The sequence below is a fragment of the Schistocerca americana genome, chromosome X (assembly GCF_021461395.2).
Source record: "Schistocerca americana isolate TAMUIC-IGC-003095 chromosome X, iqSchAmer2.1, whole genome shotgun sequence".
Taxonomy (NCBI): domain Eukaryota; kingdom Metazoa; phylum Arthropoda; class Insecta; order Orthoptera; family Acrididae; genus Schistocerca; species Schistocerca americana.
Genome location: NC_060130.1, coordinates 485,889,280 through 485,955,008, shown reverse-complemented (window position 1 = coordinate 485,955,008; position 65,729 = coordinate 485,889,280). Strand labels below are relative to the sequence as shown.

The 65,729-nt window shown below is 39.9% G+C and overlaps 2 protein-coding genes across 2 annotated transcripts; both read right to left on the bottom strand.

The window, feature by feature from the left end:
• Window positions 1–8,151: 8,151 nt before the first annotated feature.
• LOC124556086 (cyclin-dependent kinase 9-like) lies at window positions 8,152–45,474 on the bottom strand. Its single transcript, XM_047130112.1, has 3 exons — window positions 44,382–45,474; window positions 8,519–8,552; window positions 8,152–8,371 (listed from the first exon to the last, which is right to left on the bottom strand). The coding sequence occupies exons 1-3, from the start codon at window positions 45,472–45,474 to the stop codon at window positions 8,152–8,154; spliced, it is 1,347 nt and encodes a 448-aa protein (XP_046986068.1).
• A 311-nt stretch (window positions 45,475–45,785) lies between these two features.
• Window positions 45,786–54,624, bottom strand: LOC124556085. Its single transcript, XM_047130111.1, has 3 exons — window positions 53,971–54,624; window positions 53,725–53,896; window positions 45,786–45,820 (listed from the first exon to the last, which is right to left on the bottom strand). Exons 1-3 carry the CDS (start codon window positions 54,622–54,624, stop codon window positions 45,786–45,788), a joined length of 861 nt encoding a protein of 286 aa, XP_046986067.1.
• Between the last annotated feature and the right edge of the window lie 11,105 nt (window positions 54,625–65,729).

Genomic DNA, 65,729 nt, shown 5'->3' with positions numbered 1-65,729 from the left:
TGGAGAGAACTGGGGCCTTCTTTCTCTCGCGCAGTGTTCTTACATATAAAGCTGCGGTGCGGATGGCTAAGGGAATGCCTGATCAAATCTGCTCTCCTGACTAGCCGCTGGGCTAGTAATGCACCACTTTAAGTTATTGAATAAATCATTGCTTCCTTTGCTGATGGCCGATGAAGCTTTCAATTTAATTGTGCAATCAGCACACAAGTAAGTAATCATAATAAAAGTCTGACGTGGCTAAGTCAAATATTTTGGGCGAGAGAATTAATTTAATTACACTACACGCAGTAGACGAGCTCTGAACTTGCTCTTTGGAGATATGCTATAGCTATAGTTTTACAGTTATTCTGTTGAAACTTCTCATATTTTTATGATTATAGCGGATATCCCTTCTACTTACATTTAAACATCCTAGCTTTATTTATTCGCCTGCTTAATCTATCTTGCTTCCTTAATTTCTAAGACAAAAACCAGAAAATCATGAATTTCAACTAAAATTTTAATTTGTGAGATCCAGAATACTGTTTCTACTAAATTATTATGCAAAAGGAATCTAAATATAAATTTTTAAGTTTCTAGCTCTTTTCTGTTGCGCCAGTGATTTTTACAGAAAAACATCCACATTTCGAAAATGGTTAAAGTTATTGAACTGATATCCAACAAATATTGATTTTGTATTACTCCTGACACACTAGAAACGTTTCAGGTTATTTACTTCATTTTAAAGTATTGCGTAATATTTATGACATCAGAGCTAGTTACAGCGGACTAGGCAGGCACACAATGGAAAGACTGATGTGAATTTTATAAGGCGTGAGTGTGCTGCTTCCCTACAACGTGTCCATCCGCACATATACGGACATGGGCGGACATTCGTAAAGGCCCAACTCTTTGCCTTTACAAATGTCTGCTTGTGTCTGTATATGTGCGGATGGATATGTGTGTGTGTGCGAGTGTATACCTGTCCCTTTTTCCCCCTAAGGTAAGTCTTTCCGCTCCCGGGATTGGAATGACTCCTTACCCTCTCCCTTAAAACCTACATCCTTTCATCTTTCCCTCTCCTTCCCTCTTTCCTGATGAAGCAACCGTTTGTTGCGAAAGCTTGAATTTTGTGTGTATGTTTGTGTTTGTTTGTGTGTCTATCAACATGCCCGCACTTTTTTATATATATATATATATATATATATATATATATATATATACCAAACGAAAGCGTTGGTATGTGGATAGAGACACTAACAAACATAAACACACACACACAAAATTCAAGCTTTTGCAACCAACGGTTGCTTCATCAAGAAAGAGGGAAGGAGAGGGAAAGACGAAAGGATGTGGGTTTTAAGGGAGAGGGTAAGGAGTCATTCCAATCCCGGGAGCGGAAAGACTTACCTTAGGGGGGAAAAAGGGACAGGTATACACTCACACACACATACATATCCATCCACACATATACAGACACAAGCAGACATATGTAAAGGCTATTTTTTGGATTTAGCGTACGAGTTATAAATTCTCTCTCTCTCTCTCTCTCTCTCTCTCTCTCTGCTCAGTCGTGTGAATACAGGCATGCTTATAAATCTGATGTAATGTGTGCAAGTTTTCCCTAATTTCATGAAGTTCTTCGGTAAACCTGTTAAGCATTTTATTTTTAGGTTTCCTTGTAGTTCTAGCTTTTTTTAATGGAGACCAAGAATACCACAGTTCTATAAATTTCTGTTCCCAGTCTTATCACATCATTTTGTAAGTCATCAGGGTGACACAGCCAATTGTTATGATGTACACAGTCACAACACAAGAAGTAAGCACAGTTATTACAGACAAGGAACAGAATTAAAAGTAACAGAGCACAGTGCATACATCAGTGGCTCAATGTGGTGCAGCAAATTGCCAGAATCACTAAGAGCACATACTGGAAATCCATTTAAAACACAATTAAAAACTTTTCTTGCTGCATATATCATGTATTAGACTCTTCATTTAAATACATTATTTATTTTACTTTGTACATAAATATGATATGTACTATACCTCTGTAACAATATGATGTTTGCAAAAGCCATCATTTGATGGGACTACATGCAAAAATAGATAAAATTGAAATAAATAAGTAACTCTGCCAGACACAACAAAGCATTGGAACATCAGTTGAATGAAATGAGGAGTGTCTTCAAACTGGATTACATGACACCCCATTCTCATATATGCTTCTTTAGCTTTGTATTTCTCCTCTAGCCATGTATGCTTTGTTATTTTATACTTTCTGTCCATTTGCTTTTTAGAGTGTAAGTAAAACAAAAGTAATGGAGTTAATCAGACCAGTCTTTGTATCAGCAGCTCAATGAGGTACATCAAATTGCTAGGATACATAAGAGGACATACTGCCAATGTGTTTAAAGCAAAATTGCAGTCTATATCTCAGCAGCACAACAAATTGCCAGAATCCATAAGAGCACATACCAGCAATGACTTTAAAACACATTTTTAATTTTTTTCTCATAAATAAATGCCTATATTCTCTGAAAGAATTCTAAGCCATGTAAATATATTATGTATTAACCTGGACAGATAAATATGTTGTGTATTAAAACTTTGTACACAAATATGATATGTACTAAACCTTTACGCACAATATGACATTTGCAAAAGTCATTATTTGATAACTATATGCAAAAAGAAATGTATGCAAAACAGGGAAAACATGTTAAGTACATGTGTGTGTGTGTGTGTGTGTGTGTGTGTGTGTGTACTCCAGCTTGAAAAAGGATTTGTCAGAACGCTAGCAAAGTTGTGTCTTGTTTATGAGCGTTTTGATTATTTAACATCAACACTGCTAGTACATGAATATACATTTAAGTGTTAGGAATAATTTCTAAAGTATTTGCCTAGAATCTAGCTTTGTCTGGACATGAAACATGGACAATAAAGACTACAGACCAGAAGAGAACAGAATCTTTTCAGATGTCATGCCACAGAAGAATAATGAAGATCAGATGAGTAAATCAAGTAGTTAATGAAGAGATATTAAATGAAATTGAGAAGAAAAAAACTTTGTGGCAAAACTTGACTAAAAGAATGGGTATATTATATGACACATTGTGAGGCATCAAGGAATTATTTGGTACTGCTGGAAAGTTGGGGTAGGGATGGAGTAAAAACTGAAGAGTGAGACCAAGGCTTAAATAGAATTTAATACAAAAAAAAAAAAAAAAAAAAAAAATATGCACCACTAAGGAATTAGCCAAATGGGATGGAAATCAGTAGAGGTGATGTACATGTACAGACAAACAAATGATTACAATTTCAGAAATATTTGATGATTTGTTCAAGAGGAGAGGCTTCACAAATTGACCAAGTCAGTAACATGTTGGTCCACCCCTGGCCCTTATGCAAGCAGTTATTCAGCTTGGAATTCATTGATGTCCTCCTGAGGGATACTGTACCATATTCTGACCAATTGGTGTGTTACACTGCCAAAGTCCTGAGATGGATGGAGGGGCCTGTCCATAATGCTCCAGATGTTCTCAATTGTGGAGATATCCAGCAACCTTGCTGGCCAAGGTAGGGTTTGGCAAGTATGAAGATAAGCAGTGGAAACTCTTCCTGTGTATAGGTGAGAATTTCTTACTGAAATGTAAGCCCAGGATGGCTTGCCAGGAAGAGCAACAAAACGAGGCTTAGAATATCACTGATGTAAGACTGCACTGTAAAGGTGTCACAGATGACAACCAAAGGGATCCTGCCATGAAAAGAAATGGCACCCAAGACCACCACTCCTGGCTGTCAGACCTTATGGCAGGCAACAGACAGGTTGGTATCCTATCACTGTCTTGGGCATCTCCAGACACATCTTTGGCATGGATTCTCATTGACTGGAGTAGAATTAGCTTCAGTGATGAGTCCCGATTCGAATTCAGACCTGATGACTGCCCAAGAGATGACCTGACAGCAGGGGATGTTGGTCTGGGGTGCCACTTCCTTTCATAACAAGACCCCTTTGGTTGTCATCCATGGCACCCTTATAAAATAGTAGTATATCGATGATATTCTATGCCCTGTATGTTGCTCTTCATAGCAAGATGTCCTGGGCTTACATTTCAGCAAAATATTGTCCACCTGCACATAGTGAGAGTTTCTACTTCTTGTCTTCATGCCTGCCCAACCTTACTTTGGCCAGCAAAGTCGCCAGATGTCTTAACAACTGATAACATTTGGGGCATTAGGGGTGGAGCCTTCCAACCAGCTCAGTATGTTGATGTTCTAGTACACCAATTGGACAGAACTGGGGATGATATCCCTCAGGAAGACATCCAACAACTCTATTAAACAATGCCAAGCTGAATAACTGATTACATAAGGGCCAGAGGTGGACCAATGCAGTCTCTTTGCCTAAACAAATATGGATATTTGCCTGAACCTGGACTGAGGTTGATCAGTGGAACTGAACCACAACAAACCTCACTTGAATCAAAACATCACCTACATCCATGATCAGTCTTGACACATTACTGTGTAGTCTCCTCAATGGAGCAACAATTCTCTTCTTGGGAGGGAAGCAATCACATATTGCCATTAAACTATTTATTTGTCTAAACAGCAGTTTTTCCATGCTGTGTGAATGGAGCTAATAAAAGTCGACTGTTGTAGGTAACTGTGTCTTGACTCATGTTCGTTATGTTGGTTAGATAATGAATTAAAGTGCATAGCATCTGTTAGTGTTTAAATTAATGAAATATTTGCTTCAAATGTTGCATTCATATATTATATTGATGAAAAGTAAAAACATTTCAAAAAAGAGTGTGAGTACATATTGCACAAATAAGGTCCTTGCATGGTCTGGACCCTATGTAACCTTAAAACAGCCCTATTTATGAGAACAATCTAAACTACCAGTGATGCAGGCTATTTTGTCCCACTATGACTTCACTCACATTCACTCAAGCTAGAGCACCTGATGTAAGGCATCAGTCTTGTGGCACGCAAGAATACAAACTACAGCCTTTATATAAATATGTATGTGCCTTTATGAGGAAAAATCAAAGTAATTATTTTCATTTTTCAAGGGCGATTCAGTCTGTATAATAAAACATATGATTACACACACCTCATTTCTCTCAAAATTTGTTATTAGACTTTCATCTCTTACTCCTTTCCTCCCTGGACTTTCATGTGCTCTTTCACCTGGTACACATTTTTCCTCCTAGGAAAAGTCTACATTCAGATGACATCATATAAAAATGCACTGAAGAGCCAAAGAAACTGGTACACCAGCCTAACATCATGTAGGGCCCTGATGAGCGAGCGTGCAGAAGTGCCACAACACAACATGGCATGGGCTCAACAAATGTCTGAAGTAGTGCTGGAGGGAACTGACACCATGAATCCTGCAGGGCTTTCCATAAATCAGTCAGGGCATGAGAGGGTGGAGATCTCTTCTGCGCAGCATGTTACAAGGCATCCCAGATGCACTCAATAATGTTCATGTCTGGAGTCTTTGGTGGCCAGTGGAAGTGTTTAAACTGAGAACAGTTTTCTGGAGCCATTCTGTTGCAATTCTGTAGATGTGGGATCCTGCTGGAATTGGTCAAGTTTGTTGGAACACACAATGGACATGAATGGATGCATGTGTCACCTGTCAGAGCCATATCTAGATGTATCAGGGGTCGCACATCACTCCAACTGCACACACCCCACACCATTACAGTGCCTCCACCAGCACAGTTCCCTGCTGACATGCGGGCTCCATGGACTCATAAGGCTGTCTACATACCTGTACACATCCATCTGCTCAACACAATTTGAAATGAGACTCATCTTACCAGGCAACATGTTTTCAGTCATCAACAGTCCAGTGTCGATGTTGTAAAGCTTTGTGTCATGCAATAATATTGAGGGGACATAAGTGGGCCTTTGACTCCCAAAGCCCATATTGATGATGTTTCCTTGAATGGTTCGTTCACTGACCCTTATTGATAGCCCAGCATTGAAAACTGCAGCAATTTGCGGAAGGGTTGCACTTCTGCCACATTGAATGATTCCCTTCAGCCACCATTGGTTCCCTTCTGGCCAGTGGACTGGAGATTCGATGTTTTGTCAGATCCCTGACATTCACGGTACACTTGTGAAATGCTCATACTGGAAAGTCCCCACTTCATCACTGCCTTGGAGATGCTGTGTCCCATCGCTCGTGCACCAACTATAACACCACATTCAAACTCACTTAAATCTTGACAACCTGCCATTGTAACAGCAGTAAGCAATCTAACAACTTTGCCAGACACTTGTTGTCCTATATAGGCATTGCCAACCACAGTGTTATATTGTGCCTGTTTACATGTCTCTGTATTTGAATACGCATGCCTATACCAGTTTCTTTGACGCTTCAGTGTATTTGAGGGTTTCAAGTATGATCACTAGAAAAACTCCTTACTATAGGCAACTTTCAGTCACTCCACTGTTAGCTAAGGTGACTGAATCCATAATGAAAAATCAGCTTCTTGATTAGTATGAGTAACAGACTCTTCCATCATGTGCAACATGGTTTTGAAAGGGAAAGTCTACAGCTACTGTTGTAGTGGACTTATTAAAATAAATAAATAAAGCTGGCATTCGAAGAGAGAAAGTTGGTGGCACACACACTGTGTGATTTGAGCAAAGCATTTGATTGCATTCCTCATAAGACCTTACTAAAAGTATTAAAATGCTATGGTATGGGAGGTGCTGTTCTAGCTACCCTTCAGTGCTGGTAAGAAAACAGATAACAGATTGTTTCATTCCAAGGAGCAGTGACTGCTGGGACAGAAGTTCGAACATGGCACACCACAAGGTTCCATCACAACCCCTCTCTCCTTTCTCATTTTTGTAAATGATCTAAGTCGAGATAGTAACACACTACAATTTGCCAGTGACACCACTCTTACCGCAAAGGGGGAAAATCCAACTCAAGCAGTCCTGGAATCAAATGTGTCTTCAGAAAGGCCGGGGAAAGGTTCACCTCAAATAAAATGAAACTAAATGCAGACAAAACTCACAAGAGGAGGCCACAATGCTGGGATCACATATTTATTTTAAACTGTGTACACATTTAGTAGGCCATTAAAACAACAGAATGTGCAAGTAGCAAGGTGTACTACTCTGGCAATTCTGAGAAAATCACAAGAGAAATTTTACGTGTCTATTATGCAACTGATGTATCTGTACATAGGTGCCAGAGGTTAGAGTTCAGGGTGGTCAAGTGGTTAGTGTTCGATCTACATAAGACCAACTTGTATGAGATGATGGTTTGACTCCCGTGTCATGGGACTGTTTGCATAAGATGCACAACAACATGGCTGCTAACTCCTAGTTCCACAACACCAGGTACTATAACATTATTCTAAGCTCCAGCAAAAATTTTGTAATTGTAGCTGAATTCTGACACCCCACTAAGAACAAAAGCTTTGAACCCCCATTTACATGGTTTACTAGGATTGTATTGTTTTAGTGAATATCTGCACTTTGTTGGAATACTCTCTTCATCCACAGCTAAAAATTCCTCTCTTGGTACTCGCAACAGTTTTTCACGCAACTGGTCTAGCAGTGGACAAATTTTGAAAAGTTTGTCACGGTTGGGGTCACTAGCGGGGACTAGATTACTGTTATCACAGAAGTGTATGATGCATTTTATTTTTTACTATTGGTTACAGCGCATTATGTCAGTTACAGCAGGGTGACCTAGATGTTGAGACCAATAATGTCTTGTTGCTGGGAGTTGAAAAATGGACATAAGCATGGCCACACCAATAAATTGTTCCATTTCTTATACATTAACATTTACACTTTTATTGGGCTGGCATTGTACACAATACAAATTAGTTTGTTTGGTTATGTACTGCACTATGTCTTCAGTAAAGAAATACTGACAATATTCCACAGGAGTGCCAAGATCCAATATTCCCTCAGGAAGATTAGTATTACCAGTGAATTTTACCTCTGCATCTTTTCTAATCAAGTGTCCTACTTTCCAGTGTATTTTAGGTTTCTCCACCTTAGTAGAAGGTTTTGAAATTCGTTGCTTTGCTCTAACCCTATCTGCAACACGATTATCATCAAGGTTACAATCAGCAGTAAGCCTCAGCTCACTGTTATCTTCTGACTCTGATTCCGTTTATGGTATCACAGTTCTTTCTTTGTTATGTTATAGCTCTTAGGTCTGATATCATCATCACTATCTGACTCTGAACAAAGCACAACATCTTCATTTTGAAAATAATGTTTTGCAGAAAATGTTTTGTCATCTGACATATCTGGGTCTTCACTAACATTTCCATCCTCAATAGCTCTTATTGTGGCAGAAGAGCTGTAAAACTTTGTTACAGTCATTGCACTAACGCAGCTGACAAGAAAAGATATATTTTACTATAAAAGTTAGGTTATGATGAATGTTTTCTTTATGCTACCAATAATGCATGTTGTGCCATACGTCTCACAAACAGATTTTTCAATATTACATGTATTCTAATTGACAAATATATAAACTTACATCTTTAAAATTATCCACAGATGTTCTTCCACCCCTAGAAATTATATAAACTTTGAACTCAAATGTTTACAACTTTTCGTATGACCGAACTTGATGTAAACAGCTTGCAGCACAAAGCAAACATTCTTACTACATAGCTCCTTATTCTCTCTACAGATGGCAGTCACTGTTTGCAGATATATTCTTAACAGTGTACCATATCTATCCCAACATGCATTTATGAAATATATTTTCAAATCTGAGCTCCACAATGTGGGAAATGGTATGTGCCATATCTCATCCAGTATGCCATAAGGGGTTAATTAAAAGTAGTTATTTGTCAAATATTATGAAATTCACTAAAACTTCATGCAAATACAAATACGCATGGCTTTTTTAAAAATTATATTACCTCTCAAATGTCATATAAATTAAATAATATGACCAATGATGAAAAAAATAGATTAAAAATTAATTTTGAGCAGGAATTGAACCATCGTTTCATACGGGTTCATCTTTTGATACTTGAACCTCTAACTACTTGACCACCACGAACTTTAATGTCCAGCACCTATGCGCAGATACACCTGTTTCATAATAGATGCATACAATTTCTCTTGTGATTTTCTTGGAATTGCCATAGTAGTGCACCTTACTATTTGCACACTGTTATTTTAATGGCCTACTAAAGGTGTACTAAGTTTGAAGTAAATCTGTGATCCCAACCTTGTGGCCTCTCCTTGTTGTGTATGGTATGCAGCCTCAGCAAAACTACACATCTGGAGGTAGAGACTGTGAAACTACTGCATTTTGTAATAGATCACAAAGTCACATGGAAAGGATATGCTGAAGAGGTGTGCAAGAAACTGTCTCCTGAGGAGATTAAACAGCATAATTACAGACCAATATTTGCTAACCATATATCATGCCCTCTTTCATAGCTATATTACCTGTGGACTACAACCCTGTGGTCACCCATCAGGCTGCAGTCTATCCAGTCATGGGTGCTGAATGACACAGGCCTGGTAATAAATGGTAATAAATAATATCAGCCATAACCTCCAAGAGTGTAAATTGTCATATGCACTACAGTACTTAAGAAGGAAGACTTGTAGCCAGTGGCAGATTAATGAAATGTGGTGGGTGGAGGTGGTTGACTAGAAGAGAAAGAAGATCCAGCCCCCCCCCCCTGAAGTTAACGAAAAAACCTTCAAAAACTACTGTTTTAAACTGTTTTGATATTTAAAAATATCATTATTTGCAAAAATGTGCTTCATTTTAGACAAAAAAGTTTTAAATTTCTTTAAATGTGTAGCATTCACAACCTTTTTCTTGGTAACTTCTTATATATAATTGTTAATACACAGCAACGAGCTTACAAGCCTTTTGTTAACACAGAGCTGATAAACAAATTAAAAGCAAATAAACTGAAATTAAAATAAATACTTTTAAAACTGTAGTTCATAATTTCTAAATAACTGTTTGGATATGGTCCTGAATTCTAGGCAAGCAGTCTAACAATAGTAGCAAGAATGACAATGATGGGGACAAAGCAGATAGTGCCCCAAGCAAAATGCGAAGCACATGCTGCTGTCAGAGATTGAGAAGCCCTGCTAATATTTGGCATCCACAATTTGAACAGGAGGAGGGTCACTGGTAAAAATAGCACATTCTCTCAGGCACCCAGAGTAAGATGGCCTGGGGGAACACTGAATTAAATGACTATATCCACTGTCGAAGACTCTAAATTTGTGTGCTAAACTTTGGCACAGATTTAAAAAAAAAAAAAAAAAAAAAAAAAAAAACTGAAACTTCCTGGCAGATTAAAACTGTGTGCCCGGCCGAGACTCGAACTCGGGACCGGGCGTGAGTCGTGCTTCGGTAGCTCAGTTGGTAGAGCACTTGCCCGCGAAAGGCAAAGGTCCCGAGTTCGAGTCTCGGTCGGGCACACAGTTTTAATCTGCCAGGAAGTTTCATATCAGCGCACACTCCGCTGCAGAGTGAAAATCTCATTCTAAAAAAAAAACTGTTTGCTTTTAATTTAGTTTCAACTCTCAGGTGGTGGGAGAGCAATTGCCTCTTCCGACCATCTCTCCTTTAACCTGCCCATGCTTGTATCTGAGACATTCAAGAAATTTTCTTCATTATAGCATGCCCCAAGATATGGGAATTGCTATATTTGTTTACATTTACAGCTTTGCATAACTTGAATTTGAGTTTACACACCATAAACATATTTTTGCTATATTCGTAGCTGAATAATGAGTTGATTTAGTAGTCAGTGTGCAATTACTTTGTGTGGAGCCCTCAAGTGTAAGGTGGCAACCCCTGCTGCAGTGAAAACCTGAGTGTCTGCGACACAGGAACTGGCAGCAGTGGCGGCGGGCCATGGGCCCACCGGAACATATCCCGCCGTGCATGATCACAGCTGCTCAAAGTGATGGGATTCTGCCCATCAGGAGTGTGGATGATGCGCAGGTACCAGCTTCAGCGATGCTTGATGACAGCAGGAACCCAGTTTGGCTTACAGCCGAAACAATGAGCCCACACAGGTGCACCCAGCTGGAACTGTCATGGAACTGGCGACACCAGAGGATGCGGCATCGAATGCAGCATTTGAAGAAGGTTCCATGGGTTGTCCCCTGCTGGAGTGAAACTGTAAGAACTCAAAAAATAGTCTATAACAGCTTCAGGCGACCTGCCAGATACACTCTTTTGCATCTCAGTTTTAAACGTCTGAAGAATGTGTTTGGCCTCATGATTAGAGTGAGGATGAAACAGGGGAGCTGTGGGATGGCAAATACCACTAGCCATACCAAAAGATGCAAATTATCGAGAAACAAACTGGGGGCTGTTATCAGTAACCATGGTATAAGGAAGTCCCTCAATTTCAAAAACCTTGGACAGGACCGAAATAGTGGCTGCCACAGACACGGATGGACTACTCGCCACAAAGGGAAACTTTGAATAGGTGTCCACTAAAATGAGCCAGAATTGATTTGGGAAGGGCCCAGAAAAATTGACATGTAGATGCTCCCACAGGCACTGCGGCATCAGCCAGGGGGAAAGGACACCCACAGGGCTGCATGTTGCTAAACACAGTGAGTGCAAGCAGCAATAAGCTGCATAATTTCCACATCTTTCCCAACCAATAAGCATACCAGTGAGCCAAAGCTTTGGTGCAAGAGGTCCCCCAGTGACCATCACACAGAGGCTGCAGTACATTATACCATATGGAAGCAGGAATCACAACCTAGGGAGCAGTGTCCTCTGTAGCTAACAAAAGAACCCCTCGACAGACACAGAAAGGTGGTACTGGAGGGAGAAGTAATGAAACAAGGGTACTGTAACAAGGCTTGAGAATTATTCCAGCCACCTGTGCTGCACAAAAGAGAGGACTCAACTAAGTACAGGATCCGCAATTATGGCCGATGCTATCGTGGCATTTGTGATGGGAAAAACCTTTGACTGTATTCTGGTTCTCAATATCTAAATAGAAACAAAGCAACTCATCCTGATTGAACACCAGGTCCGGTCCAGTCGGAAGGTAGGGTAAGGCATTGGCATTGGCGTGCTGCACCGACAGCCACTTATGGATATGATAATGATAATGGGAGAGGAAGAGAGGCTATTGTTGCAAATGATGTGCAGCCTTGTCCCGCATGGAAGCCCAAGGGTTAAAAAGAGCAACCTGTGGCTTGTGATCTGTGGTTAAATGGAACTTAGAACCATACAAGTAGACATGAAATTTCTTGAGGGCGAACACAATTGCGAAAGCCTCCTTTTCAATCTGAGAATACCACTGCTGAGTGGGAATTAAAGTCTTAGAAGCATAAGCAATGGGTTGTTCAGACCTATCCGCACCAAAACCGCACCAAGACCATGCTCAGAGGCACCTGTAGCCAACACAAGATGCTGAGCTGGCTGAAAATTGGCCAGAAATGGGGCAGATTGAAGCAAAACGAATGCACAGTCACAAGCTAGGGACCAGGAAAAAGTCAGATTTTTATGCAAAAGTACATGCACTGGATGAGCAACAGTGGATGCATCCAGTAAAAACCTACGGCAGTACACAACTTTATCTAGAGATGCCTGCTGTTCCTTAATGGAGGTCGGCTATGGCAAAGCCACAATTACATCCACATGGTGGCACAATGGCTTGACCCCTGTGTGGGAAACCTCAAAACCTAGGTACCCATTTGACAGCCGAAAGAATTAAGATTTGGCAAGACTGCACTTGAGACCCGCAGACTACAAAATAGAAAACAATGATCAGAAATTGCTGAGGTGGTCCTCAGTGGGAGAACCTGAAACAATGATATTGTTGATTTAATTGAAGCAGCTGGGCACAGAGGTTGTCAGCTGTCCTAAAAAATGCTGAAAAATTGCAGGCCTGCTAGTGATGCCAAAAGACAAGCATTGATATTGATATAGGCTGAAAGGTGTAGTGACAACAAGGAGGTACCTGGTGGCCTCATCCAAGGGGAGCTAGAGATATGCTTCCAACAAATCAATCTTGAAAAGGTAATGTCTGCCTGATAATTTTGTGGGCAACTTGTCAGGGCTTGGGAAAGGGTATGTACAGTCCAAGACTGTGCATTAACTGTGACACTAAAGTCGCTGCAGAGACAAAGCGTACCCCTCGACTTAATGGTGACCTGTGCTATTGCCCATTCACGGGAAGAAATAGGCCAAATGAGATCGAGGGATCTTAAAAGGTCTAATTCAGCCTTGACAGAGTTGCGCAAAGTGTCAGGCACCTGCCGTTCCTGATAAAAAAAGCAAGGGCAGGTGGACTCTTTCATGGTAATGTGGACCTGAAAACTGGTAGCACAACCAAGCCCAGGGGAAGACAGTGACAAAAACTCACAGCGGAGGGACTCCAGTTGTGATATAGAAATTGATCTGACACTAAATTCATCTAATTGGCAATGGAGAAACCTAAAATGTTAAATGCATCTAACTTGAACACGTCTTTGGTGGAGTGATCCACAGCAAGGAAGGTAAGAGAGTGAACAACAGACTTGTAAGGTACAGCAGTGGAGCACTGACCTAGGATTGGAATCTGCTGTTTATTGTAGCTAACCAACTTGTGGTGCGGCACGATACTTTTTACTGCCCTGCCAGCTAAAAGCTGTAGTAGAAAATACTAGACCACTACTGTCTATTGCAGGTTGCAACATACATAGAATTGTCTGGTAAATGGGATGTGGCTAGCTACTGAAATAAAAGTTTTAACTTGGCAATGTAAATTTTCAGGTGTATTTTTACGATAAAGATCACAGTTAATACTGCCAAGTACATACTAACAAGGGAACCTCCCCATCGCACCCCCCTCAGATTTAGATATAAGTTGGCACACTGGATAGGCCTTGAAAAACTGAACACAGATCAATCAAGAAAACAGGAAGAATTTGTGTGGAACTACGAAAAAATAAGCAAAATATACAAACTGAGTTGTCCATGCGCAAGATAGGCAACATCAAGTTTAATCTGAGCTGAGGAGCGCCGTGGTCCCGTAGTTAGCGTGAGCAGCTGCGGAACGAGAGGTCCTTGGTTCAAGTCTTCCCTCGTGTGAAAAGTTTAATTTCTTTTTTTTCGCAATGTTATGATCTGTCTGTTCGTTCATTGATGTCTCTGTTCACTGTAATAAGTTTAGTGTCTGTGTTTTGCGACCGCACCGGAAAATTATGCGATTAGTAGATGAAAGGACGTGCCTCTCCAATGGGAACCGAAAACATTTGATCGCAAGGTCATAGGTCAACCGATTCCTCCACAGGAAAACACATCTGATATATTCTATATGACACTGGTGACGGCATGTGCATCACATGACAGGAATATGTTGTCGACCCACCTAACTTGTACACTTGGCGAATGGTTAAAAAGATTCTTCTACCTTGCCCGATTTCGGTTTTCTTGTGGATGTGATAATCACTCCCAAAAAAGTGATGAAAACATAAGAGTTTGTCACATAAACTGAAAATATTAAACATTTCACTCGAGGGAAGACTTGAACTAAGGACCTCTTGTTCCGCAGCTTCGCACGCTAACCACGGGACCACAGCGGTCCTGAGCTCACATTAACCTTGATGTTGCCTATCTTGCACATGGACTACTCAGTTTGTATATTTTGCTTATTTTTTCATAGTTCCACACAACTTCTTCCTGTTTTCTCGATTGACCTGTGTTCAGTTTTTCAAGGCCTATCCACTGTGCCAACTTATAACTAAATCTGAGGGGGGTGCGATGGGGAGGTTCCCTTGTAAGTGGCAACACAATGTGAAGTTCACACGCACACCACAATCACACACGTAGCCAGTTTATGGTATTTACACCCATTACCGAAGTTAATAGAGTTCACCAGATCATTTAGTTATGAAAATGCTCGCTCAAATGTTGTGCACTCTGCTCTACACGTAATACCTGTTCCAGTCTTAGATCACACAACACGCCACACGGTTTTAACTAACAGTCAAAAGCAATAATTTTGATATTCCATCCAAAATTCCACACAACTTCCACTATACCGTTCACTTAAATACACTTTGTACTACTTCGTGAACTCGTAATTAGCATTTTTCCACGATTTTACAGTTCTTTCATCGGAGCTGCTTTCAATGAGATGTAACTAGTTCGAACCCTCAGCCCTGACCCCCCTAGATCACACCAACGGCTTTGCTCCCAGCATAGATTGGTGCGAGTCTGCATTTTTCTGATTGGCTGATATCACAAACAGCAAATCAGGTTGCAGTATTATCCTGCACTAACCCGCGCTTTACTTCAATGACCAATCATAGTAAAACATTTCTTTCTATGGTAATTGCTAAATAAATAAATTTAGAAAAGTATCAAATATAAAATTACTCCTTCTGAAATTACCAATTAATTTGTGTTCTACTCAAAATTTATTAGTACCATAAATTGACTGCACATTTAATTATAGTAAATCCCCTGTATAGTTTAATTGGTACTTCGTGAATAAACAAAACAATTTTCATTTACTTCTGTTCTTCTTCACTCATACAACACTCACACTGCTAATTACTACACATATAAAACAATTATAATTATGCAAATACATTAAATATTAATCAAACATAACTTTACAACATTGTTTTGACTACGACTGCTCGCACTGTCCGTCAACTGCTGACCTCTGCCGCCTACTATTACAACTACATGCAGCTCTGTAACTCAGGTCCATGTCAGCTGGTGACATCTGTCGATGACTCATGCCTATAACAATATCGTCCTAACAAGTGACAGGAGCGACGCCGCAAAGGCGCTACGCCTCAAACTGCCGTGAAACCTGTGTAAGGGGAGGGGAGCCCAAGTCCATGTACATTTGTGCATTTACTAAAGTTGCTGCATCTCCTGTGTCTATTTGCATTTGTAATGGTTTACATCGGTACTACTGTGTCTGCCATGTTTGAAAAGTAGTTACACACCAATACAGCGTGGCGTTTCTTTCAACACTTGTTGCAAATAGCACAATGCTTAGGGCATGCAGCACACTTGTGTTGGACGAAGTAGTACAGGCAGAACAGAAGGGGGGGGGGGGGGGGGCACATGGCCGCTGTTGTGATGTGGTATATTGTTGCTGTGGCCATAACTGACACTGCCCTATGGGATGCTCAGTCAAAGGTTGTACTGCTGCAATGGCTTCTGCAATGTCCTGAATACTTGCAGTGTGCCTAACAGGGGTTGAGTGAGCAACTTCCAATACCTTTCCCAGGTAGCAGTCTGATCATCTACGGCTTGTGACACTTCACAGGACTGCACTACATTGGGCACACCCGTATGTTTTGGATTCTCGCATTCAAGTGCTTTTTCATGGACTTCCCTATCTAGGGTCAGCAAACAATAACATCACACACACCATGTGATAGGTGTAGGATCCAAGATGAGTACTAGTGACAAATTTACAATGATGGCTCAACCTGTGTAATTCTTCAGTCCAGGCTTTGTAAGATTGGTTTGGGTGTTTCCAACAATGGTAAAATTCTGTACACATTCTGTCACAGGAACAGGGTGAGAGAAGCTTGCATATTTCATCAAATATAAGCTGGCTGATTCTCACAAACACAGAAGTTGGCACAGCAACTAATATATGCGTAGCAAAAGCCAGGAAAGAAAGAAAGCCCTACCCAGGTGTGCATCATCCATGCAAAAAACCTGGAAATGTTGGCATAACCATCTCTCGTAGGAGTCCGTCTTCAGCTGATTCATTATATGCTGGAAAGGGCGGTGGTTGCACTGATGGAAAAGTGACGTTCTGTGAACTCGCAGATGTTGCTCGACTTAGAATGGTGGTGAAAGCTACTGTTGTTCTGTGAAAGTTTGCTACTCGGCATTGATATGTTTGAGCATTTCTTCCATCAAGATGTTTGTTGTGTGACTCAGTGCTGACACTAACAAGTGGAGAAAATGTAACCCTCACTCATTGCCAAGTATGTTATAGCAAGAACAAACATGATTTACGGAACATAGTACTTTATAGAGCTTACGTAAGAGACAATGAAGTACAAGTTGTGTGTAGCACTGAACACAGTAAATGGACAACAGTAATACAGGTTACAGAATAGGCCAAGCACTCTTTTGCCATCGTTTAAATAATACTGTTTCTTTAGCAGCTCACCAGGGGTGGGCTCTATAAGCAGGCCTGTGAACTGTATGGATGCATGATCTCTGAAATCAAGCATGTCATTACTGAAGGTACATCAGAAATACATGGTAGTTGCAGCAAAACATTGACATCCACTTCAGGCAGAATAGTTTTGTGTGGTTCTGCTATCAAATATGACAATCATATGTCCCACACAGTTTATGGCAAAGTTCACAGTCTGCGTGTAGAATTTTTGTAGAGTGTTATTATTTAGTCCTGTATGAAACTGTACATGTCACTAGCATGCAGCTGGATGTTACATTCTTAGCAGTATTCAACAAAATGTAGAAAATGTGGGTTTATTAGTTCATGTGTCTACACACTGAGTGCCAGTCATGTTGGGAAATAAATAAAGAATTGTAATAGAACTGAATTTGAGAGTAATAAAGTTTTCAATATACAGTATGCACTGATCTGTTGCTTGAAGTAATTGATATCCAGTGCAACAGAAACTATACAGAATTGTAGATTTTTCCATGTATTTCCCTCAGGATCAGTCTACTCATTTACACAAAATCCACATAGCTCCCCACCCTGGTCCCTGTCATGATGCTGCTCACTGTTTATGGACCTGTACTCACTGCCTGCTCATGGAGCATGTTTGCTGTGAAGCTATGTTTTACACAATCAGTATGTTTTCAAAAAAGGCTGCAGCACAATCCACACAATAAATGATCACAATCCACACAATAAATGAAATGGTCACAAAAATTAGCTGATATCTTTATAATAGAATGTGTGCATCAGGGATCATTTGTGACCTCACCAAAGCTTCCAAGACCATGCATCATGAACTGCACCTTTGCAAACTGACAAGCTATGGTTTTCAAGCAAAATCTCATAATTGGATGTCATCATTCTTAGCTACCAGAAAACAAAGAGCGCTTGTTCATGATAGGAAGTCCACTCTACCTGGGTACAATCACAATTAGGCATACCACAAGGCTCAATATTAGGACTACCACTGTTTATGTATTATGTCAATGACATGCCATGCCAGGATCAGTGTCATGCCATCTTGTTTGCAGATGACTCAACAGTGATAGTCTGCTGTAAGATTTAAGTCATGTCACTTGTATAATATCACCAACTCAGCTCCAAAAAACTATAGTATACATTTTTTTTTTCAGTTACTAGATATAGTACAATCTTTTAGGGGTCTGAGAAACCTAATATACTCAGAGCTTCTAGACTACAGAAAAAGGTCATCTGAACCATGGTGGGATCCAGAAAGAAACAATACTGCAAACCTTTATTTGAGAAACTAAATTTATGAGGGTTGAATGAAAAGTAATGCTTCCATCTTCATTAATTTTGCTTGGATGGGAATATTTTAATAAATCAAATGCAGAAATAATCCTTAGAATGTGATCTTTAGTTACCAATATTCACTTTTTCTCATAATCACCAGCCAATTGGATACATTTCTGCCAATAATGAACAAGTTTCCTGAAGACATCACGGAAGAAATCATCACTCTGTTTCCACAACCACAGTCTCACAGTTCTCTCAACATCTTCATCAGAAGCATAATGATGTCCCCAAAGATCATCTTTCATTATTGGGAAGAGATGGGAGTCAGACGGTGCTAAATCTGGACTGTATGGAGGATGCCGTACGGTGGTGAGATTCAGTCTCTGAAGATCTGCTGTGGTGGCACGTGAAGTGTGTGGTTTGGCATTGTCATGCTGCAGGAAAACATTTTCCTTTTCCTTTCAGAACCTTGTTAGCCATCATTTCAGAGTTTGCAGCATTGTGATGTAATGTTATGAATTTATTGTTATTCCACGATCAAGGAAATCAACATGGATAATACCATCTGCGTCCCAGAACACCGTGGCCATGATTTGTTTGTCACGCAGGTCAGATGTTCCAGCCTCAACATCTTTGAACTTACTCACCCAGTGATGCACAGTACTCACATCAACACAACCACTATAAATTGCTTTCATTCTCTGATGAATCTCCTTTGGGGTGACACCTTCTGCTGTCAAGAATTCAATGACTGAACACTACTTAAATCGCATTGACCGACTGTCTGCCCAGTGTTCCTTACTTAACACTGTAACAACACAACCGTTTAATGCTAAGGCTTCCCGCCAACTAGAGCTGTGCAGAAGAGGCCGCAGGGGGAACGCTTGGTACTCCAGACCGTAGATGAAACCCCCAGGAGCGGTTTTGGTGGGTGCGGACCGCAGAGGGAACACCTAGAAGTGCAGCGGACAGAAAATGGAGCAGCAACGCTCCAGCAGGTCGCAGGGAATGGGCGCGGACCACAGAGGAAGTGCCTGCAGCCGTTGGTGGAGGGGGAAGGCCATAGGCATAAATACTGGACCAGGTCCACTCGAGGAGCAGTCTCAGGTGGCACCTGATGAAGGCCACGAGCTACGTGACCAAAATATCGTGCAAGTACGACGCTGATATCCGGCAGAACACCCGACAACCCAAGATGTCAGGTTTATAATTTTCCATTTCACCATCTCTGTCCATTTTTATGAATAGGCTGAACTTTAGTATATTTTAGTCAGTCTGTAAAACATCCCTTGCCAAAAGACGAGTTGATTATGAGGTAAAGTGGATGTGCAACCCTATTACAGACTGTTTTTATTATTCTAGTGGGTACAGCATATCAACCCACTGAGTTTAAAATTTTTAGTGACATTATAATTTCATAACATAAGAACTTGAAACATCAGAAAAATTCAAATCTGGGCAATTTCCGTCTGTCCTACTTGGATTTGCTCTTGGTGGTGAGCAGTCATCAATTTTATTAAAATTTAGAAGAATTCACTGAAGGATTCATATATGGCATTGGGATCTGTAACAGCTGTACCATTTATCATTAGTTTAAAGAGGCATTTTCTCTCCATTTCACTGCCAACTTCACTTCTTATATCAGATCAAACAGCTTTTCTTTGTTTTTTACACTTGAAATGGATCTATTGTTTGCAGTACACATTGTTCATTTATCTAGTTTCTCAAATGTTATTGTATGAGCTTACATATTTAAGAAATTCAAGGCTTTAGTTGACTTTTGCCTCCATATTCTGTTTCCTCTTCATAATGTAAGAAATTCTAACTCCTTTTGTTACCTTTGACATATTTTTATGACACTCAGTCACTACAGCTACAGAAGTAAAGCATTCATTGAATATACTCAACAATCCAGTTGAAAAGTTATTGAGTTATCATTTGGTGAACTGTGTTTGTGTCGGACCACATCCTCCAATTTTTGTTGACTGATTTCCTACATCTTCTGGTTGTGCAGGCTGAAATTAATTTTGATAGTGATGCAAATAGTGCTGCATGGTCTGATAATCCTAAATCTTGAATAAATTTTTCTTTTACACTTTAATTAGAACTACTTGCAATATTATCAATGCATACAGAAGGAGCTGCTCGTATTCTTGTACATTGGGCAAAATTTAGATTCAGCCTGTTTGTGGCTATCAGGTTCTTTAAATATGAAGCCAGATTGTCATTTATGTAATAGTGTCTCAAATTTTTTATTCGGCTGTCAAGAGAGCAATGCATGAAGCCCTCAATGATTACCATAGCACAGGGCTTAACAACTGGCTGGTTTTGAGCACGAGTACTGGCGTCTGCTCAGACATGTGCTCGCGAGCAGGTGCAAGGTCGCGGAGTAGGGAGGGAGGGGAAATGTGCGCGCACGTATGAATAGGACCGCAGCATGCCTATTGAATTCGCGCCAACTGTATAACGTTAAAAGTACTATGATCAGCTCTAACAGTCACTTCACTGGTTAAGAATTATGTCAAGTCGCCGTTGTGTAACCCCAACCATGATTTCGCAGTTCAACCCCCATTGGGAGGAATTGTATCTGTTTACAGAAAAAGATGGTGTTGCAAAATGTTTAGTATGTCACAAAACGATGAATTCTTTTAGGAAATTTAATTTGCAGCGACATTATATGTCGTACCACGCGAAAGACTACGGAAGTGGAAAATGTGATGGACCAGATCGTGCACAGGAAGTTATTAAACTTAAAAGGAAGCTATCCAAAAAAGATCTGGATGACGAAGAAAAATCAACTGAGGCAGCTCTCAGAGTGAGCTACAAAATTGCTTTGTTTTTAGCAAAATCCCTGCGCCCCTTCACTGATGGCGATTTAATAAAAGATGTTTGGTAGTTGCAGTGGAACATTTGTGTCCATCTCAAGTTGAACAGTTTCGGATTGTGCCGTTATCTGACTTGACCATTATGCGTCGCATACAGGACACAGCAGATGACGTCCAGAGCCAGCTTGCAAATATCTATAAAGATTTTATGGCGTATTCTCTAGCTCTGGACGAAAGTGTTGATATCACTGGAACAGCGCAGCTTTCCATATTTATTAGAGGTGTTAATAGAGATCTTCAGGTGAGGAAGGAGCTCCTCGATGTAGTAGCCATGACGAACACTACAACCGGATGTGATATTTTAAGTAGTGTTGAAGAAAGTGTTGAAAATATAGGATTGTCGTTGAATTCTTTAATTTCAGTGTCTACAGACGGTGCACCAGCGATGACAGGGAAAAAATTAGGTTTCGTTGCACTGTTGAAGGAGAAAATGCAAAAGCTGACCATTCTGAATGAAATAAGGGGCATTCACTGTGTGATCCACCAGGAAAACTTATGTTCAAAGAGCATCACTCTAAAAAATGTGATGAGTGTTGTTGTTCCTACAACCAATTATATAAGGAAGCATGGGCTACAACACAGACAATTTAAAAGCTTTCTTGAGGATGTAGAAAGCCAGTATGGTAGCCTGCCTTATTACAGCGAGGTCCGCTGGCTTAGTCGTGGCGAATTATTAAATTGAATTTTTGCCTATTAGATGAGATAAATATGTTCATGGAAATAAATAACATGTGTGTCGCTGAATTGAAAGAGCCTTCATGGAAATGTGATCTCACGTTCTTAGCAGATTTAACTAGCCATCTGAATGCTTTGAACATTTCACTACAAGGTAAAGATCTGCTAATTACTCATTTCATAGATCGAATACGAGCTTTTAAAATTAAATTGACACTTTGGGTGAGTCAGCTGGAAACAGGAAATCTAGCTCATTTTCCTAAATTACCATCCATGCAAGATTTTCACAAAAACTGTGAACATTATTTACATAGTTAAGTTGCCCTTAAGGTATAATTTGATCAATGCTTTCAAGATCTGACAGCACTAGACAGTGATTCTGATCTGTTCTCCTCTCCATATTCAGCAAATATTGAAGAGATTCGTCCTGAGCTGCAACTAGAAATTATTGACCTGCAGTGTGACAGAGAATACAGAGACAAATTTCAGAACAAGAAAAACATTTTGGAATTTTACTGACGCTTCCCTCAGGATAGATTTCCTCATTTGCACAAACTGGCGGCTACAATAATATCAATGTTCGGTTCCATGTATGTTTGTGAATAACTGTTCTCTGCAATGAAATGTAACAAGACACGCCTGAGAAACGCATTGTCTGATCGAAATTTAAACTGCACGCTGCGCCTACGATGCACAAGAACAATTACTCCGAACATAGACACAATTGTAAAGGGCAAAAAGTACAAGATAACAGAGAATCCCACACTTCAGTGACACCTTTTATTGTGTAACAGTTCACAAATTAATACGAATGTAGAGGCATACACTAAGCTAATAAAATTATGTGGCACGTGTACATTCTCCTTTATTTGTTTCATTTGTCACAGTAACAATTCGTGAGTGATATCCCTGCAGGTGGCCGGGGATTTACATTGACTGGCGGCAGCTGTTGTGTGCCCCACGTGACTCTCCCCACTCTCCGCTCTGGTCCGGTAGTGGGGGTAGCATGTTCGCGCTGCTCCGTGCTCGCGCCTTGCTGCTCACAGCTTGCTCCGCAAGCACATATGTTGTGAAGCTCTGCCATAGCAGAATGTTGTCAAATGATCTTTCACAAAACCCAAAGAAATTATGGTCATATGCAGATGTTGTTAGTGGCACCAAAGTCAATGTCTAGTCACTTGTGAATAAGTCAGGAGCTGAAATTGAGGTAGCAAAGCAAAAGCTGAAATGCTTAATGTCATTTTCAAATGTTCCTTTACAAAGGAAAACCCAGGAGAATTGCCTCAATTTAATTCTCGTACCACTGAGAGGATGTCTAAAATAAGTGTTAGTCTCATTAGTGTTGAGAAACAGCTGAAATTGTTAAAATTGAGCAACCCTCCAGGGCCTGATGGAATCCCTATCAAATTCCGCACTCAATTTTCGGCTACAACAAGGCTAATAAAAGTGATCCACAAAACTACTGTCCAATATCGTTGACACTGATTTGTTGTGGAATATTGGAACATATTATGAGTTCAAACACAATGAGGTATCTTGAACAGAATGACCTATTCCATGCCAGCCAGCAAGGATTCCAAAAACATTGATCATATGAAAACCAACTCACACTTTTCTCACATACTGAAAGCTTTGGATCAAAGCAGTCTGGTAGATGCAGTAATTCTGGATTTCTGAAAAACATTTGAGTCAGTACCACATCTATGCTTATTGTCAAAAGTATGATCATATGCAATATCAAGCAAAATTTGTGACTGGTATGTTTTGGTGGGGAGGAAGCATCAAGTTATCTTGGATGGAGATACATCAACAGATGTACAAGTAACTTCAGGTGTGCCCCAGTGAAGTGTGTTGGGACCATTGCTGTTCTTGCTGTATATTAATGGCCTTGTGGACAATACGAGTAGTAACCTCAGACTTTTTGCAGATGATGCAGTTATCTACAACGAATCTTTATATGTTCAGAAATGTAAAGTTGTGCACTTCACAAAATGAAAAAGCATACTATCCTATGACTACAACAGCAATGGGTCACAGCTGAAATTGACCAACTCACACAAATACCTGAGAGTAACATTTTGTAGGGATATGAAATGGAATGATCACATAAGCTGAGTCATGGGTGAAGCAGATAGTAGACTTCAGTTTATTGGTAGGATACTGTGAAAATGTAAACAGCCTATAAAGGAGATTGCTTTCAAATCTTTCATGTGACCCATTCTAGAGTATTTCATTGGACTATTAGGGAATATTGAACATACGCAGAGAAGGCCAGCGCAAATGGTCACAGATTTGTGCGACCCTTGGGAGATTGCGAAAGAGATGTTGAAGAAACTGAACTGGCAGAGACTTAAAGATAGACATAAACTATCCCAAGAAGCCTTCTTACATAGTTTCAACAAGTGGCTTTAAATGGTGACTGTAGGAATATAATTCAACTCCATATGTATAGTTCACAGACGGATCATGAGGACAAAATTAGATTAATTGCAGCGGATCATTCTTTCTGCGATCCATATGTGGATGGAACAATAAGAAACTCTAATAACTGGTACAATGAGACATACCCTCTTCCATACACTTCACAGTGGTCTGTAGAATAGACATGTAGATGCGTATGTAATTTATACAGGAATTCAGAGTTTATATGGTACCCAGCAATGCAGTGTATACTGATGATTCACAGTTACGCTCCTCAAATTCTGTAAAATTTTGAAATACGAGTTCTTCATCTAGATGGCTAAAATTCTGTCTGATTTCAAAGTTTGCTGAGAAATGAACTACAGGGCTATTACAAATGATTGAAGCGATTTCATAAATTCACTGTAGCTCCATTCATTGACATATGGTCACGACACACTACAGATACGTAGAAAAACTCATAAAGTTTTGTTCGGCTGAAGCCGCACTTCAGGTTTCTGCCGCCAGAGCGCTCGAGAGCGCAGTGAGACAAAATGGCGACAGGAGCCGAGAAAGCGTATGTCGTGCTTGAAATGCACTCACATCAGTCTGTCATAACAGTGCAACGACACTTCAGGACGAAGTTCAACAAAGATCCACCAACTGCTAACTTCATTCAGCGATGGTATGAGCAGGTTTAAAGCTTCTGGATGCCTCTGTAAGGGGAAATAAACGGGTCGGCCTGCAGTGAGCAAAGAAATGGTTGAACGCGTGCGGGCAAGTTTCACTCGTAGCCCGCGGAAGTCGACGAATAAAGCAAGCAGGGAACTAAATGTACCACAGCCGATGCTTTGGAAAATCTTACGGAAAAGGCTAAAGCAGAAGCCTTACCATTTACAATTGCTACAAGCCCTGACACCCGATGACAAAGTCAAATGCTTTGAATTTTCGGCGCGGTTGCAACAGCTCATGGAAGAGGATGCATTCAGTGCGAAACTTGTTTTCAGTGATGAAGCAACATTTTTTTCTTAATGGTGAAGTGAACAGACACAATGTGCGAATCTGGGCGGTAGAGAATCCTCACGCATTCGTGCAGCAAATTCGCAATTCACCAAAAGTTAACGTGTTTTGTGCAATCTCACGGTTTAAAGTTTACAGCCCCTTTTTCTTCTGCGAAAAAAATGTTACAGGACACATGTATCTGGACATGCTGGAAAACTGGCTCATGTCACAACTGGAGACTGACAGCGCTGACTTCATCTTTCAACAGGATGGTGCTCCACCGCACTTCCATTATGATGTTCGGCATTTCTTAAACAGGAGATCGGAAAACCGATGGATCGGTCATGGTGGAGATCATGATCAGCAATTCATGTCATGGCCTCCATACTCTCCCGACTTAACCCCATGCGATTTCTTTCTGTGGGGTTATGTGAAAGATTCAGTGTTTAAACCTCCTCTACCAAGAAACGTGCCAGAACTGCGAGCTCGCATCAACGATGCTTTTGAACCCATTGATGGGGACATGCTGCGCCGAGTGTGGAAGGAACTTGATTATCGGCTTGATGTCTGCCGAATCACTAAAGGGAAACATATCGAACATTTGTGAATGCCTAAAAAGACTTTTTGAGTTTTTGTATGTGTGTGCAAAGCATTGTGAAAATATCTCAAATAATAAAGTTATTGTAGAGCTGTGAAATCGCTTCAATCATTTGTAATAACCCTGTAGTTTGCAGAGCCTCCATAGCTAATAACTTTACAAAATTGGTAGCTTTCTTTGTTACATGTGAGCCACATGTTACAAAACATGTATTTTTTCCACTTTCAGAGTATTGCTCTTTCTCAGAATCTTACATTTGTTTTCTAGAGCAGCACAATTCCTTTGTAATGCTTCAGTACCACTTTGCAACATCTGAATTATTGAATCCTTGTCTCTGATAATATCTGAATAATTTTTTCGCACACTTCCATAACACAAGCATCACGTGATTACAAGTAGTTCACAGTTACCAGTTTTATGTTTATTTTGTAACAGTTTTCATGGAACCACTAAGTACACCATTTGCACTGGATACCTTTCTTGACTTTTTTGTAACATAACTTACAATATTAACACTTTTTCACTATTATCACTTTTATGGGAGCAATTTACTCTTCTACATCTACATTTATACTCTGCAAGCCACCCAACGGTGTGTGGCAGAGGGCACTTTACATGCCACTGTCATTACCTCCGTTTCCTGTGGAAATGTAAACAGCTTATAAAGGAGATTGCTTTCAAATCATTCATGTGACCCATTCTAGAGTATTTCATGGGACTATTAGGGAATATTGAACACACACAGAGAAGGCCAACACAAATGGTTAATATGGGGGTTAGCTGGTGGCCTATTCTGTGTAGTAAATATGTCGTCGGTAACAGTTTTTTCCAAGTCGATAAATAACTTGCAGTAAGTTGTAATAAATAAGTTGTGATCAGTACCATTTTGAAAACAACTGCTATTTTACAAGTTCATGGTGCAAGGAATGTACACACCACATGACAGCTTTACCAGTCAAACTCTTTGTCAAATTGTGCTTCAAACATTAAAATCTTTCAGGAAATGTCATAACAGCATTTATTCCACAGCAGACTAATTCTGATCCATTCCTGATTTTCAGAGAGAGAATATAATATCCATTCCTATTTTAATAAAGTTTACTGTCTGACAAAGCTTTTGACAAACTTAAAGGATCGCCTGTCTTGATTTGTATTTAAGATGTCACAGTTTACTGCAGTGTACTTATTTCCTTAATGATCATGTACATCTAGTACTGTACTGTATACTTATACAAAACACAATTATTTTTGAACTAGAGATAATATTACAGAATGTTGTATTATTGTGGACATTTTACAAATATAGCATTAAAGGGTGGTATAATTTTGTTTTTCTAGGTACTTATTGAGAGAATAGAATTAGTGCTCAACCAAGTAATCTTTTACTGATGGTTTAAATATGCTATTATTTTATTATTGTACTTTTATATTTCTCTGTTATATGTTACATAGTTAGATCATAGGACAGAGTATGCGTTTATGGAATAGTGCTGTATTTGTCTGCTGAACATATACATTAGTTGTTTGTCTTATGTAATATCTATGTACAAATTCACTACAAGAGATACAGTGATCATTGCTGTTCATTTTTTCTCTTGTAAGAATTACATCTTCTAATATGTATCTACTGGGAAGAGGTAAAAACTTATTTTCCATAAATAGTTGCCTATGTGATATTCTTTGATCTGCTTATCTAATCTAAATATCTTTTCATGCTATCTGAAAAATATCTGGCTTGCTTCACAGTTTGCCCAAAATACTACCCAATATTTCACTACTGAGTGAGCTCGATCAAAATATGTATTCCAGTGATTATTATACAAGATGCACCTCATTATTTTTCATATAATTTTCTGTTTATAGTCTCATATGTATACCCCAGTCATGTTCTTTTGTATCCAAATGCCTAGATATTTTGTACTCTGTGCTTGGTGATTGTCCATTTATTTTAATATGGGGGTTAGCTGGTGGCCTATTCTGTGTAGTAAATATGTCGTTGGTAACAGTTTTTTCCAAGTCGATAAATAACTTGTAATGAGTTGTAATAAATAAGTTGTTTACCTCAAAGTAATCTACTGTATTCTGCTTGATGCCTTAAATATTTCTCCCAATATTTCTTCCATATTTCGTGTTATTAAGATGCTGGTGTCATCTGCAAATTGGCATACATATGTTACCATTGATGCTGTTTATGTTTAAGCTATTTACATACAGTAAAAACAGGACTGCCTCCAATATGGATACTTAAGGCACACCATATTTGATTGCTAATAGATCTTATTAATGGTTATTAACTGTGTTGTTTTCTTCCTGTGTTATCTCTATGGGCTGATTTCTTTGATGGGGGTGCAATTTAATCGAGGCATTTTGCTACCGTAAATCTAATTCTCTGTCCCCCTAGGCAGTTTACCATAGCACATGGTATAAAAACATTTGGTAATTATAGAAATATGCTTGAAAAAATATCCTATCTACCTATTCCCTGTTACACTTCAAACAGAAAAGAAAATATAGCTATTTCAGTTGAGTGATTCCTTTTATATCCACATTGGAATTCTATTAATACACTCCTGGAAATTGAAATAAGAACACAGTGAATTCATTGTCCCAGGAAGGGGAAACTTTATTGACACATTCCTGGGGTCAGATACATCACATGATCACACTGACAGAACCACAGGCACATAGACACAGGCAACAGAGCATGCACAATGTCGGCACTAGTATAGTGTATATCCACCTTTCGCAGCAATGCAGGCTGCTATTCTCCCATGGAGACGATCGTAGAGATGCTGGATGTAGTCCTGTGGAACGGCTTGCCATGCCATTTCCACCTGGCGCCTCAGTTGGACCAGCGTTCGTGCTGGACATGCAGACTGCATGAGACGACGCTTCATCCAGTCCCAAACATGCTCAATGGGGGACAGATCCGGAGATCTTGCTGGCCAGGGTAGTTGACTTACACCTTCTAGAGCACGTTGGGTGGCACGGGACACATGCGGACGTGCATTGTCCTGTTGGAACAACAAGTTCCCTTGCCGGTCTAGGAATGGTAGAACGATGGGTTCGATGACGGTTTGGATGTACCGTGCACTATTCAGTGTCCCCTCGACGATCACCAGTGGTGTACGGCCAGTGTAGGAGATCGCTCCCCACACCATGATGCTGGGTGTTGGCCCTGTGTGCCTCGGTCGTATGCAGTCCTGATTGTCGCGCTCACCTGCACGGCACCAAACACGCATACGACCATCATTGGCACCAAGGCAGAAGCGACTCTCATCGCTGAAGACGACACGTCTCCATTCGTCCCTCCATTCACGCCTGTCGCGACACCACTGGAGGCGGGCTGCACGATGTTGGGGCGTGAGCGGAAGACGGCCTAACGGTGTGCGGGACCGTAGCCCAGCTTCATGGAGACGGTTGTGAATGGTCCTCGCCGATACCCCAGGAGCAACAGTGTCCCTAATTTGCTGGGAAGTGGCGGTGCGGTCCCCTACGGCACTGCGTAGGATCCTACGGTCTTGGCGTGCATCCGTACGTCGCTGCGGTCCGGTCCCAGGTCGACGGGCACGTGCACCTTCCGCCGACCACTGGCGACAACATCGATGTACTGTGGAGACCTCACGCCCCACGTGTTGAGCAATTCGGCGGTACGTCCAACCGGCCTCCCGCATGCCCACTATACGCCCTCGCTCAAAGTCCGTCAACTGCACATACGGTTCACGTCCACGCTGTCGCGGCATGCTACCAGTGTTAAAGACTGCGATGGAGCTCCATATGCCACGGCAAACTGGCTGACACTGACGGCGGCGGTGCACAAATGCTGCGCAGCTAGCGCCATTCGACGGCCAACACCGCGGTTCCTGGTGTGTCCGCTGTGCCGTGCGTGTGATCATTGCTTGTACAGCCCTCTCGCAGTGTCCGGAGCAAGTATGGTGGGTCTGACACACCGGTGTCAATGTGTTCTTTTTTCCATTTCCAGGAGTGTATATTGTATTTATTTAAGAAATCTGACAGTCTGTTATAAACAAACTTTTGAGTATATTTAAATGACTAATAGTTAAGAGACTGGCTAGTAGTTTTGTCACCACTTCACATCTTCGTTTTTTTAAGCAGTCTGGAAATACACCAATAGAGAAGAAGAATTTTATAAGATAATTTAGTGGTTCAGAGATCATGTCTGCACATTTTTATAACCAAATCTGCTATCTTTTTGGTTTCTGGTAATTTGTGAATTTCCATTCAAATGTACATTATTATCGTTCTTGTTTTTGTGACACTCTTCTCAGGTTTGCAGCCAGATCATCAAGAAAAGTTGTCACAATATTTTGGTGGTCCATCTAGCCATCATCATCAGGTGAGACTTTGCTGTTGCTGAATCCTGTTAAACTGTTGCTACTCTGGAGCCAAAACCCCTATATAGGACAGAAGACTCTATTCAGCACATTTGCCAATTGCTGGAAGTGGAAAGACATGAGCAGCACCATCAGTAGTGAAGGCAAACAAAAACAAAGATATCACAGCTGCAACTAATGTCAAAATATTCTGCCAGTTGAGTATGTCATGTTTTAATGTAGGTTGGCACAGGGATGAATGATTTACTCAGAGGATCTTGTTTCTATTAGTAAGATTACCAACCAGCCTAATTTGAATAGATTCTTTCAGAAAACAATCCCAGGAATGGGCAGTGGCAGTAATTATGTATGTTTCATATTTCAATGTGTGTCCCTTGGCTAAGCAACAGATTTTTTCATGCTCTTGTTACTGTGTGTGGTGGTGATTTTCTACATGCTTGGCCTCAACAGTATGCTTTATCACAGTAGCATGAAAGCTTCCTTAGCCCCTCATCATCTTTAACACTAATCCAAAATGGCATTAAGCTTGGTTGCCTGATGAAACACAACCTTGCTGGTAATATTCCTTAAAATTCTCTCTACTTTGGCTGGTATACTCCCTGCAAAAGTTAGGAGTGTGTCTGATGTAGATTCACACTGCTGTATGTTCAGTGATTGTCCAAACTCCATGGCATGACAGATCTGCTTTGCAGAGAATCCATTCCATTTAAATACAGGCTTTACATCTTCAATTTCCTGTGGTAAGCTTTCCACATCATGCATAGAATACACTCTTTGGACCAGCAACCTAGCAACCCCAGTGCGTGGATATGGTGGATGGCAGCTAGTTGCATGCATATCCTGATCAGTATGTGTAGGTTTACAGTAAATTCTATGCCCCAAAAATGGGAAGTTCTCTCAATATCCACTTTCTGTGTAAACTTAATGCTGGTGTGAACAAGATTAATACCCCTAAGAAAGACACTACTGGCCATTGAAATTGCTACACCACGAAGATCACATGCTACAGACGCAAAATTTATCTGACAGGAAGAGGATGCTGTGATATGCAAATGATTAGCTTTTCAGAGCATTCACACAAGGTTGGCGCCAGTGGTGACACCTACAACGTGCTGACATGAGGAAAGTTTCCAACCAATTTCTCATACACAAACAGCAGTTGACCGGCGTTGCCCAGTGAAACGTTGTTGTCATGCCTCGTGTAAGGAGGAGAAATGCGTACCACCACGTTTCCGACTTTGATAAAGGTCGAATTGTAGCCTATCGCGATTACGGTTTATTTTATCGCGACATTGCTGCTCGCGTTGGTCGAGATCCAATGACTGTTAGCAGAATATGGAATCGGTGGGTTCAGGAGAGTAATACAGAACGCCGTGCTGGATCCTAATGGCCTTGTATCACTAGCAGTCGAGATGACAGGCATCTTATCTGCATGGCTGTAATGGATCGTGCAGCCACGTGTCGATCCCTGAGTCAACAGATCGAGATGTTTGCACCACAACAACCATCTGCATGAACAGTTCGAGGACATTTGCAGCAGCATGGACTATCAGCTCGGAGACCATGTTTGCAGTTAACCTTGACGCTGCATCACAGACAGGAGCGCCTGCGATGAGGTACTCAATGACGAACCTAGGTGCACAAATGGCAAAACGTCATTTTTTCGGATGAATCCAGGTTCTGTTTACAGCATCATGATGGTCGGACCCGTGTTTGGTGACATTGTGGTGAACACACATTGGAAGCGTGTATTCGTCATCGCCATACTGGCGTATCACCTGGATGGTATGGGGTGCCATTGGTTACACGTCCTGGTCACCTCTTGTTTGCATTGACGGCACTTTGAACAGTGGACGTTACATTTCAGATGTGTTACGGCCTGTGGCTCTACCCTTCATTTGATCCCTGCGAAACCCTACATTTCACCAGGATAATGCACGACTGCATGTTGCAGGTCCTGTACGGGTCTTTCTGGATACAGATAATGTTCAACTGCTGCCCTGGCCAACACATTCTCCAGATCTCTCACCAATTGAAAACGTCTGGTCAATGGTGGCCGAGGAACTGGCTCGTCACAATATGCCAGCCACTACTCTTGATGAACTGTGGTATCGTGTTGAAGCTGCAGGGGCAGCTGTACCTGTACACGCCATCAAGCTCTGTTTGACTCAATGCCCAGGCATATCAAGGCCATTATTACGGCCATAGGTGGTTGTTCTGGGTACTGATTTCTCAGGATCTATGCACCCAAATTGCGTGAAAATGTAATCACATGTCAGTTCTAGTATAATATATGTGTCCAATGAATACCCATTTATCATCTGCATTTCTTCTTGGTGTAGCAATTTTAATGGCCAGTAGTGTAGTTAGGGGCATCACTCAATGTGACCATACTAAAACCATGTCATCAACACATCTCCAGACACAAGATAGTTTTAAATCTTGATATGAATAGATGGTTACAAGGATTTCAGCTGTTCAATGTGAAATGAAAATTAGAACACATGCAGCCATCTCTTTTGTGTTTAATTTATTTTTCCAGCTAGTTTCAGTGTTCCATTACATCATCTTCAGGCCCCTTGATCCACAACCGGTGTCCATAGATCTCTGGCTTACATGATACTATCCCTTCAGTCATCAGTCGACAACTGGCAGTCATCACTTGATGAACAGAGGGATGGTGTCTTATAAACTAGAGATCTAAGGTCACTGGCTTCTCCTTTGATTACATTTAAGATTGGATTCTTCCCAATGTATGCTGGTCAAGAGGCTTGTGATCTGGTTCGAGCTGCAGGAATTGGTGATCATGTGTGCATGAGGTGTGCTTGCTTGCATGAATGACTGTTGGGTGTTTTTCTTTCTTTTTCTAACAAAGGCTGTGGACAAAAGCTTATGTGTAAGTGTCATTTAAAGTCCTCCATAAATAAGTTAACATCTATAAGTGATAAGGAATTTCCCATAGCCACTGTCAGCTTGTCCATAAAACTTATCATTAAACAAGAAGTAAGTTGGAGTAAGCACATGGGATGACAAAGTTCCAACATTTTTATATCCAGTATTTCACTGATTAAATGTTATGATTCTTCAAGCAGATCAAAGGGACTCAGGTGACACATATATAATTATTGTTATTTCCTGTTTCTTTTTTTAAAATATTACAACATTGATATTGCACTGTTTTCACAAATGTTGTAATGGTTATAAATTGAACACTATGAGTATCATTTCACAACTGCACCTGTGTTAAAAAGAAGCAAGGTTAATAATAGAGATTTTCTAGAATTATTTTATTTGAGTAACAGCAGAAAATACGGTAGAACTTAAATCACCATCTATGCCAACATATAAAATTAAATCATTGGTTTTCAGATCTAGGAAAAGAAATTACCAAAGACCCATCATTTGACCTCAAACAGGAGCCACACCAATTTTCTTGCCCATCATTGCCCAATATGAGCTTGTTTAGTTAGTTAGTTAGTTTCATGTTCCATGAATCATTTGCACAGTAAATCATACTGATGTGGAATGAGTCATTTTACATTCATATCACAAATTAATTTGTAAATATGGCTACATGCTCAACATTTATAACTCCTTTTTAAAAAGAAAGAAAGATGTGCCGATGTGAGTTAGTAATTCCTACCCCCAAATTTTACTTTGCTGTTTGTCAGATATATCACTGGGTAAGATAGCAAATATTTTAGTTGCAGTATTGTGCACCCCTTTTTTGAATGACTGTTGGGTGTTTTTCTTTCTTTTTCTAACAAAGGCTGTGGACAAAAGCTTATGTGTAAGTGTCATTTAAAGTCCTCCATAAATAAGTTAACATCTATAAGTGATAAGGCCACTCCAGCCGGCTACAGTCGTTTAATTAATAAGTACAACTTTCTGCATTCTTTTGGTTAGATATAACATTATCCATCAGTTGGCTATACCATCAATCTCATAAAACTTTAATTTATCTAGGAGAATACTGTGATTCATGCAGTGAAATGCCTTAGATAGGCCATAGAAAATAACAGCCAGCGATATTTTATTATTTAATGGTAGTAAAATTTGGTGAGTGAACATGTAAATGGCTTTCTAAGTAGAGCAAATGTTATGAAGCCCAAACTGTGAGCTGCTGAGGATATTACTGTTGCATAGGTGAGATACTATTGTAGAGTACACCACCTTCTCAAAGATTTTGGAAAATGATGTCAGCAGTGATGCAGGTCAGTAGCTATTGACATTTCTCCCATAACCTTTCTTAAATGGGTCTGAGCACTATGGGACTTAACTTCTGAGGTCATCAGTCCCCTAGAACTTAGACCTACCTAAACCTAACTAACCTAAGGACATCACACACATCCATGCCCGAGGCAGGATTCGAACCTGCGACCGTAGCGGTCACGCGGTTCCAGCTGTAGCACCTAGAACCGCTCGGCCACTCCAGCCGGCTAACCTTTCTTAAAGAGGGGTCTGACAACAGTACATTTCAGTCTCTCTGGAAAAATAACTTGAGTTAGCAATGCATTACATACGAGGGCTATTTGGAAAATAAACTCTGATCGGTAACAAAATGGAAACCACGGTGAAAATCCAATGAATCTTAGGACAGAGGTGTTGGACAATGTCTCTAGCATACCCGTTGATTGCGTCATGTTGGCCTATTCAGTTCTGAGCACACAGTGAGCACATAAAGATGCCTAGAAAATAGTGTCTCCCACCAAGTATGAGGGCCTGATGAGAAATTTCACCTGAAGCTATGCAGCCCACATAACATAACTGTCATGTGTTTCCTTCTTAGAGACAATCCTCACATGCATTCTGCAGAGGCAATGAAGATGCTCCTTCAGCATTTTCAATGTGAAGTTTTCGATCACCCATAATACAGTCCTTAAATGGCTCCTCTGAGTTTCATCTCTGCTCACATGAACTGCTGGCTATGAAGACAACATTTTGGCACAGACATGAGCTGTAACCAGCATAGAGAATTGGCAGAAAACACTGGCCGCTACCTTCTGTGATGAGGGTATTGGAAAGTTGGTACAATGCTACGACAAATGTCTAAGTTGGATCAGTGCCTCTGTAGATATGTAACTGGAAGTTGTGGCTAGCTCTTGAAAACAAAACATTTTTCATTTTCACAGTGGTTTCCATTTCACAACCAGTCAAAACTTACTTTCTTATTACTCCTTATATTTTAGATAAGACAGGGCTTATTATTTTGGGAAAAAATCATTAGTACTCTGTTGGAAACTTCATCAAAATCCAATGAGCTTTTATTTTTGAGAGAATATATTATTTTTTTAATTTCACAAAGAGAAGTTGGTGATACAGTTATATGACCGAATTTTATGAGAGTTGCTTTTTCACTGCACTGCTGTGATTTTTCTCTTGGAACACTTTGTCCCTATAATTTCTACCACATTTAAGCAATGTTTATTAAATATATTTGCTACCTGTGACTCAACATTTATAGCCCTTCTTTTCAGTTCAAGAGTGATGTCATCTTGTTCTGTAGTTAGTTATCCTGTCTCTCACTTCACTACATTCTATATAGCCTTAAGCCTGTGGTCAGAATTACTGATTTCTGATATTATGTGCATGTTACCTGATTTTTAATAACCCTTCTGAGTAACTCTGAGCAGTTTTTGTAGTGCGCAACTACTGCAGAATCTCCACTCGTTATTGGCAACAGATACATTTCCATTTTCCTTTCACAAGATACTTAATCTGTATAGTGGTACATGGTTTTTTAGATGGGTATCAAATGTCCTTTCTGATTAGCATACACAGGAAGCCATTTTCAAGTAATTGTATGAATTTATCATGGAATAGATTAAATTTGATGTCAGCATTTGGTTCATTATAAATTTCATCCCAGGTTATCTCTTGAAAACTATTGTTAAGAACATTTCTTCTATAGTCATTAATTATTCTGTTTTCAAGGGAGGAATATCAGTACAGTAAAGTATTATCTTACTTATCCTAACTAACTGTGCATCATGATGAGAGAGAGCATTTGTTACTGGGTATACAACTGTCATTTTCTTGCTCTGAGCTTCATAAAGGAAACCATAATCAATTAGGCAAGTACTTTTTTTTCCACCCATGTTGGAAGGTTAATTTCTGACATCAAATCTTATGACCCAAATAAGGTTTTCAGCTCATATCTATCTACACTGAAGTCACAACAGACCATAAACTGTTTGCTGCTGTCTTGCAGATAGTGTAGTAAGGAATCCAGATTCTTCATAAACAGTTCAAAAATTCCCACTGTGGATCTATATACAATTCCAATTAAAAATGAACAGTTTTTCAGTATTAATTCACAAGCCTATAATTCTATGTGCTGATCACAACAAACTCTACTTGCATCAATGTTTTTGAACTTGTCTCCTCTGTTAATATATGTAACAACTCCTGCCTTTCCCAGATTAGTTGTGCACGAGTAAGCTGTTAGAGACTAATTTTTAATATGTAACTTATGTAACCTTGTGGTTATGTGGTACTCAGATAGTCTCAGGATGTCTATCTTTTTTCAGAGCTAAATCACAGATTATCACTTGTCAGTAACCTCTTTTACTCTATTGATGATCACCTTGATGGATGTTGCCATTGGTGGGGAGGCTTGTGTGCCTCAGTATTACAGCTAGCCATACCATAGGTGCAATCACAACAGAGGAGTATCTGTTCTACATCTACATCTACATTGATACTCCGCAAGCCACCCAACGGTGTGTGGCGGAGGGCACTTTACGTGCCACTGTCATTACCTCCCTTTCCTGTTCCAGTCGCGTATGGTTCGCGGGAAGAACGACTGTCTGAAAGCCTCCGTGCGCGCTCTAATCTCTCTAATTTTACATTCGTGATCTCCTCGGGAAGTATAAGTAGGGGGAAGCAATATATTCGATACCTCATCCAGAAACGCACCCTCTCGAAACCTGGCGAGCAAGCTACACCGCGATGCAGAGCGCCTCTCTTGCAGAGTCTGCCACTTGAGTTTATTAAACATCTCCGTAACGCTATCACGGTTACCAAATAACCCAGTGACGAAACGCGCCGCTCTTCTTTGGATCTTCTCTATCTCCTCCGTCAACCCGACCTGGTACGGATCCCACACTGATGAGCAATACTCAAGTATAGGTCGAACGAGTGTTTTGTAAGCCACCTCCTTTGTTGATGGACTACATTTTCTAAGCACTCTCCCAATGAATCTCAACCTGGTACCCGCCTTACCAACAATTAGTTTTATATGATCATTCCACTTCAAATCGTTCCGTACGCATACTCCCAGATATTTTACAGAAGTAACTGCTACCAGTGTTTGTTCCGCTATCATATAATCATACAATAAAGGATCCTTCTTTCTATGTATTCGCAATACATTACATTTGTCTATGTTAAGGGTCAGTTGCCACTCCCTGCACCAAGTGCCTATCCGCTGCAGATCTTCCTGTATTTCGCTACAATTTTCTAATGCAGCAACTTCTCTGTATACTACAGCATCATCCGCGAAAAGCCGCATGGAACTTCCGACACTATCTACTAAGTCATTTATATATATTGTGAAAAGCAATGGTCCCATAACACTCCCCTGTGGCACGCCAGAGGTTACTTTAACGTCTGTAGACGTCTCTCCATTGATAACAACATGCTGTGTTCTGTTTGCTAAAAACTCTTCAATCCAGCCACACAGCTGGTCTGATATTCCGTAGGCTCTTACTTTGTTTATCAGGCGACAGTGCGGAACTGTATCGAACGCCTTCCGGAAGTCAAGAAAAATAGCATCTACCTGGGAGCCTGTATCTAATATTTTCTGGGTCTCATGAGAGGTAGGACAAGAGTGTCGTTCCTGAAGAAGTGCAGCAGCCTTTTCAGTAGTTGCAGGGACAATAGTCTGTATAATTGACTGATCTGGCCTTGTAACATCAACCAAACACCTGAAAGCAAGGGAAAACTATGGTCGTAATTTTTCTCGGCAGCATGGAGATTTTTTTGGATCTCCGGGAGGGGACTACTCAGGAGAAAGTTGTTATCAGGAGAAACAAAACTGGTGTTCTATAGATTGGATATCGGGCAGGTAGGTTAGAAAATCAAACAGGGAAATTGATAAGTTAAAGTTAGATATAGTGGGAATTAGTGAAGTTCAGTGGCAGAAGGAACAAGACTTCTGGCCAGGTGAGTACAGGGTTATAAATACAAAATCAATTAATGGTAATGCAGGAGTAAGTTTAATAATGAAAAAAAAAAAATAGGAATGTGGATAAGCGACTACAAACAGCATAGTGAACCCATTATTGTAGCCAAGATAGACATGAAGCCCACATCTACTGCGGTAGTACAAGTTTATATGCCAAATAGCTCCTCAGATGATAAAGAGATTGAAGAAATGTATGATGCAATAAAAGAAATTATTCAGATAGTGAAAGGGGACGAAAATTTAATAGTCATGGGGGACTGGAATTCAATTGTAGGAAAAGGAAAAGAAGAAAAAGTAGTAGGTGAATATGGAATAGGGGTAAGGAATGCAAGAGGAAGCCGCCTTGTAGAATTTTGTGCAGAGCATAACTTAATCATAGCTAACATTTGATTTAAGGATCATGAAAGAAGGTTGTATACGTGGAAGAGGCCTGGAGACACTGGAAGGTTTCAGATAAATTATATACTGGTAAGACAGAGATGTGGGAACCAGGTTTTAAACTGTAAGACATTTCCAGGTGCAGATGTGGATTCAGACTACAATTTACTGGTTATGAACTCTGGATTAAAACTGAAAAAACTGCAAAAAAGGTAGGAATTTAAGGAGATGGGCTCTGAATAAACTAGAGGTTGTAGAGAGTTTCAGATAGAGCATTAGGGAACAAGTGACAAGAACAAGGGACAAAAATACAGTAGAAGAAGAATGGGTAGCTTTGAGAGATGAAATAGTGAAGACAGCAGAAGATCATGTAGGTAAAAAGACGAGGGCCAGTAGAAATCCTTGGGTAACTGAAGAGATATTGAATTTAATTGAGGAAAGAAGAAAATATAAAAATGCAGTAAATGAAGCATCAAAAAGGAATACAAACAGCTCAAAAATGAGATCAACAGGAAGTGCAAAATGGCTAAGCAGGGATGGCTAGAGGACAAATGTAAGGATGTAGAAGCATAGGAGCATATATCACTAGGGGTAAGATAGATACTGCCTACAGGAAAATTAAAGAGACCTTAGGAGAAAAGAGAACCACCTGTATTAATATCAAGAGCTCAGATGGAAAACCAGTCCTAGGCAAGGTGGAAGGAGTATATAGAGTATCTGCACAAGGGCGATGTACTTGAGGGCAATATTATGAAAAAAGCAGAGGTTGTAGAGTGTTTCAGGGAGAGCATTAGGGAACGATTGACAAGAATGGGGGAAAGAAATACAGTAGAAGGAGAATGGGTAGCTTTGAGTGATGGAATAGTGAAAGCAGCAGAGGATCTAGTAGGTAAAAAGACGAAGGCAAATAGAAACCCTTGGGTAACAGAAGAGATATTGAATTTAATTGATGAAAGGATAAAATATAAAAATGCAGTAAATGAAGCAGGCAAAAAGGAATACAAAAGTCTCAAAAATGAGATTGACAGGAAGTGCAAAATGGCTAAGCAGGGATGGCTAGAGGACAAATGTAAGGATGTAGAGCTGTATATCACTAGGGATAAGATAGATACTGCCTACAGGAAAATTAAAGAGACCTTTGGAGAAAAGAGAACCACTTGTATGAATATCAAGAGCTCAGGTGGAAACCCAGTTCTAAGCAAAGAAGGGAAAGCAGAAAGGTGGAAGGAATATATAGAGGGTCTATTCAAGGGCGATGTTCTTGCAGACAATATCATGGAAATGGAAGAGGAAGTAGATGAAGATGAAATGGGAAATATGATATTTTATGAAGAATTTGACAGACCAGTGAAAGTCCTAAGCCAAAACAAGGCCCCAGGAGTGGACAAGATTCCATTGGAACTACTGATAGCCTTGGGAGTGCCAGCCATGACAAAACTCTTTCAACTGATGAGCAAGATGTATGAGACAGGCAAAATACCTTCAGACTTCAAGAGGAGTATAATAATTCCACTCCCAAAGAAAGCAGGTGCTGACAAGTGTGGAAATTACTGAACTATCAGTTTAATAAGTCATGGTTACAAAATACTGACACACATTCTTTACAAACAAATGGAAAAACTGGTAGAAGCTGACCTTGGGGAAGATCAGTTTGGGTTCCATAAAAAAAAAATGAAATGATCTTGTGACATTGTTGGCTAGGAGGCCCCATCCAGGGAAGTTCGGCCGCTGAGTGCAAGTCTTACTTCAGTTGATGCCACATTGGGTGACTTGAGAGTGGGTGATGGGGATGTAATGATTATGAGGGCAACACTACACCCAGACCACAAGTGGAGAAAATCTCCAACCCAGCCAGGAATCAAACCCGGACCCACTGCATGGGAGGCAAACACATTACCACTCAGCTAAGCAGGCGGACCTTGGATTCCATGGAAATGTTGGAACACGTGAGGCAATGCTGATCCTACGACTTATGTTTGAAGGTAGATCAAGGAAAGGCAAACCTATATTTCTAGCATTTGTAAACTTAGAAAAGGCTTTTGACAATGCTGACTGGAATACTCTCTTTCAAATTCTGAAGGTGGCAGGTATAAAACACAGTGAGCAAAGGCTATGTACAATTTATACAGAAATCAGGTGGCAGTTATAAGAGTTGAGGGGCATGAAAGGGAAGCAGTGGTTGAGAAGGGAGTGAGACAGGATTGTAGCCAATCCCCAATGTTATTCAATCTGTATATATTGAGTAAACAGTAAAGGAAACTAAAAATGGAGTAGGAATTAAAATCCGTGGAGAAGAAATAAAAACTTCGAGGTTTGCCGACGACATTGTAATTCTGTCAGAGACAGCAAAGGAAGATCAGCTGAATGGAATGGACACTGTCTTGAAATGAGGATATAAGATGAACATCAACAAAAGCAAAACGAGGATAATGGAATGTAGTCAAATTAAATCAAGTGCTGCTGAGGGAATTAGATTAGGATATGAGACACTTAAAGTAGTAGTTGAGTTTTGGTGTTTGGGGAGCCAAATAACTGATGATGGTCGAAGTAGAGAGGATATAAAATGTAGAATGGCTATGGCAAGGAATACATTTCTGAAGAAGAGAAATTTGTTAGCATCGAATACAGATTTAAGTGTCAGGAAGCCTTTTCTGAAAGTATTTGTACAGAGTGTAGCCATTTATGGAAGTGAAACATGGATGATAAACAGTGTACTCAAGAAGAAAATAGAAGCATTCGAAATGTGGTGCTACAGAGATTTGATGCATAGATCATGTAACTAATGAGGAGGTACTGAATAGAAGAGGAATTCGTGGCACAACTTGACTAGAAGAAGGGATCTGTTGATAGGACATGTTCTGAGGCATCAGGGGATCACCAGTTTAGTATTGGAGGGAAGTGTGGAGGGTAAAAATCATAGAGGGAGACCAAGAAATGAATACACTAAGCAGATTCAGAAGGATGTAGGTTCCAGTAGTTATTCAGAGATGAAGAGGCTTCTCAAATCAGTCTCTGTACTGAAGACAACAACAACAACAACAATGACAACAACACCAGCAACAACAATTGAATTATACAGCCCTGAGCATGGACTATTACTGCTGTTTACTGATGCATTTCTTTGTATTTTCAGCAAGACTTCACACAGTATAGCTTTTAATGTGCTGGGTGTACATATCAACTGCCCATAACAATTAAAGGGAGTGTTATTTAAATTATGCTCCAGTTTTGTCACATGGGATGCTTTGGAAGTGGAAAATAAGCCATGCAATATCTTAGAAAAGGTAACACTTCATAAGGCTGGTACTTCAGAGGGTCCTTGCACATTTACAAACTAAAATAAACTCTGCCCAAACAGGCCATGAAGGCCCAACAGTACTGACCGGCATCCGTGTCATCCTAAGCACTCAGGCGTCACTGGATGCGGACACAGATGGGCATGTGGTCAGCACACTGCTCTCCTGGCCGTATGTCAGTTTACGAGACCACAGCTGCTACTTCTCGATCAAGTAGCTCCTCAGTAAAGGGCTGAGTGCACCCAGCTTGCCAACAGTACTTGGCTGACCAGATGGTTTCCCATCCAAGTCCAACAACATTTAACTTCAGTGATCTGACAGGAACTGGTGTTACCACTGCAGCAAGGCCATTGTCATCCTTGCACATTTATGTCTTAATACTTACCACACTGCTCAACTTGAGGTTGGAAAGTACAAAATGGTACCTTCATATTGGAATTTAGAATGTATTACAAAAATGAAGAATTACATGAGACACAGACAACAGATCTTAGTACAACTAATAACACTGCCTGCTGCCCTTCCTGTTTAGCTTTCGTGTTTAGCTACATACCTATCTCACTGATTGTTCTGTAGGACTCAGGAACACCATCTGTCAGTGTGATACTTTCATTTTCAGTCTGGCAAAGGAGATATTTTTGGGTAAAAGTGAAGAGGTGAAAGTGCTTACTTTCTTATGATATCCACCTGAAATGTAATGTTATTCAAAAGTACTCTTTGTTCTAAACAATATATTACAATATATGTTATTCTGTATGAGGTGGTGGTATTCTGATGCACTGACTGGTAGTCAAACATGGTGAGAGATGTCTGTAAGTGCAACATTTGTTCCATAGTAGCCAGTGACAGAACACAATTCAAGTTCAGACAACTGCACCACCTCACTTTCAGTTCAATTACTTTCTTTCCAGTTTACACCCATATACTTCATGGCAGCCAAGTTCTTACCAGTTTATGAGAAGTTCCATATTTCCTTCATGACCATTTCCAGTAATAAAGCAGACATACAATAAAATGATACAAGACAATTATATTACTATATAAAGAAAATTACATTCTCTGGTAAACATTCAGTATTCTTTGGACATTTAATGTCTATAACAATAGTCATAGACAACTAAGAATACATATAGTGCAAATAAAAAGACTAATGTATCATGATGTCAATGTCCCAACAAACTTTTATCGATACAGAAGTTATATTCATTTGTAATCTGCATCACATGTCTCTTCATGATTAATGTCACATAGCACTGAATTGTCTACCATAGCATAAATTACCAAGTAGCTTTCAGTCATAGAATGAAATAAAACATTTATTTGTAATCTGCATCTCATGTCTCTTCATGATTAATGTCACATAGCACTGAATTGTCTATCATAGCACAAATTACTAAGTAGCTTTGAGTCATAGAATGAAATAAAACATTTATTTGTAATCTGCACCACCTGTCTCTTCATGATTAATGTCACATAGCACTGGATTGTCTACCACAGCACAAATTACTAAGTAACTTTCAGTCACAGAACGCAATAAGACTGGTCTAATAATTCATCAAATGGATAGCAGAGAATGTAAAACACTTGCAATGAACACTTGATTTTATCCTAGTTACATTGCGTCAAAACTACAGACAACAGTCTAGCTAAATTACTTGTTAATTATGATCTTGAGAAACAGTGTATAAGACCAATGTTGGTTGAGATAAAAGCTTTGATTTACTTCTAGGGATATCACAGGCAATAATGGCATAGTCCTGTTGAATTAACAAACAACTTCACCAAAGAAGTACTGCAGAATTATGAATAAGGCACATTTGAATGTGTGATCTTTAGACAAGATAAATGTTTTGAATTACCATTGCATCACAGACAATAATGACTAGTCCTGTAGAATTAATATACAACTAAACACAAGAAGAAATGAAAGTTTATGAATAAGACATATTTGAAAGTGTGATTTTTAGGTGTGGCAGAAGTTTTGAGGTACTGGTACTATTGCATTACAGGCAGCATAAGCATAATCCTGTAGAAAAAGTTTCAATTTAACACAAGAAAAACTGAAAAATTGTGAATAAGGTCCATTGAAAGTGTGATTCTTAAGGCACAAGAATTTGATGTCCACTGTCTATTAATGCAATATATTAATGACTTTGCAGCCTTTCCTGCTGCTCCTATAACTTACGACCCTTACATTGAAGTGCCGCTGTTACACGTTTGAAGTTGCTTTCTTTATGTTGGGTCAACAACCTTGTAAGATCACTTGGCATAGGATCCGTCCAGAAGAAATTGTGGTCGAGGGCGGAGTTGGCATCGTACCGCTTTGATGGGTCGAGGACTAGCAGTTTATCCAAGAGATCGCATGCATGTGGATCATTCACATATTGCCTTAGCCAGGGCTTCACCTTGCGTCTTTGTCCCTGTGGCAGCTGAATCTTGTTGTACAATGGAAGTGATTGTACGCCAGGCCAAACTTCAGGAGTAATAGAACCACAAAGCTTTGAGATTATTATTAGCTGTGCCTGCTCACTGTTGCCTCTCATAATTGCTCTCCGTCTCCACATCTGAGCCATAAGGCAGCCAGCACCCCACATGTCAAGAGCTGACCCATAGTGACGGGCTCCAAGCAGAACCTCCGGTGGCCGGTACCACAATGCCACAACTGGACTTGTATAACACTGCTTCTTTCCATATTCAGTATCACTAAACTCTCGTGCTAGACCAAAATCGGCTATCTTCAAGATACCGTCCTTTGTAATAAGGATGTTATTTGGCTTTAAATCTCTGTGAACTACTCTCTTGATGTGGATATAATACAACCCATTTAACAATTGCTGTATTATTCTTTTAATATCTGCCAGACTAATGTGTACTTTCAAATTACACAGCAGGTCAGCTAAATCATACTCACAAAATTCGAGCACCAAATAAAATGAGAATCGCCGTCGATTGTGCAGGAGAATTTGGCTTTGGCAGACTTCAATTAAATCGACGACATTTTCATGCTTCAGATATTTCAGCAGTTTTATTTCCCTCAGTGCTGTCAGTGGAAATCCCTCCATTTCGTTAGGCACGAAAATTTTCTTCAGTGCGACAAATTTATTCGGATCATCCTTATGTCGCGCTTGAAACACTTCTCCGTATGTTCCTTCACCTATTTTTGCCACTGTCTGGTGTTTTGTAGCGTCATCGCAGTACGGAAAAACAAAATTTTCTCCAAATTTATCGGTAAAATTCTTCACAGGGCTCGTAGATCCACTTGCTCCAGCATTATCCATCTTCAATACACACTGCGACTGACTAATTCACTCACTAACTTTAGTCCGCACGAACAATCGAAATACCCACGAAGGCGTTTATACTTGCCACTTCGTGATCTACCAAGACACACTACGCTAGTCACACCGACATCTTGTCACTATTGCGTCCTTGAAACCACCTCAAATCAAATGTCTTTCCTAAGTAACCCTTATAATCACATATAACTGCTGTTTTGCTGTACTTTTATTATCTGAGCTCTACACACTGTAAAGTAATCAGATTCCGTGTAACTGCCTTATGGAGTTGATCAAATTTCAATTTCGCCCAATTATTGTTCTGTCAAAAGTGTACGAATATCACCACCTTCGGGGAAAAAAAAAAAAAAAAAAAAAAAAAAAATTCGAGCGTCTAGGACACTAGTACACTACAGATGAAAAGACGTGTGCTCACTTGCACACAGTTTTTGTAAAAGTGACGCAATGAATTATAACTTCAGACGTGTGTGCGTACAGTAGGCTAAGTTCGTGCCACTAAGGTAGCTGCGAGATCAGGCAATAATAGTTGGAACGCAATGACGTGTACGACACGAGAAAATCAACGGATTTTACCGCTCTACTGGTGCACTGAATTCACAACGTCAGATAACACATTTAGTGTCTGACCAAAAGCATTTTTAAAACGACATTATCGAATAGCACAGACTTTTATGACTGCACCCGTTTGCCCGAGTGCATGCTTCTGTTTTATCTCCAGCTGTAATACGTATGAATAACTCTTAAGACTATCTCATTGGCATTTCTGAATAGAAAATGCGTTACCTAGGTTTGATAGTGTCCCAGGAGCATGACAAAGAATGCCGTTTTCGTGCTTTTTAGCTGTCGTGTGAGCATAAAATCAGTGAAAAAACAGTCTAGATCGCGATGATTCTTTATTAAAATGACCAGCTTAAGCCTATACTTAGGCCAACTTCAGACAGCAACATCAGCTGAAGTTGACGATGCGTACAACAGCCAGTTGACCTCAGTCGCTGAAATTGCCAGTTCAACTGGCTGTTGTACGCCAATTTAATATCGTACCATCGTGATCTTGACTACAGCTGTACACACGGAACATGCTTTACGACGTTAAATAACTCCAGTTTCCTTATGTGATCTAGGACCTCATCACTCACAGAAATATATATAATAATATTTGACAGCGTCCTCTGAATTAATACTTTGTCAGAACTTCGAAACTGTCTTCATGTGCAACTATTTGTTATACTTCAATTGGCTAATGGAGAACTATGTACTAAGTGTTTCGGTTCAGATTTTAATTGTACGGCTGTCGTTTCTACATTAAGTATTTCAAATTATGTGCGAAAGCGCAAGGCTTTTTAAATACTGTCTACTAACAACGAGGGCGGATTTCGTTTTAACTACAGTGAGTCGAGGGCGGATTTCGTTTTCACTACAGTGAGTAGTAAAACAAAGCTGCACCGATGAGTATTCTGTCATCTTTGGGCAAATGTAAATTTCGTCCAATGTTGGCGTTTAAACAGGGTGACTTTTATTAATTTCTTGTACACAATTTGGTTTCATCGTTACAGAAAGTCAAGTCCAGTCGTCTTAGCACTACGTTCATTGCTGTTTACTTAGACTTTTAATTCTGTAATACCACTCATCAGGACATCTTCGGGTAACGCTGGCTTTTCATCGGAAAAGCCAGGTTGAGATTCATTGGGAGAGTGCTTAGAAAATGTAGTCCATCAACAAAGGACGTGGCTTACAAAACAGTCCTTCGACCTATACTTGAGTATTGCTCATCAGTGTGGGATCCGTATAGAGGTGTACATATCCCGCTTTTAACCCGCCCATGCTTGCCCGGTGGCCAGGCGGGCAGGCCGCCGCTCGTTGTCAACAGAACGGGCAGGCTGCTTCACTCCCAGCCAAGCCAAGCAGAACCCAACCCGGGCAGGCAGCGGGAAACTTGCTTGCCTGCCCATATTACTGCTGAGCTGCGCTGCGCAGCCGTTTAGTCTGCGCGCGTCATTGTCGTATTATGAACGTTAATCAAAAGTTTTTATTTCACCTGAGCACCAAAAGACAAACCCCCACATTATATATATATGTATTAATTTCAGGTAAAAAAAATATTGGTTTTATTTGTATATTCTTCCTTTACGCGTATATTTCGGGCTTCTTATCTATATAAATAAAAATTAATTGCCAAATGTGTTGATAAGCGTAAAACTCGAGAACGCCTGGACCAGTTCTGATAAATTTTTTTTGCTGTGTTCGTAATTCTCAGGACAAGGTTTTTATGAAATAAAATTTTTCGAAAATCGACCGAAAAATTGGAAAATTTGACAAAAACTGAAAGTGCGTTTTCATTGTGTCCGTGTGTTTGTATTGCATACAATCTTGATGAAATTTTGCACACTATACCTTGAAACCAAGAGGAAGGTCACAGTCTACATAAAATTTCATATGGTGCATGGCAGAGGTTCCTTTACATAACGGAACTCGACAAATTGTACGTATTTATTCCGATCTTGATGAAATTTGGCACACTTGATATTTAAAGCAGGATGAAGGGCGCTGCCTGCTTAAAATTCTGAATGGTGCATGGCGGAGGGTACTTTACATACACACTTCTACACCAACCTACAATTTTATTCCGATCTTGAAGAAATTTTGCACACTTGACCATCAAGAGGAACATCACTGTCTATATAATATTTCGGACAGTACATTGAAGAGAGTACCTTACAAAAGATTTTGACATCGTTTGCGGGTTACCATGAAAGTTCACTATGTACGCATGTTTCCATGGAGAAGGTTTTTGAATATTTACATGTGCATGTATATATATATATATATATATATATATATATATATATATATATATATATATATGTGTGTATATATGTTTATGTATATATATGTATATGTATATATATGTATATGTATATGCGTATATATATGTATATATGTATGTATATGTATATATATATGTATTTGTCTATGAGTATAGACATTTCGTTTAAAAGAAATATATATATATATATATATATATATATATATATATATATATATATATATAGATTTCTTTTAAACGAAATGTCTATGATCTTTTTGAAATTTGAGAGCTGTCTGACACATTCACAGTCATCGTGTTGGACAATTCGCGCACAGCAAATGTCGTTTAACAGTTGCAAACCATTTTTGGTTGAGTGAACGTGTTATATTGGCTGCAAAAAACCTTGATGTTAACGAAATGAATTTTCCGATCCAAAATATGACACCTGGCGAATTGCTGACATACAAGTCGGTTTATTCCGTTACTAACCAAGATGATGTAGTCAACTGTCCTACGGCATTTTTAAATTCGCTGGATTTCCCCGGATTACCGCCTCCCAATCTGTAATTAAGTCGGATCGGCAATCATGTTGCGAAAGGTAAACCAGCCACGTCTTTGTAATGGCACCCGGCTTGCGGGGAAGAAGTTAAAGAACAACGTAATCGAAGCCACAATTTTAAAAGGAAAGTACAAAGGTGAGGACAGTTTGATTCCAATATCACTAAGATTCCGACCGACATGCCATTCGACTTTAAACGGTTATAATTTCCAGTGCAGCTTACATTTGCCATGTCGATAGATAAATCGCAGGGGCAGTTGTTATATGTTTGTGGCATCAATCTTGAAAATCATGTTTTTCACATGGCTATTTGTATGTCGCATATTGCCCTGTCGGGACACCTTCAACTTCATTTGTTTACGCACCAGAAAGCAAAACTATCAATGCTGCGTGTCAAAAAGTACTACAATAAATGCTACCTAGCAATAAACTTTGACACTGATTCACTGATCACCACCAAAGTTGACAGATATATATGATATGAAACTTCCTGGCAGATTAAAACTGTGTGCCCGACCGAGACTCGAACTCGGGACCTTTGCCTTTCGCGGGCAAGTGCTCTACCATCTGAGCTACCGCAGCACGACTCACGTCCGGTACTCACAGTTTTACTTCTGCCAGTACCTCGTCTCCTACCTTCCAAACTTTACAGAAGCTCTCCTGCGAACCTTGCAGAACTAGCACTCCTGAAAGAAAGGATATTGCGGAGACATGGCTTAGCCACAGCCTGGGGGATGTTTCCAGAATGAGATTTTCACTCTGCAGCGGAGTGTGCGCTGATATGAAACTTCCTGGCAGATTAAAACTGTGTGCCCGACCGAGACTCGAACTCGGGACCTTTGCCTTTCGCGGGCAAGTGCTCTACCATCTGAGCTACCGCAGCACGACTCACGTCCGGTACTCACAGTTTTACTTCTGCCAGAGCTTCTGTAAAGTTTGGAAGGTAGGAGACGAGGTACTGGCAGAAGTAAAACTGTGAGTACCGGACGTGAGTCGTGCTGCGGTAGCTCAGATGGTAGAGCACTTGCCCGCGAAAGGCAAAGGTCCCGAGTTCGAGTCTCGGTCGGGCACACAGTTTTAATCTGCCAGGAAGTTTCATATCAGCGCACACTCCGCTGCAGAGTGAAAATCTCATTCTGGAAACATCCCCCAGGCTGTGGCTAAGCCATGTCTCCGCAATATCCTTTCTTTCAGGAGTGCTAGTTCTGCAAGGTTCGCAGGAGAGCTTCTGTAAAGTTTGGAAGGTAGGAGACGAGGTACTGGCAGAAGTAAAACTGTGAGTACCGGACGTGAGTCGTGCTGCGGTAGCTCAGATGGTAGAGCACTTGCCCGCGAAAGGCAAAGGTCCCGAGTTCGAGTCTCGGTCGGGCACACAGTTTTAATCTGCCAGGAAGTTTCATATCAGCGCACACTCCGCTGCAGAGTGAAAATCTCATTCTGGAAACATCCCCCAGGCTGTGGCTAAGCCATGTCTCCGCAATATCCTTTCTTTCAGGAGTGCTAGTTCTGCAAGGTTCGCAGGAGAGCTTCTGTAAAGTTTGGAAGGTAGGAGACGAGGTACTGGCAGAAGTAAAACTGTGAGTACCGGACGTGAGTCGTGCTGCGGTAGCTCAGATGGTAGAGCACTTGCCCGCGAAAGGCAAAGGTCCCGAGTTCGAGTCTCGGTCGGGCACACAGTTTTAATCTGCCAGGAAGTTTCATATCAGCGCACACTCCGCTGCAGAGTGAAAATCTCATTCTGGAAACATCCCCCAGGCTGTGGCTAAGCCATGTCTCCGCTATATCCTTTCTTTCAGGAGTGCTAGTTCTGCAAGGTTCGCAGGAGAGCTTCTGTAAAGTTTGGAAGGTAGGAGACGAGGTACTGGCAGAAGTAAAACTGTGAGTACCGGACGTGAGTCGTGCTGCGGTAGCTCAGATGGTAGAGCACTTGCCCGCGAAAGGCAAAGGTCCCGAGTTCGAGTCTCGGTCGGGCACACAGTTTTAATCTGCCAGGAAGTTTCATATCAGCGCACACTCCGCTGCAGAGTGAAAATCTCATTCTGGAGATATATATGAGTTTTCATAGATAGGTGAAGAGGAGATGAACTGAGGTGGCGGAATCCAACAGCGAGAGGACGAGGAGAAGGATAGAGGGTGGGGGGGAGATGGGCCAAGGGATGGGTTCAAAAATGGTTCAAATGGCCCTGAGCAATATGGGACTTAACTTCTGAGGTCATCAGTCCCCTAGAACTTAGAACTACTTAAACCTAACTAACCTAAGGACATCACACACATCCATGCCCGAGGCAGGATTCGAACCTGCAACCGTAGCGGTCGCGCGGTTCCAGACTGTAGCGCCTAGAACTGCTTGGCGACTTCGGCCGGCCAAGGGATGGGGAGTGGGGGGGAGGGGGGGTTGGAGGTGATGAAAGAGATAGTAGGAGAGGACTAAATGGATAGAGAGAAAATACGGGAGGGAAGATGGACTACGAGAGTATGGAATAAATAAATGCCCAGGCAACGCAATGCAGTCTGTGCTGCACTTTTCAACACCGAAACGGATGGATATTTGCACTAAAGAAGTGAACCTCCACCCCCCAAAAAGAAGATTGGTCACCTCCCCAGAAGAATAAATTATATACGCCCCTATTAACCACTGTACTGCAATGAGAACCAAATTAAGATTTTGGAAGTCTAGATTCTTTAACTTTAGTATGTTTCAGCCAAGTATGACACCAATTATTTAAATATTTAACTACGTTTCCAGGATGTATTTTACTGGTTCTGTGAATTCATTCGAAGTTGGAAAAATCATTCTAAATTGCCAAAATGCATTTTAACAAAATCGAAGGACTTGTTTCGTATCCAGTTCGTCTAAAAACTATAGTACTGGGAATACAATGGCGACCCTGAGCCATTTTTCGCGGCTCCTACGTTTGCGTCATGAGAGTCCACACTTGTAGTCTAGGTCTGCATCATGAGGGACCATATTTCGGACCATCATGATGCAGACTAAGACGACGAGTGTTTACTTGCATGATGCAAATCTAAACAACGACTCTAGACCCTCATAACACAGACCTAAACGACGAGTCTGAATCCCCATGACGCAGATATAGACGCTGTGGAGAGTGGCTCAGAGTTTCCATTATATTCCTACTACAATACATTCATGGAAAAAGACGCTCTTCATTTTAGGAGTATTTGTAGTGTCTAGGTCTTCAGCATCTTTACTCTGCATGTGGGATTCCCCTTAATATAGAAATACAAAAATAAAATTACATTTTGCAATGTGTGTGGAACTCAACAAAATAAATTGTAATTTAAACTCATAATGTGTATTGCCTTACTCCACAAATGAATATTTTATTTTGCAGAACACTTTTCAACATAAAATCTTTACAAATTTTCCTTCAGTTCCCCTGAAAGTATTATTTAGGCCAAACCAGATACTCCTAAAAATATTTGGCTACTTTTGCAAACCCAAGTAACAGAAAATGGTTTACAAACAATAATTAATGTCACTTGGAAGGATTGAAATCAAAAAGTTTAGTCTAAAATAAAAATGAACTGTATGCATTACAAAATTTCTATCTCAGAAATTGACGCCCAGAAAGCACAAGAAAGAAATCTGCACTCTTAATTAGTAAATTTGCGCTCAAACTCATAGTTTCCCGTTTAATGTTCTACTGTATTTTCAATGTGTCTGCTGATTAGTGTTTGAATTAATTATGACGAGATCGTTAAGTCTGTCTGCATTAAGACGTGATCGTTTTTCGCTAATTAGGTTTCCAGCGCAACTAAAAATTCTCTCACTAGAGGCACTAGTGGCTGGTATATTTAATATTTTTCTTGCCACACACGCAAGTCGAGGAAGTCGTTGAGAGTTATTTTTCCACCACTGTAGAATATCTCCCTCGTTCACACAGTGTTCTTGCAAGTATCTGCTGACTTCATCATGTAGGAGAGGAGGCTCTTCTGCTCAGTCCTCAAATTTCGCCATTTTGTACGGCCCTGGATTTGTTTCTTGGTTGCTGTGATTGGGCACTTGTACTGAAACTGTACAGGTTCCAATTAATATTTGCAGAATAATGTGAAGATCGTACTACACATAGTTGAAATTATAATAGGTTTTAGATGATGCTATCATTTATCGTCCTGTAAAGTCACCAGAAGATCAAAACTAACTGCAGGACGATTTAAACAAGGTATATATTTTTGGTGTGAAAATTAGCACTTGGCAATAAATAATGACAAGAGCGAGGTTATCCCTGTGTGTACTAAACTAAGTCCGTTAAACTTCGTTTACAAGATCAACCAGTCAAATCTAAAGGCTGTAGATTCTACTTAATACCTCTGATTACAATTACGACCTACTTAAATAGGAATGGACACACAGAAAATGCTGTAGGTGTTTTAATGACAAAACACTCTTTTGGAGCATTGCTACGAAGTTGGAGAGCCTTACTATTGACGGAAGAGGTCGAAAGAGTCTAAATAAGGGCAGCTGGTTTGGTATTATCGTAAAACAGGGGAAAGAGTGTCGCGGAAATTACACAAGAGTTGGGGTGGTAATCATTTCAACAATGGCGTTTTTTGACGTGGCGCGATCTATATATGAAATTTCGATCACCAACGTACACCTCCGAATTCGAAGAGATATTTTTGAGTCCCATATACATTGGAAGAAATGATCATCAGAATAAAATACAAAAAAGCAGCGCTCAGACGGAGAGCTGTAGGTGTTCTATCCCGCGCGAAATTCGAGAAAAGGAGACAAATAAGTTGAAAGTGGTTCGATGAACCCTCAACTAAGCACTTGCGTGTGTCTTGCAGAGTAACCATGTACATGTAGGTGAAGAATATATGCATTATCTAAGGAGCTTACCTTCAGCACACATCTGTCGTGCTGCTTGGTAAACTTCAATTTTTTCATTCTCGGTTAACTTTCTTAATGTGCGGTAGTTAGCCACCATAAACGTTGCAATTTTATGCAACATACTAACGCACATTTTCTGTTCTAGGAAGGCATCAGCGGCTTGTTTCAAAGGTTTCATGTCCTGAAAATACATTTTCTCAACATACATATTTCACAAGTGGTTCTATAATATTCAGATGGAATAAAATTACAAACCTCTTCATCGTTATCCCGTACGGTACAGTGAGTTTTTAAGGCATAAAACCACGGTAGAACTAAATGTAGGGTTGGATCCTTGTCACTCTCTAGATCAACTGTGGCTTCTTTAAACGGCTTAAGAAATTCTATAAGCTGGCCAGTTATATGGTGGTCATAACCCAGCATCTTATCAGAGGCACCTTCATTATGTAAAACAGCCTTCACTGAATCAATCTGAGAATGGACTGATACAAGCATGTCAAAATAACTATTCCAACGAGTTGAAACCCACTGCTTTAAAGATGAGTTCAGTCTCACACAGAGACCTCTTCTCTTGAAGTACGAAACCGTAGCCCGCACTGTATTAAGAATGGCTAATATATTTGGAACATTTTCTTTCAAAAACTGTTCGCTCAGAACATGTTTCAAGACTGTGTTTATACTATGAGCCATGCATGGAAGACGCTGATATACTTCGAGAGCTTTGACAATGTTACTGCCCTGGTCTGTGACAAACGTAATTTTGGCAATGTCTTCACGAGAAACACCCATAGTTTCTAAGCCATCTTCCAACTCGTTTCGAATATTCGAGCCTGTTTTTGGGCAGTCAGGAAACGCAGAGCACATTAGTACATATTTATTCAAACGCCAGTCTGAATTTATGTAATGCATTGTCACGGACATGTAATGCACCCCTTTGTAATTGTCTGTCCATAGATCAATTGTACTGGCACATATACCAGAACGAATCGCATGCACTATATCTGGGAGCATTTTGCTGCGCACTTTATCAGCTAAGGTTTGAACTTTCCTAGCTACTGTCACTCGGGAAGGCATAACATTTTTAATATCAACTGAGCCATATTTTTTACCTATGTCGATCAGTGTCTGCCCTAAATTAAGAAATCCTTCTCCCTCTATACTGCTAAATGGTCTCAGGTCCTTAGCACACATTTCGACGCACTTTTCGGCCACTAAATCTTTGTCCTCTTTCAAGATATTTGCGGAGTGAGGGAACTGCTTGTCAAATTTGTACACATGTCGTAACATACTCGAGGTTCCCGAATAAGTACTTAAGAGCTTTTTACATAGTTTGCATTGAGACACACCTACCGATTTATTTGAAGCGGCCTCATAAACACACGAAAACGTTTCCCATGCGGCACTTGTGCTCTGTTTCGTTACCAGCATGTATTCGCCAGTTGTCAATTTTTTTTTCAATCTCACTAAAGTTCGACCTATTCATTGTGCTGCCTCCACCGTTGCGATAAATGAACTGCAGGCTAACTACCTGGCTACTCTAGTCACGGTAGCTTGACAGCGCAACCTGTTGTCAGGCGCAGCAAGCTGAGCGGGTCCCGTGAAGCTTGGCAGGCTTGCGGGAACCCAGGTAGCCCGGGCTTGCGGGAGCCCGTATCGCCCGCATTGCCCACTATGCCTCAGTACACGCGCACTCTTGTGTTTACATCGTTGCAGGCTGACCTGCATGAATGGTTGCAGAGGTGATAGGGGCAAGCAGGCTGCAAGGGGAATTTGTACACCTCTGGATCCGTACCAGATCGGTTTGACGAAGGAGATAGAGAAGATCCAAAGAAGAGCGGCGCGTTTCGTCACAGGGTTATTTGGTAACCGTGATAGCGTTACGGAGATGTTTAATAAACTCAAGTGGCAGACTCTGCAAGAGAGGCGCTCTGCATCGCGGTGTAGATTGCTCGCCAGGTTTCGAGAGGGTGCGTTTCTGGATGAGGTATCGAATATATTGCTTCCCCCGACTTATACCTCCCGAGGAGATCACGAATGTAAAATTAGAGAGATTAGAGCGCGCACGGAGGCTTTCAGACAGTCGTTCTTCCCGCGAACCATACGCGACTGGAACAGGAAAGGGAGGTAATGACAGTGGCACGTAAAGTGCCCTCCGCCACACACCGTTGGGTGGCTTGCGGAGTATAAATGTAGATGTAGATGTAAAACCACGGGACGTATTTCGAGGTCGTTTAACTCAAAGTTGTCAGTACCGACATCTGACTAGCTAGCTGGTGCAGTACTTCTTTGACTAGTGTTATATGTTATTCTGGAGCATCGGGACAAAAGCCATCCTTTTTGCTACGATTAGTTATAATGAAACGCAAGGAAGTTCGGATGTGTTCAAACATCATGCTCAGCGCGAGTAAGACATGAACTCAGCGCTTCTTACTAATTCGGTTACGGACGTAGGCACCAGTCAGGCCTACATTCCTGGAATTTTCCTCGAACTAATCTCTCGCATAGGTACACAGCTCGTATGTTGTCTCGCATTTTGCGCTTGTTTATTACGGCTCTTTCGTTTCGTGTATAGTGTAGCGTCCTGCAGGGAAATTAATTCGGAGGTATTTTAATCCGACTTCTGATTATATTTTCTCGTATATAAAGAACGCTCATTCTTTCTTGTGCCGGTACATGTCTAAAAGAATAGCAATATTTGAGGTAATAAAAAACTGGTAACCTGTAATTTATGTGAAAATTACTGTAATTACAAGGGAAAAATATTATTTACAAAAATCAATCATAGCTGTACCGGTACATTCGAAATGATGCCTTACTAACCCATGAGAACTAATCGACAAAAGTAATACACTGGCACACTGCCTTCGAAAATTTTGTTGCCAATAAGATGGAGTGTAGCTACACAAATTGTATCAATGTATTCAGATTCTTTTCTAAATGTTTTTAATTCGACGGTTTTACTCTTGTTGTCCAGTTAATTCCACAAACGTATGCATTTGCTTTTGCATCTAATGGCGTTGGTCACTTGGTCCGAACATTATTACGTTGCCTGTTGTCCATTGCTTCGTCTGTGTTATTATCTAAGGGTAGAATCCTAACTCGAGTATTTTTGCTGCTTATCTTGTAATTAGTTTCCCTGGGCAGGCAAGTGTACTGCTGTGTACCTGGAACACTAAGCACTAATTATAGCCAAGAAAATCTAAAAGACCTATTTTTGAGAAACAACCTCTTTTTTTTCTGTCCTGAGGGGATACAAGCCACACCGAATGGATGGCTAAAGGAGCTTTGTGCCAATGTCGCTTCTAAATAGTTGTTTTAGCCAGCAACAGAATGCGAGTGGGATGCATCGCAAAAGCCTGGATGCTTGAAAACGTCTAACTACCGTAACTTTCCAAGATTCACATAGACCTTGTCTTTCAGGCGCGAGGTTGTATCGTGACTGTGGAACAAATCCAGATAAAGTTAACACATGAGCAAGTGTGTGTGTGTGTGTGTGTGTGTGTTCAGGAGAGGAAGAGAGAGAGAAAATGGAAAATGCTACTGTGTATTTCTCTACATATATGGCGTTCTTCGAAGATGTATGTGAGGGTTGAATATATATACTTCCCTATTTCTGCTGTGTTAAGGGGCTGTGTTAAGGGGCAGAAAACTCGAGTGGCTCTGACATTTAAGGTTTTTCTCACTTATAGTTGAAATCAAGCCTTGATTTTAACAACTGGATGACTTGTAGCAATAAAGTTACCCTAATTCATCCGAAATTCCAAATATTAATATTATGTTTGTCGTTTTGCATTGGACCAGATGAAATGGTACCAGACAGTCTGAAACATTGAAGTTTTTTTAATTTTTATTATTATTTTTTTTTATCAGTGTGGCAAGAGCTATTTAGTTTCTGACGATTCTTCAACAATACATATTCCTTAGTTTCAGCCTGTAAATTTACTGACTTAATCTGGAAAAAAGTTTCGCAATTTATTGTGTTTTTAAAACAACTTTATGTGTGGGACGAAATACTATTTCCTTTCATGTATCTTTCAGTACAATCAAACGCTATACAATATTTCACGTTTTAATAAATAAAAACCGTTAATGAAAGAACTACAATTAACATAAACTGATCAGTACTCCAGAAGTCGCCTGCAAATGCATGCCGCAATATTGTCAGGCTGACTACACGTCCTTGTTTTGTCGGGACAGTCCTGGTTTTCACATAAATGACCTACTCGAGTAAATAATTCGAGACACATAATTGTCCCGGTTTTTAATCAAGAAATAAAGTGAATGTAATATTTTCCTTTAATTAAAGATTTGCGGGAAACAAGTTTCCTAGACGTAGAACGGTATCGAAATATATATTTTCACAGTATATTGGTCTACCGGACTTGGTTTAACTCATCTTATGCGTAAAGAAAAAGTAAGAGATATATTGAAAAGGAAAGCAGGTATTACCTACCTTCGCCTCTAACCTTCCACTTTATGGCCCTCGAGACCAATAAAACCAAAACCAAAGCAGGTATAAAGGAGCATCACATAATATAAAACATTTTGCCTAGCGGGACTGCAGCCTTGTGGAAGGTAATTTTGTGAAGAATGTGAGCGGCGCGGCGCGTGTTAGCAGCGCTTATTGAATATTGTTTATCCGTTATGCACGCTTGCCCTAACTGTCTGAAATCTTAAATTTTAATATGAAACGTATAATTTGTATCTGATAATTGATTAGCAATATTACACAGTTTTTAGAATTAACAAATAGTACCTATGCACCCTAATGACTAAACATTGCAGAAAACATATGGAGGCTATTACAATAGAAAGTCTTTTTTGCTTCTGAAGAAGAGAAGTTTATTTATGTGTAGTATGCCCACATTTTCTCTTCCAATTCACAAAGTGAAGATACATTCTTGATACGGGGTTTTCAACTGCTGCATCATCACAGGCATTATAGATTTCAAAATATCACGCTAACAAACAAGAAAGATAAGCGTGAGTGTAGTAATGAAATTAGGTGTAAACACAGGTGTCCAGGTTTTTTTTCTCTGAAATCTGGTCAGCCTAAAATAGGTAGTCTATATCACTACCTGAAGACCAAAATTGTGTCTAGGTAGCATCGTCGATGCGCTATTACTGATTCGTGATGAAACTTAAGTATTGGTAGCTACAAAAGTTTAGTTATTAAAGCCCTTTTTTCACAATCGTTAGTATTTAATTCAGATGATTATGTAATACGTATTTGAATACGAGCTCGTAAGATGAACGCTGTTGGCAACTAAAACCCAAATAATCCCGATAAATGCTCCAATGTGGTGTCATAGAAATCTCTCTGAATATACTTGGCAGGTAGGTTCTAAAAGAATTCTGATGCCATTAAACATCTGCTCAATTGAACTGACCGGAAGACCCTCCAGGAAATATATCAATTCTGGTTACTCATACTGTTAAGTTGCACAAATGATACAAGCAATCTCGCCCCAATATACTTGCAACATTGGTGGGATTTTATTTCTCGTCTGCGTTCGAATGAAACTAGATGTTATTGTTAAGGCGTCTTCTACTGTCCGTAATCTCTGCGTTCTGTAACTTTTTTTACGGTTGGTAAGTACAATGTTTCCAACATCAGTCCGAAGAACATTCTTAAGACATTCCACAGTAATGGTTTGTCAGAACCTGCGAGAACAACATCTCGGGAACTACGTCCTTCAGTTGTCGTATTAACGTAGAAGTTAACTTCGCATAACAAAATATTACGGAATTAAGGATGCTATAAGTCACAAGCAAATCAGTACCCTCTAAACTGTAGATACCATTTGTGACTGGTTGGGGATGTCGATTAAGGATATAAAGAACTGGATCTGTTTTCATCTTTCACTCCGTTCCGTCTGATTCTAATGAAGAAACTGCTTGAAACTCTTAAATAAGAGTACGGAAACTTCATTTGCTATATCCGCTCTGACCTTGATGACACTCTGATGGTGTATACGAATGAAGATGTGAGATAATCATCTTGTTGACGTTAAAAGTCCCTGTTGTCATTTTTCCTGTGATTGCGAACTAAAACTGTTTTTCTTTTTATCACGTGGTGCGAGGCCGAAAAGCGGCGTTCAAACGGATAAAAAAATCCCAAACTCTCTCTTTCAAATTGTTTGGCCCGCACATGTGCTGAGGAATAAACCGGTAATAGCAGTGGCTAAAATGGTCACCAACATCACAACCATTAAACATGACATCCGATACCGACAAATAATTCGATCAAGTATATTTTTTTCGAATGAGACCATAATTTCAATAAATAATAATAATAATAACCGTTTCGTACGTCTAAGCTGAACAGAAGTTTCAATCGCATACAATAATAAGAATTGTGATTGAATCGATATCAGTGGCGGTATCCATACCCCTACCCCTCTCTATTCCGTGGCACATTAGTCATCACACGAATTCCGCTGAAGTAAGTCTCTGGGATGTGGAAACGTCTTACTTAAAATGACTGCATTCACAGAAGCGTGACGTAAAAATTAAACTTACTGTAAAGGTTATCAGATCCTGTAGAGACCTTCAAACACATTGCTATCTCGACAGCCAGTTCACAACATATATATCGGTATTCATTAATGTCCTTTATCATCACTAATATTTCTTTATTCTCAAAAAGAGTAAAAAGCATGCATATAACAGCCAGACGAAAAATAATCTATACAAAGACTTCAATGGACTGACATTAGTACAGAAAGGAGTCTAATGTTTTCATTGGGAAATAATTTGATAAAAAATTTCATCGCCTATTTCATTCCCTTAGGGGCTGAATTTCCATAAACACTGAAAGACGTATTTTTTTAAAATTTCTAACCGAGGAGTAAAATACTAATTTTCAAAGATGTAGCTTCAAAAATGCTTTAGTACGTAAAAAATTGTAAATTTGTGGTAAGGTCTTATGGGACCAAACTGCTGAGGTCATCGGCCCATAAGCCTACACACTACTTAGTCTAACTTAAACTAACTTACGCTATGGACAACACACACACACCCATTCCCGAGAGAGGACTCGAACTTCCGACGGGGGGAGCTGCACGGACCGTGACAAGGCGACCTAGACCGCACGGCTTTAGTATGTCTTTAATACTGAATTATTTGCAAAACAAACTTGCACCCACTATTTTACCCCATTAATGGTTGAATTTCCAAAAAAGCTGAAACAGGTATTTTTTTTAATTTCTTACCAAGAAATCAAGTATCAATTTTGGTAGTTATATCTTCAAAATTGGCTTAATATTTTCAAAAAGCTTTTGATCACCTTTAGGAGTGGAATTTCGAACAATCCCTTCTTAAACACCTACAATATAAGATCCACGCCCTCTTCAAATTTCAAGTTTCTATCCTTAGCGGTTTCGGCTGCGCGACGGTAAGTTACTGAATCAGTCTGGCCTATTTCACCCCCTTAGAGGTTTAATTTCCAAAAACAAAGACATGAGTATTTTTTAATTTCTAATAAAGAAGCCAAATACAAATTTTCTTACATTTAATTTAAAAAATACTTGCATAATGAAGCGTTTCCACAAGGAATTTCATCCCGTATTTCACCCCCATAGGCGCTGAACTTCGAAAAACAGTGACACACGCATGCTTTATTTATAACGGAGAAACCAAATGCATATTTTCATAGATTTAGCTTTGAAAGTGCGTTCATAATGAAATATTTCATAATACACTTCAGGTCCAATTTCATACCCTTAGGGATGGAATTTCCAAAAACACTGGAACACGTATTTTCTTTTATATGAATCATAGAAGCCAAATACCAATTTTCATGGATGTTGCTTTAAAAATACTTTGCTAGTTCTTTAATAATGACTTGTTTTTTAAAAAATATATCACTCATTATTTCACCCCCAAAGGGATTAAATTCTCAGAAATGCTGAAACACGTGTTTCTTTATTTCTGACCGAGAAACCAAATACCAATTTTCGTAGGTCTGGCTTAAAAATTGCCGTAATAGCCATATATTTCCAAAAAAAATTGCATCCCCTATATCACCCCCTTAGGGTTGTAATTTCGAAAAATTGCTTCTTAAATGACGCCTACAGTATAAGATCAACACCTTCTGCAAATTTCAAGTTTCTATCCTTAGGCGGTTTGGGCTGGCTGATGATGAGTAAGTGAGGGAGTGAGTCAGTCAGTCAGTGAATGAGTCAGTCAGCTGGAACAATCACTGCCTTTTATATACATAGAGATAGATGTTTTGTGGATTACAGCTTGGAGCAGACATTTTCAACTGACTTCATTTCATTGATGAGCATGTCAGTTTAAATTTATACTGCCACTATATCCAATCCAGGTCCACTGCGTGAAAAGCGTGAACACTTTGATTCAGCTAAGGAGCGAATTAATTTGTATATTTATGGCATGAGTAAAATCCCAAGGATGGTGTGGCGTCAAATGATACGTCACTAGTGTGGAAAAGTGTTCTCGAACTGGCCTTGGATATGAAATCTGGTGATAACATAGTCTCAATTGGTAAAGTAGGTGGCAGACTTCAGTTGATTGGGAAAATATGGTTGGTCTTCAAAGGAAATTTCTACACAAAAATTCATGCGATCCATCCTCCAGTTCTCCTCGAGTGTGTGCGATACATGCAAAATAGGACTAGCAGGGGATATAGGACGTGTCTAACGAAGGTGAACACAAAACGACTAATGGTTTGTTTCAACTATAAGGGGCATCACAGGAATGTTTGAACCTTTAGACGAGCGACTTTTTTCGTGCGTGTCAGATGCTAGTGTGTACATCAGTAGCCAACCGCTTCGCAAATTCCTCGATAACGTCAATGATCAGAAGTCCTGTGTATGATGAAGACTGCACATGTGCTGAAATAGGAGACCATGGTGCGTCTAAACATGGAAAGTTAACCATTTCTCGCAGTGCTATATTATGTTATAGTACGAAATTGGACTTTCTGCGTTGTTAAACTTTATTTCATAGTTTGCTTTGTTTTCGTGACACTGTCTGAAAGTTGCTTAAGGACTTAATTTTTTCCAGGAGTGTTATGTAGGACAGATCAAATATCTGAAAGCAATAAATTATAGGTTTTACATTACGTGGTCTAAGAAAATTTATATATCGTGCATAAATAAGAAAGTAAATATCGGTAGTTAAAAATAGGTGTATTAAAAAAAATTGTGTCAACAGTGAAAAAGTCTACCCTGTCGAATTCAATGATAGGTGTTTCACTTTATTTGTCATCAAGGATGGAAACACGGCTCTACGTATAAAGTAAAAATTCATTTCTAAATATTGTCTGATGTGTTCGTGTACACATACTTCCTTTAGGATACAAATATCAATGTTTTGAAATTTGTGGGACACTTTTCTTAGACTTTCAGCTGTAAGCAGTGTGGGATATTTACCACACGACCTTTAACTAGAACATTCTTCATGCGTTTTACTTTTCGATGGGCTGCCCACCCTCTGACCTTGAAGTGTAAATAGGTAACGGCTATCGCGAAGCGATCTTTTTTTCCTTCTTTTTTTTTTTGACGTTTCTGTTATTCATATGGATGGAATTTTTGTACTTTTTCTATTGAAATAGTTATTAAAGAATTAGTGTTCAACAAAAAATCTCGCTTGCCCTGATGTGGTCTTCTGATACGAATTAATAAGCACAAAATTTGGAATTTTGGTTCATACCAAATTCACTCAAATGAATAGGCGGCCTTGCCCTCGAATACAGGAGTTTCTGTTACAGGTACATACAACGTTTTCACATTTTTGTTTTATGATATTGCCGAAATACGAATCTTTGTTGTTTCACATCATGCAATGTGTAAACATAGTTAACACGAGGATGATACTTTCTTGATATGAATGAATGTATAATGACACAGTTCGTAGCGGGCTAAGAAGTGGCAATATTTTTTAAAAATGTATATCATCTTTTGAAAAAGAAAATTTTATGACAGCAGAATGTAACAATAAAACTGAAATGGTTCTTTCTGACTCGTTTGTTGTTACAGGTATTACTTGAGAACAGCACAATATCCAAAATCGCGATGGTAAATAAAACATTCAGTAACAATCCAGGTGGAACATGTTGTGATTTGTAAAATAGTGCAGGACTCAGGGCGCAAATAAGTATTAAAGAATGAAAAACGAAACTATCAGTTTCCAACCTAACCTAACCTTGGGCTACACTACAAAGTCTGTCAGGAATCGGAACCGAGATACAAGCTTGACCTTCGTTGTATGCGCCAACTCACAACGAAACTCACCCCACTTAACCTTGATCTCGGGATTCGCCAAACAGATCAGTTTCTCATAACCATCTAGATTTCACACACTGGCTAAACCAACTCACAACCAAACTGTCACCTTCGAATCTAACCTAGACCACTGATCAACCTATTACAACTTACATTTGGCCTCTGAGACGATATCATTTCAACAGAGACAGCAAACTGCTGTTTCTATCAATAACAGAAACGGATGTATGTGTAAAAACTTTAAAAAATTAATGAAGGGCCTCCACACAATACGAGTAATTCGTATGACTCTGTCACAACTAGTATCTAGTATTTTTTATGAATTAATCCGTATCCATCTGTCATCGCAACCAATATTTCGAGTTTCAGACGATTGCATTACAAACTATTTCTATAAAAGTCTAGAGGGTAATGTATACCAAGAACAGAAACGGCGTGATGCACAACGCGAGTGATTCGCATTTTTCACCACAACCAAGATTCGTATTTCAGTTGAAATAATTAAAATATTGTCACTCGAAAGATGCATCAGTGCTAAATGTATGAATGAGTCTGAAACCACTATCATAATTCCTACTTTATAAGAATCAGTTTCTTATCATATCTTTTCCGAAACAAATATTCGGTGTTTCAGATGAACTTATTAATAAATATTTCGACAAGAAAGTGGTAAGTATACATTAATAACAGAAGCGTAATAATGCCCAAAAGTAAAAAAATCAAGATAGGGCCGCCCACACAACGCAAGCAGTTTGTGTGGCTTTTAATTTCCGTTTAGTTTTGTCACCAGAACCAAGTTACGTATTTTAGACTGAATCACAAATAGCATTCACATACAAAACGGGTAAATATAACTTTAAAAAGCATAATAAGACGAAAGGCTGTCCGAAACATGTAATTCGTATACGAGCGGTATGAATTAGTATTTGGTGAACAGCTGTTCATTGGCTACCACATTCTCTCGTCCGATTGGCTGCCTCAAACACCCGCATTGCCAACATCTGGTTTATGGAGCGAGCAAGTGAAACCCATGGACGGCAGTTTAAAAAGGTTTCATGAAGTCTGCTGTCATTTCTCGCTCCTAAATGCCGTTACTACATTACACGTTTGTTTATAACCTCCTTATAACCTCACTTCTCCCGTTCAGTACTGGGCTACGCGACGCGACGTAAATATCATATCGACGTTTCGTCTAGTGTAAACACACCACCATTTGACAGTAAAGTTCCCTTCTGTTTATAACGTTCTTGGATGTCTAATATGAATTATCTTTCACAAAAAAACATGTGCGCCAAGCACGCAGCCACCTTTGTACACACATGCGATCTTGGCGCTGTCACAATGAAAAACAAAGTACTCGCGACAAGCGACTGTTAGTACAAGAACAATACACCAGGGGCGTTGCGGTAGACTTACTTGCCACAAAGTAGTAATAAATGTGGAATGAGGATTCAGATACGTACAACATAATTTTTGTGGCCAGTATAATCAATATTCAAAGTGACGCGAATTTGTGGTACTTATCTATGGAAAGTAACGGTTCCTTCTTTCATGTATTTCGATTTGCATCCGCAGCAGCTTTAATCTCTTCAACAATGCTGTTATTAATAAATATATACGTGAAACAGGAGAAATGCGTGTAATATTAAAGTTGTGGGATTAGTGCTAAACATAAAGAAACAGCCACATGAAAATTCCAATGTATTGTTAGCAACTTGGAGAGTACATTGTGTTCATTACACTCCGTACAGTAGTTGGACCAGG

Excerpts from the sequence above, each read along its gene's own strand:
- LOC124556086 (XM_047130112.1), bottom strand. The coding sequence starts at position 45,474 with ATGGATAATGCTGGAGCAAGTGGATCTACGAGCCCTGTGAAGAATTTT. Across the intron at positions 8,553-44,381 it reads GGCACTTCAATGTAAGGGTC|GGGTGGAAGAACATCTGTGG; the intron begins GTAAGTTATAGG and ends TATAATTTCTAG. Across the intron at positions 8,372-8,518 it reads CTGTGGATAATTTTAAAGAT|CTGCGTTAGTGCAATGACTG; the intron begins GTAAGTTTATAT and ends TTTTCTTGTCAG.
- LOC124556085 (XM_047130111.1), bottom strand. The coding sequence starts at position 54,624 with ATGCATTACATAAATTCAGACTGGCGTTTGAATAAATATGTACTAATG. Across the intron at positions 53,897-53,970 it reads TACGGGATAACGATGAAGAG|GACATGAAACCTTTGAAACA; the intron begins GTTTGTAATTTT and ends ATGTATTTTCAG. Across the intron at positions 45,821-53,724 it reads ACGACAGATGTGTGCTGAAG|GTGGTGATATTCGTACACTT; the intron begins GTAAGCTCCTTA and ends TTTTCCCCGAAG.